The following is a 60,948-nucleotide window of genomic DNA, read 5'->3' as shown; positions in this document are numbered from 1 at the left end:
GGCCCTATATGTACAATTATATAAATGATACAATTGTATAACATTGAGGTCCTTGAAAATTACAATGAAGTGCTTGAAGAAGTCCCTGAAAGTCCTTGAATTTGACTTGCCAATGTCTTTATGAACCCCGCTTAAAGGATGTATAGTCATAGGCCTCTGTTGTTGTATAGGTGGAGTTATGGGCCAATTTGCATGCATTCACTTTTATTCCCCTAAACACAAATGTGGAGCAGCATGAAAATCGTTTTTATTTTTGCTTCAAACCATTTTGAAATGTTGATCCCAATGTCACACATTGGCCCCAATATTTATAGACAGACCCATGAGCACAAATCTGTCTCTCTCTTTGTTAAACCGGCAAACAAAAAAGAGGCCAGCCACATTGTCATGTTAGAACTTGAAAGTAAAACTACAAAACGTTGTTTCCTTAATTTGAGTGGTTTAGTATGTGCATTAATCTTTCCTGTGGCAGTCACACTTGCAACTACTTCAGTGCACTTCCTGTACATGTTTGGGCTGACTTCCTGTCAGTACATACTATAGAGTCTAGAGCTGCAGCCTGCCACCGCAGCAAAGAGCTATGTAGTCCGCAGCCTTGACAACACTCCCTGCCAGAGAGGGTACGTGACTGGAGCTTCATATTCATCTCATGCTTCTACACCTTCTGTCATTTGACAGTGGAACAGGGTCGTGCTGTGGTCCTCCACGGCCCACAGTCGTGCCCATCACAGAGATGTTGTGTAAATAATGATTTATGGGAGATCATCTGAGGGTTTGCGTAGGTGTGTGGATGTTTGTGTGAATTTGCAGCACTTTTAAGCATATCAACCAAGAAATGAATGGTGAAAATCAAAGCCGTTTTCAGATGATTTTGTGACCAAGTAAACCAATCAACCACTGACTGTCTGTAGAGCAGTGATAAACCACACCATTGACCAAAATAACATGAAATAACATCTGTAATCCCAGACCAGAGCACAGAAAATGTGATGTGACTATAAAATAAACAAAATGGCCTCGAGTGTCATTGTTCATTTCCTGAGACTAAACAAACAACCAAACAATTGATGGGTTGAATAGCTTTTGTGCTCTCAGAGGACATTTAGAATAAAGTAAAATGTATTTTAACTCCCAGGGAATCACTCTCCATTTAAAAATGAACATGACAGCACTTTTCTGCATAGTCATTTGGGTGGGTGGGGGCAATGACTCATTTGGCAAATACAACTAAATGTCGATGACACAGGTTTCCGCATAATCACGGTCTCATTGCGATACACAGAAGATCTGAATCAAAATGGAGGCTATCAACTGCCTGAGACTCTACTTCACTAATCCTACCCAATTGTGACTGATGGAACATTCACACGTACAGTGGGGAGAACAAGCATTTGATACACTGCCGATTTTGCAGGTTTTCCTACATACAAAGCATGTAGAGGTCTGTAATTGTTATCATAGGTACACTTCAACTGTGAGAGACGGAATCTAAAACAAAAATCCAGAAAACCACATTGTATGATTTTTAAGTAATTAATTTGCATTTTATTGCATGACATAAGTATTTGATACATCAGAAAAGCAGAACTTAATATTTGGTACAGAAACCTTTGTTTGCAATTACAGAGATCATACGTTTCCTGTAGGTCTTGACCAGGTTTGCACACACTGCAGCAGGGATTTTGGCCCACTCCTCCATACAGACCTTCTCCAGATCCTTCCTTCAGGTTTCGGGGCTGTCGCTGGGCAATACGGACTTTCAGCTCCCGCCAAAGATTTTCTATTGGGTTCAAGTCTGGAGACTGGCTAGGCCACTCCAGGACCTTGAGATGCTTCTTACGGAGCCACTCCTTAGTTGCCCTGGCTGTGTGTTTCGGGTCGTTGTCATGCTGGAAGACCCAGCCACGACCCATCTTCAAAGCTCTTACTGAGGGAAGGAGGTTGTTGGCCAAGATCTCGCGATACATGGCCCCATCCATCCTCCCCTCAATACGGTGCAGTCGTCCTGTCCCCTTTGCAGAAAAGCATCCCCAAAGAATTATGTTTCCACCTCCATGCTTCACGGTTGGGATGGTGTTCTTGGGGTTGTACTCATCCTTCTTCTTCCTCCAAACACGGCGAGTGGAGTTTAGACCAAAAAGCTCTATTTTTGTCTCATCAGACCACATGACCTTCTCCCATTCCTCCTCTGGATCATCCAGATGGTCATTGGCAAACTTCAGACGGGCCTGGACATGCGCTGGCTTGAGCAGGGGGACCTTGCGTACGCTGCAGGATTTTAATCCATGACGGCGTAGTGTGTTACTAATGGTTTTCTTTGAGACTGTGGTCCCAGCTCTCTTCAGGTCATTGACCAGGTCCTGCCGTGTAGTTCTGGGCTGATCCCTCACCTTCCTCATGATCATTGATGCCCCACGAGGTGAGATCTTGCATGGAGCCCCAGACCGAGGGTGATTGACCGTCATCTTGAACTTCTTCCATTTTCTAATAATTGCGCCAACAGTTGTTGCCTTCTCACCAAGCTGCTTGCCTATTGTCCTGTAGCCCATCCCAGCCTTGTGCAGGTCTACAATTTTATCCCTGATGTCCTTACACAGCTCTCTGGTCTTGGCCATTGTGGAGAGGTTGGAGTCTGTTTGATTGAGTGTGTGGACAGGTGTCTTTTATACAGGTAACAAGTTCAAACAGGTGCAGTTAATACAGGTAATGAGTGGAGAACAGGAGGGCTTCTTAAATAAAAACTAACAGTCTGTGAGAGACGGAATTCTTACTGGTTGGTAGGTGATCAAATACTTATGTCATGCAATAAAATGCAAATGAATTACTTAAAAATCATACAATGTGATTTTCTGGATTTTTGTTTTAGATTCCGTCTCTCACAGTTGAAGTGTACCTATGATAAAAAAATTACAGACCTCTACATGCTTTGTATGTAGGAAAACCTGCAAAATCGGCAGTGTATCAAATACTTGTTCTCCCCACTGTATTCACAAACTAGGAGAGAGGTACTGTCCTGACCCATTTACAGAGGAGCCCAATGTTCCCTGTGTAACACACAGCTGCATGGGTAGCACCTGTCAGAGCCTCCACAGAACAACCCTCAACCTTTCAACGACAGGAAGCCCTTTGGGTGGCTTTCTCTCCACTGAGGTGTGTGTACGTGCATGCGTGTGTGAATGTGTGTGTGTGTGTGTGTGTGTGTGTGTGTGTGTGTGTGCATGTTTTGAAGGTACGGCATGAGTAAGTGATGAGATCTTCACATACAAAACTCCTGGCCTGAAAACCTCACTCAACATCCAATTGTTTCTTATTTTTTCTCCAAAAGTAGCGTTATATTTCTAGTTGCTGTTTTTGATAAGATTCATATTTGATGAAGACTAGGTCTCTTAGTCATGGATAAAGCTGCTCTGGCTGCAGACCAGTGAAATCGCTAACACCCTGTTGAAGAGCAGTATATTGGGCAAGTTTAACGAGGTAGGTCTTAAACCTGATATGCTATATAATGCACCTATTGGCGTGGTCTCCCTTTGAGAGCGCAATTTGAATCAGGATGCACAACAATGTACACAATATTGTTTTACAGCAAATGAGCAGTCACAAATGTTTAGGCTATAGTCAATATTGAGAAGATGTTTAATGTACTGAAAAAAATGACATTTAGCTGAAAAGGCAATACAAAATAAAAGGTGGTAACAGGTAATTTAAGTGGAAATTGATTAAAATTCAAATTTGGTAATTGCAATTATTGTGGTTATTATGCTTTTATTACAGATTGACAAACAATTGTTTAAGGTTTTTGTTTGTCAGGTAGGAATCTGGTGACCAAGAAGGACCTTGTGATTTAGTATCCATCTGTATAGCACATAATTACTTCCATAGAGTATCTAATATGCATATGGAAAATTGAATGATTTCACGAAAGCAGCAACGCTCAAGAGGGCTACTATTTTCTGAGCATTTTGACAGATGGAAGGACATCTTGTTGATGTACTGCATTAATACAGGTTAGACATACCACTAAAAGGTACCCTAAAGAGCAGAGTGTTTAGTGTCTACTTCTGTGTAACCCTTCTCCAACCAGTATAATGACCTTCGGGGTGGATCACACCACACACAGCATTTCATGTGAAAGAGACATCAATGCCTCAACAAATGCAGCACAACATAATGATAATAAAGCCAGCCAACCAACCAAAGCCAGCACACTGGGTCTTGAGGAGGGTATCCCCTCAGCAGCTGAATATGATTAAGATATGAAACCAAGAGGGCATCCACTCAATGGAAAATATTGACTGTTTAGATAACTTTCTCTGAGAGCCTGTCAGACAGAGGCAGGAGAGATGTCACCCAAAAAAACGACCCCTCTCGTCCCCCTCCATCCCGTCCCAGAGAGTCCCAGTGTAGGGGCGGACTGTCGCTAACGGGGTCAGGCTTTTCCGGACCCGTCAGATTTTCTCACAGATTTGTGCCCTTGGGACAGGCCAACTAGCCCACTGACCCTGTTACATGAGCCGACCAATGGGATTGGAGCATGGAGCGGGCCTGAGAACACAGGTTCCTACTGTACTGCTGAGGGGTAGAGCGCGCCATCTGAGAGCGTGCCACACATGGTTTAACACTGGATTAGTTTGATTTGAAATATAATCACATTTTCTCTCACAAAATCTGGACTATGGTTAATTCCCAAATGAAGTCAAATAATTATAACACGAAATGTAGGCAACTTTGTGAAACATCTAGTAATTTGGTGTCTCAACAAAAAAGGTCACATTTAATTATATCAAAAGCAATTCTCTTCATTGTATCTGTCACCGATTTAAGTCTGTCATATCACAGCAAGCACACTCTATGGATCAGTTCTCAGTCCCATGCAGATCCTCATCACACTACTATGGGACAAAGCATATGTACAGTTTAATGAAGGCGTACATGCCAATGTGTTGTATTTTAATTTGCGGTGGGGGATTTTTGCCATCCTGCTAAACTCTGCTGGTTGTGGTATATTGATGTGAAGCTACACAGAAACAATAATGTAGGTTTACATCCTGACACATTTCATATTTTTGTCTGGCCAAGATTATTACTTTATTTTCTCACTTCAAAGATTTAGTCATATCAGGACATCCTGAGTTATTTTTCCAGCGCTGGGGACTCAAGGGATATTAAATGTTTACAGGATGTTAACATAAAATACATGTTCTGGGCAAAAAGTTCTGCTTATTAATGTTAATTCATTTGTTTATGTACACTGTTCATTTGATTGATTTGAGTTTACATTTCCAAGGGATCTGAGGTTGAACAGCTCTTCACTTTTTAAGAGGGTAACATAATAAGCTACAGCTATCTAGTTCACCAACTCTCTTGGGAACCAAGTCTAAGTATGAGACACTAAGCAACTATTTTGTTTCACTCAAGTACTCATTTTTTTAAATCATACTTTGTCAATCAATCGCTTCTATTATGTAGTGATGTAAACTGATGTAAACTCTACTATGTTTCAGGTAAAATGGGATGCAACTGTAGTTCAGATTATGATGATGACTGGGTAGAGAACCTAGACGAAGTGTGTGACAACTGCAACTGCCCGATTTCCCCCCAGTCAGCTAACCCGGTGAGTGTGTGTGAGAGAGTGTGTGTGTGTGTGTGTGTGTGTGTGTGTGTGTGTGTGTGTGTAGACAGTGGCATAGCGTCTGGACGTGGCTGGGGAAGTAGTGTGGAATGCGAGGAAGAGGGTGTGATATTTTTACATGGTCTCACAAAAAAAATCTCCAATATGCATTTAATTGACATATCAATGAATATAACTTATGCAACCATGGTCTACATAAAAGTGTGTTGTGCAAGTCAATGCTTGGGAATTGTTGCCTGACGACTCACACTGAATTATTTAGCTGCTCTATCGTTCATTACATACTTCAGTCTGAATCTGCCATCATTGAAAGTTGTTTGTGGTAATATCGTTTGCGATGAAAACAAAGTCATCAGCAATTAGATCGTCTCTAACCAATCAGAGTATCAAAGCCAATTACGTACTTCAAAAACACTGCTTCACCCACGTGTGTTCTGGCTCTGGCCCAACCGATTGGTTTCTGGGACCAATCAGACGGTTCCGAATGTGTTCGCATTCTAGACGGATCGGGAAAGGAGTCAAATCCAGACTCATTGCGGAGAAGAAACAAACGTTCGTGGGCGTGGCGTTTGGCCGGACCAATGAGGGAGTTCTATTAATGCGGGTTAGCATTGATTGCATTTGTTTTGGAACCTAGTGATGGGGGGGGGTACATATCACAATATTGTTTTTGGATGATATTATATCGATATTTGACTCAGAGTATCGTTTTTTTGCTACTGTAGGTAGTGTTAGCTAGCGCTAGTTGGCTGTACCTGCGCCAAAAAAGTATTTTTCATCCTATAGCTTGTTCTCCATCTTCTTTTTAAATAGTGAATTAACATGTTTTCAGCACTTTTATTTCCCTGACTGATCAAGACTCATTTTTACATTTTAGTCATTTAGCAGCCGCTTTTAGCCAGAGCGACTTACAGGAGCAATTAGGGTTAAGTGCCTTGCTCAAGGACATTGACAGATTTTTCACCTAGTCAGCTCGGAAATTCGAACCAGCGTCCTTTTGGTTACTGGCCCAACACCCTTAACCGCTAGGCTACCTGCCGCATGCTCTCTCTTGTCTCTCTGCAGCAGACATATACAGTGTCTTCTGAAAGTATTCACACCCCTTGAATTTTTCCCAAAACAATTGTGTTACAAAGTAAGATTTAAACAGATTTTTGTCAACGATTTACACAAAATACTCTGTAATGTCAAAGTGAAAGAAAAATTAGAACATATGTAAAATTAAAAATAATAAAGGAAAAATAAAACACTAATATAATCTTGATTACATAAGTATTCAACCCCCTGAATAAATAAGTTAGAATAACCTTTGGCAGCAATTACAGCTGTGAGTCTTTCTGGGTAAGTCTCTAAGAGCTTTGCACACCTGGAATGTACAATACAAAAAATTATTCAAGCTCTGTCAAGTTGCTAAACAGCCATTTTCAAGTCTTGCCATAGATTTTCAAGCTGATTTAAGTCAAAACTGTGACTAGGCCACTCAGGAATATTCAATGTCGTCTTGATAAGCAACTAGTGCGTATTTGGCCTTTTGTTTTAGGTTATTGTCCTGCTGAAAGGTGAATTTGTCTCCCAGTGTCTGAAACAGGTTTTCCTCTAGGATTTTGCCTGTGCTTAGCTCTATTCAGTTTCTTTTCATCCTAAAAAAAACTCCCTAGTCCTTGCCGATGACAAACCTCCCCATATCATGATGCAGCCACCATCATGCTTGAAAATATGAAGAGTGGTACTCAGTGATTTGGATTTACTCCAAACATAACGCTTTACACATTCTTTGCAGTTTTACTTTAGTGACTTATTGCAAACAGGATGCATATTTTGGAATATTCTGTACATTTAGGCTAGTATTGAGTTAGGAAGGACGCCTGTATCTTTGCAGTGACTGGGTGTATTGATACACCATCCAAAGTGTAATTAATAACTTCACCATGCTCAAAGGGTTATTCAATGTCTGCTTTTAAAATTCTTACCCATCTACAGTACCAATAGGTGCCCTTCTTTGTGAGGCATTGGAAAACCTCCCTGGTCTTTGTGGTTGAATCTGTGTTTGAAATTCACTGCTCGACTGAGGGACCTTACAGATAATTGTATGTATGGGGTACAGAAATAAGGTAGTCATTCAAAAAGTATTGTACACAGAGTGAGTCCATGCAACTTTTTATGTGACTTGTTAAGCAAATTATTACTCCTGAACTTATTTAGGCTTGCCATAACAAAGGGGTGTAATACTTTTTGACTCAAGACATTTCAGCTTTTCATTTTTAATTAATTTGTAAACATTTCTCCAAACATAATTCCACTTTGACATTGTGGGGTATTGTGTGTAGATCAGTGACACAAAATCTCAATTTAATCCATTTTAAATTCAGGCTGTAACACAACAAAATGTGGAAAAAGTCAAGGGGTGTGAATACTTTCTGAATGCACTGTAGTGAGCAATATGTTTGGAACATAAAATCGCAATAAAATCGCAGTATCGAATCGCAATACATATAGAATCATGAGAATCGCAATACATATTGTAATGGCACCTAAGTATCATGATAATATCGTATCGTGAGGTCCCTGGCAATTCCCAGCCCTACTGGAACCGGGCTGCCTCACTGGCGCAAACCAGGTGCCCCGTTTTGGCTGACGGCGAAGTCGGCTTAAAATAAAAGTGATGTATGCATACGTTATTATTTTTCATACCCCTCGTGGGAATCGAACCCACAACCCTGGCGTTGCAAACGCCATGCTCTACCAACTGAGCTACATCCCTTCCGGCCATTCCCTCCCCTACCCTGGGCCAATTGTGCGCTGCCCCATGGTCTCCCGGTCGCGGCCGGCTACGACAGAGCCTGGATTCGAACCAGGATCCTACTGGCACAGCTAGCCTTAGACCACTGCGCCACTCGGGAGGCCTGAACGATGCATCATGCTGCCTTGTTGACAACATGACCGAGCGGCGCAGATTACTGTTAGATTTGAGAAGGGCACTCCTCCCTCATCGCTTTTGCCCATTCACGTCACGGGCCATAGCCCCGGTGCTCATAATCAAACTCTCTCAATGAGTCTGGGTAGCTAGGCAATGGGAATTGGCAATTTACATAATTTTTTGGGGGGGAAGTTGGCTTTTGTGTGTGCAATTAATTGGGACTGTAAACATTCACTAAATGTTCTGTTTCACTTCCTTCCTCTGAATTACTGGAGATATTATAGTAGATTTGAAATAGAGGAGAATAGCACATGTGAATGCCATGCTGTTGATGGCCAGTTTGTCAGCACAAAATAAACATTAAGTAAATCCTAGGGTGTCTTTAAAAATCTTCTCTAGATTTCGTTCCACACTTCAAGGAATTCATGGTTTTTACCTTAAGTCAAATGTCCCATCATGATAGTGTAAACCCCCCAGACTTTCCATAGTTTGTACACTGAATGAGAATCTTTGAATTCACCATTGGAAACACAGTTTATTTTACTGACCTGTACCCTGCTTTGGTCTCATCAGTACACAGATCAACTGATCCCCTACCCCTCTCATCTCACACCTCCCTCTTCCCCTCTACCAGGTATGTTCTTATACATTAATATGCAGGTAAATATGCGCCTTCTTCTGGTGGATCAAATCTAATCATTATTGTTTATGTTTTCCTCACCCATGCTGGTTATGGTTGTACAGATAGCCTGGTGGTTGCCATATACAGCTATGAACCCAACCACAACGATGACCTGGGATTTGAGAAGGGAGACAAGCTGAAAATCCTCAATAAGTAAGAATAGGGATGTGTGATGCTATTTACTTTTTAGAGGATGTGATATATTTGTGTAGTTGTGCAAAAGTGTGTAGTTGTTTGATGGAGCATGACACATTACCAGTTATTGAAAAGTATGAGATAGTGAGTAAGTGTTGCTGTTATGTCTGCTGTCCAGGGATGACCCAGAGTGGTTCATGGCAGAGTCGCTCATCACAGGCCAGAAGGGCTTCATCCCATACAACTTTGTGGCCCCCCTGAACTCAATGGAGATGGAGACGTAAGTCAATTCAGTTGAATTCAATTCAAACTGTAATTCATTTCACTTTAAGTCATGCAGGAAGCACACACATACATTAACAAACACCATCTCCCCATACTCAACACCCCCCAAGTAAGGGAAAGGGATGTGGTTATGTTTGAAGCTCTATACCTGTTTTTTTTGTGCTTCAGATGGTTTTTCAAGAACCTCTCCAGAAACGATGCTATGAGGCTCCTGCTAGCTCCGGGGAATACACAGGGCTCCTTCATGGTCAGAGAGAGTGAGACCACCAAAGGCTCCTTCTCCTTATCTGTCAGGGACTTGGATCCTGACACGGGAGACATGGTCAAGCACTACAGAATCCGGAACTTGGATACTGGTGGTTTCTACATCACCGCAAAGATATCCTTCAACTCCCTGAAAGAGCTGGTCCAGCATCACTCACGTACATGCTATGACTCACATCCTGTCTGAACTCCTGGAGCTATGCCTCCAGTCAGAACACAATACATCAGCCAAACAATACATATAGCATTGGTACCAAAGACCATTATCATACCATCCATAGTGCACATACACCTTAGCACATATAAATCTTTCTCAAAATGTAAACTGTATAACTTGACGTTATTCAACCTTTGACCCTGCCTGTGTTGTGTGTGTCTGCAGGTGAGGCGGACGGTCTGTGCACCCGGCTGATGAAGCCGTGCCAGTCCCGCGTGCCCCAGAAACCCTGGTGGCAGGACGAATGGGAGATCCCCCGAGAGTCCCTCAAAATGGAGCGCAGGCTCGGGGCCGGGCAGTTTGGAGAAGTTTGGATGGGTGAGTGCCTTCAGAAAGTATTCATACCCCTTGACTTATTCCACATTTTGTTGTGTTACAGCCTGAATTCCAAATGGATTAAATATATGTGTTTTCTCACCCATCTACACACAATACCCCATAATGACAAAGTGAAAACATGTTTTAAGAAATGTTAGCTAATGTTGAAAAAGTCAAGGGGTGTGAATACTTTCTGAAGGCACTGTACAACCACAGTAGTTGATATTGTCAGATTACCAATGCGTGTGTTGGTTTGCATAGATGCACTAGATATAAAGCAACCAGTTGCTCAATTGGTCCTGTCTCTCTCTGTGTCTGCCAGAACAGCTTTAGTTTAGGCTTTAGTTCTGCATTGTGTGTAATTTCCTAAATACCACCATCACTGCAGTGCTTGTTTGAGCTGGTAGGGCCCCTTTGGGATTGATGTCACGTATTAGCTGCATTACGCAAGAGAGCCAGCGAGCTAGGCTGAAGTTCTAGTCACACACCAGAGGCTCTCTCTGAAGCACTTCACATGTCTATATTAGTTCATATTACAATATTTGCTATCGCCTCCAACTGTGACCCTAAAATCAACCATTAAAAAAGAAACTCCAGTGTTTTGAAGGTGAGAATATCTGATGATGTAATCTGATTTCTTCACACTTGTTTTCCAGTGGAGGGGGAGATTTCCCTATTGTCCATCTCCATGTGTGTGAACACAATGCAACATTAAAAACTAGCCTGCTATGGGACTTTGTATTTACAAATTCCTCCTGCATGCGATCTTGGCAACATACAGCATTTGTTTCTCCCAGCGAATGAATACACCAACATCATTGGGGTGATTGTTGTTTGACAACAAAAAAGTATCCATGCATGTCAGATTTTTTTAAAAACGAACCACCATTCCTTTTACCGAAATTATTTCAGTTATAGATAACAGTAGGGAAGAATGCTTTCAATAATAAAGTTAATTCTCACCATTACAGCATAGGCTATAACTCGGTTAATTGTGACCTATAGTAAACTTGAGTGTCCTCAAATGACTCCATCATACACATTGTATACTACACTACTGAATAATATCACTGTGATATTACTGTAATAAACTGTATATTTACTGTATCACCAATGGCCTTCCTCTATGCTGCAGGTCTGTACAACAACCACAGGCGGGTGGCCATTAAGAACCTGAAGGTGGGCACCATGTCCATGGCTGCCTTCCTGGCCGAGGCCAACCTGATGAAGGAGCTGCAGCACCCACGCCTGGTCCGCCTCTTCGCCGTGGTTACGCAGGAACCCATCTACATCATCACAGAGTTCATGGAGAACGGTGGGTGTCACTGTCTAGGATTACACTGTTATTAGGCTAATGGTCAATGTTCGTCTTTCAGGGTAAGACCAACTCCCTATACAAAAGGTCAATAACCCTGATCCTATTCGATTCAGTTGTTCTTCTATTCTATTGTACTCTATTCCATGAGAGCTGCTCAGCAAGCCTATGCCAATGTCTGTGCCTGTTTACATAGATGACTCTCAATCCCGGCGCTGAAAGAGTGAACAGCTAAAACAGAGTCATCCAGGGAGATTCTAGAGAAACACCTGGAGCAGACAAAGTGTTTTCAGCCAGGATATCGTCATCGGCTTTCATGATCGAACATGTTAAACTGTTATTGGTTTGCATGCTGATAAGAGTGAGAGTAACAAAAGAGTGGCTTGGGTGTTTACCAGAATGTCTTTCATGAGTAAGAGTCTTTCACAGGCATACTGCAGTCCACTGACAATGTTAAATGATCCAAAAAGCATTTTGTTATAGATGCAAAAGATGAATACCCCTAGTTATGGCTTAACGGCTATTTACTGAAAGCCTCATTCTAAATGGAGCATGTGATCTTCAGAAACGCAGTACAAGTTTAACCTTGTTTTTCCATATATCTCCTTCTTTAGAGTGGTCAATCTTCTTAGAGGCTATTTTCAACCTATTTTGGTGACCCTGCTGCACTTTCTAAAAAAACTTAAATAATCAAATCAGCAAACATGAACTTTAGCTCTCTTTTCCTGTACCGGCTGGTGCCTCTAATGTCAACACACCAAAGGGAAGTCCGTTCTGACTGGAAAAGAGAGACGTCAAATAGGGGAGTGGTGATTCACCATCTCATTGTTCAGTGATGGGACCTGTGTCAACCCCCATGGGCACGTGGCTCCATTCCAGTGTCAGCACAGACAGACCGCAACACAGCCCCCCCTTCAGCCCCCCTATTCCCCCAGTCAGACTAGGCTTTTCAGCCACTGTCCAGTGACTACTCTCGTTCTCTCTTCACACAAGAAAGAGAGAGGCTGTCTGTAAAAGGGTAGCAAAGCGAAGCCAGACCAATAAAAATGTCACCATGGTAACAGGTGCACTGCACTGCACACAGACTAGCTGACATTGAAAACATAAGTCTTAATACCAGTGGCGTAGCCAGAAATGTGTTAGTGGGTGGACCTGCAAAAATGTTGGTGGGCAACTAACTTCCTGTAATTTTACACATTTTGCCATGGGGCAAAGAGAAAAATGTGCAGTTTTATAGCTAATCTCATGCTATTCTACACATTTTGCCATGAGGCTGAGAGACAATTGTACATTTTCTAAGCTAATTAAAGCTAAAATATAGGTGTGTTTACTGATAAAGGCACTGGATTGTGAGCTCTCTTGTTTGCTAAATAAAGAAATTAAATAAGCAGTGGCATGGTGCATATTATGGAGGACTAAAAGTGCCACAATTAAATAAATAAATACACCATTAAATAATTACTTAAATGTGTCATTAATTAATTCAAATTAGAATTAAATACATAAATGTGTTATTAAATGTGTCATTAATTAATTCAAATACCGATTCATTTTATGTAAAATACATATATAATAATTTCACTATTTACATTTACATTTCATGGTCCTGCGTTGGAGTGCTTCCTGAATTACTTAAAACTGTCAAACTGACCCATCAAAAGTTGGTAGGCGGAACCTAACGCCTGATTGGTTACCCTCTGCATCAAGCCAAGACAAATCAATTCCGGATAATGTCAGCAGGTCCTGCTTCTACATCCTCTGCTAAGTTTAAAATGTCTCTAACCAACTCCCTGGAAAGTTCACGGAGATCCTCCATTGTCTCTATCCAGGTTGGCCTACTCTACTTCAGACCAAAGCAATGGATCAGACTAGATTCGCGTTAGCCCCGCCCACTGACTTTGATGGGTCAGTTTGACAGTTTTAAGTAATTCATGAATCACTGCAATGCAGGATCATGAAATGTAAATGTAAATAGTGAAATTATTATATATGTATTTTACATAAAATGAATCGGTATTTGAATTAATTAATGACACATTTAATTACACATTTATGTATTTAATTCTAATTTGAATTAATTAATGACACATTTAAGTAATTATTTAATGGTGTATTTATTTATTTAATTGTGGCACTTTTAGTCCTCCATAGCATATAGCTATAGAAGCACAGTGACATATCCTCAATGCCGTCATATTTGTGGCTTATTTGGGGTGTGGCTTTCAGTTAGTTCTGTTTGGCAACCCATCCCATGAGAGTGAATGTAATTCCAGGTAATCTGTTCTGTTCAATAATTTATATAAAGACTAGATGACTGATATAGGGCACTGTGTTGAAGCCACCGTGCCTCCATCTTGGCACTCCCCCACTATTGTAAAATATATTTTGGAAGCTATAGAAATGCATTTATTAATGTCTACAATCGTTTGCCACATTTATTATATTACAGACACCTTAATGCATACTTTTAAATTATATTATGTGAGGTAAACATAAAACAAAATGTTTAAAAAAAGATTAAACATTTTCCTTAAAGTATAATTTTTTATTAGATTACTAATGTTACTGTCCCAAATACAACAACAAAAATACTTAAATACATGTAATTTTGTCCTTAAAACATTTAATTGAAATACTGTAGAATTCCATTCATTCTTATGGAGGATTTCAACTGGGGAGTGCCAATTTGGCCAAATGGTGGCTTCAAAGCCTCTCAATGGCCAATACATAGCATCAGCAATCCACATTGTCTTCCATCAGATAGCGCGTTGATTCCGCCTGCACTGATCTGTCACATATCTTGCAAAGGCTAATGGGATAGATGAAAAGTAGTCCGGCTACAATGGGCTGCCATAACATTAGAAAATATTACCTAGGTGACATAGTCTGCTGAACCCCATTTCTGCCTCAAAACTGTCTGAATTAATCTAAGCTAAAACAATAAATATGTCAATAATGTTGTTTTTTTGGTGAGGAAGTATTAGTCGCCCCTTTTTTTTGGTGAGGAAGTGTTAGTCGCCCCTTTTTAAATCTAGCTAAGGATTATTGTGTTTCAATGACCAGTATTTCTGAAGATGGGCACGAAAGCTAGCATAAATTTGTCCAACATGAATGTTAGCTTGCTAGCTTGCTGAGCCAGTCACTGAAATCATCTTTGGCTGAAATGATGCTGCTAACCAACCAGCTACCTACTTAGTGCTCCACACGCAATGTTGTATCTTCCAACAAAAGCTAGCTAGCAAGCTACTGTAGCTAGTAGTGCTAATGCTTACATTATTATGCGTTTTTATGAAGCAGCTGTTCTTCTGCCATGAGTCATTGCAGTAAACTCCCGAGTCAGCTGCTGTGTTCAGTTGACCCAACGATACGATCGTGAAGAAACATGCTGATCTATCTACGGACTGATTTCTGATTACATTCAGTTCCTCTTAATTGTGGGGCTGCATGTCTACATTTTCAGGGCATTTTAAACAGGCTAAGCAAGCTTTTTATGTCAGTGAAGGAAGAGCTAGCAAACTTGCTAGCTATGTCAGTAAGCTAGCTAGCTACAGTGGGGAAAAAAAGTATTTAGTCAGCCACCAATTGTGCAAGTTCTCCCACTTAAAAATATGAGAGAGGCCTGTAATTTTCATCATAGGTACACGTCAACTATGACAGACAAAATTAGAAAAAAAATCCAGAAAATCACATCGTAGGATTTTTAATGAATTTATTTGCAAATTATGGTGGAAAATAAGTATTTGGTCAATAACAAACAAGCAAGGTTTCTGGCTCTCACAGACCTGTAACTTCTTCTTTAAGAGGCTCCTCTGTCCTCCACTCGTTACCTGTATTAATGGCACCTGTTTGAACTTGTTATCAGTATAAAAGACACCTGTCCACAACCTCAAACAGTCACACTCCAAACTCCACTATGGCCAAGACCAAAGAGCTGTCAAAGAACACCAGAAACAAAATTGTAGACCTGCACCAGGCTGGGAAGACTGAATCTGCAATAGGTAAACAGCTTGGTTTGAAGAAATCAACTGTGGGAGCAATTATTAGGAAATGGAAGACATACAAGACCACTGATAATCTCCCTCGATCTGGGGCTCCACGCAAGATCTCACCCCGTGGGGTCAAAATGATCACAAGAACGGTGAGCAAAAATCCCAGAACCACACTGGGGGACCTAGTGAATGACCTGCAGAGAGCTGGGACCAAAGTAACAAAGCCTACCATCAGTAACACACTACGCCGCCAGGGACTCAAATCCTGCAGTGCCAGACATGTCCCCCTGCTTAAGCCAGTACATGTCCAGGCCCGTCTGAAGTTTGCTAGAGTGCATTTGGATGATCCAGAAGAGGATTGGGAGAATGTCATATGGTCAGATGAAACCAAAATATAACTTTTTGGTAAAAACTCAACTCGTCGTGTTTGGAGGACAAAGAATGCTGAGTTGCATCCAAAGAACACCATACCTACAGTGAAGCATGGGAGTGGAAACATCATGCTTTGGGGCTGTTTTTCTGCAAACGGACCAGGACGACTGATCCGTGTAAAGGAAAGAATGAATGGGGCCATGTATCGTGAGATTTTGAGTGAAAACCTCCTTCCATCAGCAAGGGCATTGAAGATGAAACGTGGCTGGGTTTTTCAGCATGACAATGATCCCAAACACACCGCCCGGGCAACGAAGGAGTGGCTTCGTAAGAAGCATTTCAAGGTCCTGGAGTGGCCTAGCCAGTCTTCAGATCTCAACCCCATAGAAAATCTTTGGAGGGAGTTGAAAGTCCGTGTTGCCCAGCGACAGCCCCAAAACATCACTGCTCTAGAGGAGATCTGCATGGAGGAATGGGCCAAAATACCAGCAACAGTGTGTGAAAACCTTGTGAAGACTTACAGAAAACGTTTGACCTGTGTCATTGCCAACAAAGGGTATATAACAAAGTATTGAGAAACTTTTGTTATTGACCAAATACTTATTTTCCACCATAATTTGCAAATAAATTCATAAAAAATCCTACAATGTGATTTTCTGGATTTTCTTTCTCATTTTGTCTGTCATAGTTGACGTGTACCTATGATGAAAATTACAGGCCTCTCTCATCTTTTTAAGTGGGAGAACTTGCACAATTGGTGGCTGACTAAATGCTTTTTTCCCCCACTGTAATTAATCCAGTCAACATTTTTATCAATTGTAACCCACCAGAAAAACGTTGTTGTAAACCCTTCTCCAATTTGATCTGCGATTCGCATTACTTTGGTGTCTATAACATTGATAATCTCCGGGGTTCATGGTGAATTGGGGTGCCTTAGTATTATCCTTTTTAATATCAGAACAATTAGGTGAGGTTTGGTTTGATCCCAAATCTATCACACAAGAGAACATGGTCTGAGGCATAGGTGCAGTTACAAGGGTTGGCCTACCTGTTGAACAGGCATAACAATTAGTTTGACCCAACACCCTAGCTGTGTAGTTCATCTACCTACTTTTTTTCACCACTGTATATTGAAGCAACATCTCAAGACATCAGTCAGGAAGTTAAAGCTTGGTCGCAAATGGGTCTTCCAAATGGACAATGACCCCAAGCATACTTCCAAAGTTGTGGCAAAATAGCTTAAGGACAACAAAGTCAAGGTATTGGAGTGGCCATCACAAAGCCCTGACGTCAATCCTATAGAAAATCTGTGGGCAGAACTGAAAAAGCGTGTGCGAGCAAGGAGGCCTACAAACCTGACTCAGTTACACCAGCTCTGTCAGGAAGAATGGGCCAAAATTCACCCAACTTATTGTGGGAAGCTTCTGGAAGGCTACCCGAAACGTTTGACCCAAGTTAAACAATTTAAAGGCAATGCTACCAAATACTAATTGAGTGTATGTAAACTTCTGACCCACTGGGAATGTGATGAAATAAATAAAAGCTGAAATAAATCATTCTCTCTACTATTATTCTGACATTTCACATTCTTAAAATAAAGTGGTGATCCCAACTGACCTAAGACAGGGAATTTTTACTAGGTTTAAATGTCAGGAATTGTGAAAAACTGAGTTTAAATGTATTTGGCTAAGGTGTATGTAAACTTCCGACTTCAACTGTATATCATTGGTTCTGATATATTTAATCAAATCTGACTAGCCCAGTGCACTGCTTGCTATGAATTCTATCTGATGGTGTTTGGATGCTTAGGCAAAAAGACAAATAATGTTCTGTTTGGAACACTGACAAGTAGAGAGCTTACATTTTAATTTTTGTATTTGTTTTTTTATATAAAAAAATGTTGGGGGCTCAATCTGAGTGGTTGGGCCTAGCTCCCCAGTGGGTGGGCCTAGCTCCCCATTGGGTGCCTGCTTAATACAACAACTTATTTTGATACCAGTATGTTCTCCAAAAGCCTTGGTCAGAATCTCTGACTACAGTTACTATGTCACCTGCATGTTTTTGAATGTGATCCCACATTGCCTTCAAAGGTTGTTGTTGCCTTTTTGAAGACCTGAAATTAGGAGGGACAATAACAAAGCACATTGAAAAGACGCTGTCACTGGTGCAACAACAGCTTCAGTATGTAAGTGCTCCGAGCCAGTGAATGGAGGGCCTTTGTATTGTTCTCTATGAGAGGCCTGTAGAGCACCAACATGCCTTTACATGAGCTGTCTCTTTGTTTGCGATTCACATGCACAGACACAATTGTTGCTTCTGTTGTCACTAGAAAGGAAGGCTTGATGTTCCCATCCTCTCAATTTGTCCCTCGTTTTTATCACTGAAGACAATACAACTGGAAAATAACAGGCGTGGCGTGCTTAACTTCCCTCGCAACCTTGGATTATACCGTTAATTTGGTGCACAGACATCAAAGGAGTCCTTCTTTACTAAAGCACAGGAGCCTGTTGCCCTTCTTTCCTGGAAGAGTCATTCCTCTTTTCTTAAGGCATTTCCTGCTGCTTGCCTTGGCTGGCTGAGGTCCAGTGGTCTTGTTCGGTTTTAATCAAACACAGAGGAGCCATGGCCTGTCGAATAGAGGCCATGCATCACATTGACTGACGGTGAACGCACTTCCTGAGAATGTTATTTTCCTAATTTAAACCTATTCTGGGTCTAAGGTCAGCTATTTATGTCTGAGACATATCTAAATGTAGTTTTAAATGCAGTGTCATTAATCTCTCACAAAGCATTTCACTGAACATAGAGTTTTCTAACTTAAAACTATTTGTATCTTAAAATAATTCCACCTCCATCAACATTGCATAAAAGCTGGTGACTGGTAACTGATAACATCTGTTTACAAAGGAGATCTGATGTAATGCTGCTCAAAACATATGTCATTTTAATAACTTGATCACATTTTGTTACAGGCGCTCTGGTAGATTTTCTCAAGTCGTCTGAGGGATCCAACATACCCATCAACACCCTCATAGATATGGCCTCTCAGGCAAGTCCCCTGCTCTTTACGTCAATCCCAATAGCTCTCTACACTTTTAACTATTGTCTGTCTCCAAATTCTCTCTTACTCTTTCCCCTCTATTCGCTCTTTCACTTTCTATTCTCTCTGTATGATCCTCATCTACAGGAAACAGCTCTTGCTATTGTGAGGCTAACTATAATCTCCCGGTAACAATGGAGACCCCTGTGTGAGGTTTACTAACAATAACACCTTAAGTCTATACACCTTGTCACAAATCTAACTGTGTCAACACCACTGAGGTGCTCACCCCACCACAGTGCAATGCTATATGTGTAACACAAATCAAAGTGACACATACCCTGATACCTGAGAGACATAATGCATATTCCATAATAAAACAAACCTACAGCCTACTCTAAATCACACTTGCACCAAGCTTCATAAGATCAAGAAAGCAGTTGTATTGCTGTTTGAGTCTCTCGTTCTAGAAGAACAACTTACTTAGGAGTAGTTTACGGCCAAGGATGGGGCCAAATATCGGGCCAAAGATGGGAGAACATCTAATTACACCAACATCTTATCTAATTGGGCTACTCTAATGTAATGTTATGGTTACATTATATAACTCTCTGGAAATTGAGCCACATATATGTGTAATGGGGTTACAGGGATTTCAACTAACCAAGCTCAGAGTACTCTCAAAGCCGCCTGTGGCAGAGGAAGAGCCTACTCTATGGATGCACTGTGAACGTATTACAGCAAAATAACGTTCCTAAGCAATGGCTAGAACACTGATGGCATTCAGCACCATACATTGCTGTAATCACATAGTGAGTAAGTACACTGAAACAACATGACCCCTAGAGCTTGTGAGTGAAAATGTTTTAGCTCTCTGGTTTCAGAGTGGTGCGTAATGATGATATGAAGTTCATACGACACACGCACCTCTCGGTTTTCTGCCAAGGGCCTTGGGGCCCAATGATCCCTATCTGTGAGATTCTTACGTCTGAAATATGCACCAATGTCCGCCTAAACACACACACACACACATTGACACACACAAAAGAGATGTAGCCAGCACAGCTGGGCCATTAGGCTGGGCCGGAAAGAGAGCTGGCTGCTAGGGGTTCATAACCTGCCTGTGAAAACTGGGTGGAGCTCCGAGGTGAGGAGCAGAGATCTGACCTGGGGAAGTGGGAACCTCCTAGTCACAGGACTCTACCTCTGCCCTGTCTGTTTCTTATACACACACGAACACACACAGTATGTATCCTTCATAAATTGTGCCTTCCTGTATTATACCTATGCCAAAAAAGTTATTCTATTCTACTGAGCCATTTACTTTATGTTCCTATTCTTATCTTTTATTATTTCTTATTGTTGTTGCATTGTCCAGAAGGAAGTAAGCATTTCATTGGACAGTGTATACCATGTGTGCCCTATACATACGAATAATACAATTTGAAATTTGAAACAAGTATGATTCATTCCTCATGATGTACTGCCTCCTGCAGGTGGCTGAGGGAATGGCCTACATTGAAGAGAAGAACTACATCCATCGGGACCTGCGAGCCGCAAACATCCTGGTGTCTGATGAGCTCATCTGTAAGATCGCTGACTTTGGACTCGCAAGACTCATCGAGGACAACGAGTACACAGCCAGAGAGGGTAGCATTACTTTCCTTTACACTAGAAAAAATGTATGCGCTTGAATGTTCTAAGTGCTTTCTGCAAAGCCATGCACTCTCTCTATACTATAGCCCCACCAAGTGTTCATGTAGAATCCATTGGGTGCTTTTGAAATGAACATGAACCCAAAATTAAACCTATTTCACTCTTCCTTATCAGGTGCCAAATTCCCCATAAAATGGACAGCACCTGAAGCTATAAACTATGGAACCTTTTCCATCAAGTCAGATGTGTGGTCGTTTGGGATCCTCTTGACAGAGATAGTGACGTATGGCCGTATCCCATATCCAGGTATTTCACTGATGCACCTCAATAATAATCCAATATTATACATGTCTATTTCATATGCAATGCATGTAGACTACACATACACACATTCTCCACATAGCACCTATATAGTCCATAAACATCACATACTCTCTACAAAAATGTTGCCCACAAAACCCCAACACATTGGCCACATTATTAACAAATCTGCATCCCCATCTCTTCTCTCTTCCCACTGTCAGGAATGAGTAACCCAGAGGTGATCCAAAACCTGGAGAGAGGCTACCGGATGCCCCTACCTGAGAACTGCCCTGAGGGTCTGTACAACATCATGAACCTGTGCTGGAAGGAGAGCCCAGAAAACCGGCCAACCTTTGAGTACCTGAGAAGCGTTCTGGAGGACTTCTTCACAGCTACAGAGGGGCAGTATCAGGAACAGCCATAAGACAGACAGACAGACATGGGGACAGGAGAGGAGAGGTCATGACGGACATTACTCCAATTGTTAAAACTGTTAAGTGAATTATTAATCAAACTATTCTGTGTCTCTGTGCGTCTCCCAAAAGGTTGTAAGTCTTTTGGGATTTAAGTAACGGACAGAGTCCCGATCTGCATAGTCAGAGATCTTTATTCATTGAGAATTCTGCCATCACAATTTCAGAGTCCATCTTTTATACTCATACGTCATACAAAAAAATCCCTCCCCTCTGTAGGCGGGCTGTAGTTTTCCACTCTAAAACTGCTCTCCTGACCATCAGTTCACACACACATATACTCACATGCATACACACACACACACACATGCATACACACACATACATACACACTTTCTTATCATAGCCTACTCCCTGCATTCCTCAGTTATCGCCGTTCTCACAATATTCTGCACCATGTTCCATAACAGTTTCTCTCCTCCCTAAATTGGGAGGCCTCTTTATCTTGGTTTCTCAGTTGTCTGTAGACAGTTCTCCTTGTCCTTTGTCTGGCCTAACTCTTACTCACATTGCTGAATAGTAGCTCAATGTCATAGTCTTTACTGGTCCTACACTCACACATTCTAACACATTCCACACAGTTTCGGGGTGTAATAATTAGTCATTAATAATTAATCTATCAATCCACCCTTTGACTAAATATGACACACATACAAAATATATGTTGTTATAGAAATGAATCACACACATTGAAGCATATAAGTTGGTTTGCATATAAAAACATAAAAAATGGTCTCATTCAATACAGGTTCATCAGGGTTACCCCATGATTAAAAGTGTAACGTTACTTTTTAGCAATGGTAACTAGTACATCATACTTAAAACGAGACTTTAATACACAAAAGATCATTACAATAACTTTTAAACTAGAGATTTATAGTTCTAGGAAAACATCCAGTCTCAAACTATCTGTCACGCACTGGCTCTGGGGACGCTTGTATGTTGAGCCAGGGTGTGAGTGTTCTTTATGTTGTTCTAGTTTTGTGTTTCTAGGGTATAGTTCTTGTATTGTGTTTCTATGTTGGCCAGAGTGGTTCTCAATCAGAGGCAATGAGTGTCAGCTGTTGCTGGTTGTCTCTGATTGGGAACCATATTTAAACCGTCTGTTTTTCCACAGTGTTTGTGGGATCTTGTTCCTGTTGTAGGTTTGTGTTTTTGCACCTTTGGACGTCACGTATCGTTTTTGTTATTTTGTTCGTGTATCAATAATAAAAGCATGTTCGCAAATAACGCTGCGCCTTGGTCCTCTGTATACGACGATCGTGACAGAAGATCCCACCAAAACTGGACCAAGCAGCGTGTCCAGGAGCCATCGCCAGGGGAATCGCTAGCGGATCTCCGTGGCAACCTCGACTGGGTCAAGCCTAGTGAAGAGCAGAGAGGGTGGACTTGGGAGCAGTGGAGGAAGAGTCTCGACTGGGTCAAGCCAAGTGAAGAGCAGAGAGGTTGGACTTTGGAGCAGTGGAGGAAGAGTCTGGCGAGAGATAGGGAGGCTTGGTCCACGGAGAGGAGAGACACCCAGAATTTTTTTAGGGGGGGGCTCACGCCGTGGACGACGGGGCAGCAGGAGGCCGCGATAGAGCGGTCCAGCGGGTTGGCAGAGGAGGCCGCCAGGTTAAGGGGGCCACTGGTCACAAAGGGGAAGGAAAGTGTAGAGGCACGGCGAGAGGTACTGGGGTGTGTTCCAGTCCAGTCCGGCCCGTTCCTGATCCCCGCGTAGGGCCAGTGGCGTGTGTCCCCAGTACGGTCCGGCCTGTTCCTGTCCCTTGCACCGAGCCTGTGGTGCGCGTCGCCAGCCCAGTCCGGCCTGTTCCTGCTCCCCGCACCAAGCCTATGGTGCGCGTCGCCAGCCCGGCCCGGCCTGTTCCTGCTCCCCGCACCAAGCCTATGGTGCGCGTCGCCAGCCCGGCCCGGCCTGTTCCTGCTCCCCGCACCAAGCCTATGGTGCGCGTCGCCAGCCCGGCCCGGCCTGTTCCTGCTCCCCGCACCAAGCCTATGGTGCGCTTCGTCAGCCCGGTCCGGCCTGTTCCTGCTCCCCGCACCAAGCCTATGGTGCGCGTCGCCAGCCCGGTCCGGCCTGTTCCTGCTCCCCGCACCAAGCCTATGGTGAGCGTCGCCAGCCCGGCCCGGCCTGTTCCTGCTCCCCGCACCAAGTCAGTGGTGCGCGTCGCCAGCCCGGCCCGGTCCATTCCTGCTCTCCGCACCAAGTCAGTGGTGCGCTTCGTCAGCCCGGTCCGGCCCGCTCCTGCTCCCCGCACCAAGCCTATGGTGCACGTCGCCAGCCCGGCTCGGCCTGTTCCTGCTCCCCACACCAAGCCAGTGGTGTGCGTCATCAGTCCGGCACAGCCCGTGCCTGTTCCACCGGTGCCTGGTCCGGTACCGGTCAGCTGCTCCACGCCGGAGCTAGAGCAATCCGCTCCACCAGTGTTCAGTCCAGCTCCGGCCAGCAGGGCCAGACCGGACCAGGGGTACTGTGGGGGGTTAGAGAGGGAGTGGGGATCATGCCCAGAGACGGATCCGCCGCCAAGGCGGAGTGCCCACCCGGTCCCTCCCCTGTGGTGTTCTGTTGGCGCGGTCGGAGTCCGCGCCTTTGGGGGGGGGTACTGTCACGCCCTGGCTCTGGGGACGCTTGTATGTTGAGCCAGGATGTGAGTGTTCTTTATGTTGTTCTAGTTTTGTGTTTCTAGGGTATAGTTCTTGTATTGTGTTTCTATGTTGGCCAGAGTGGTTCTCAATCAGAGGCAACGAGTGTCAGCTGTTGCTGGTTGTCTCTGATTGGGAACCATATTTAAACAGTCTGTTTTTCCACAGTGTTTGTGGGATCTTGTTCCTGTTGTAGGTTTGTGTTTTTGCACCTTTGGACGTCACGTATCGTTTTTGTTATTTTGTTCGTGTATCAATAATAAAAGCATGTTCGCAAATAACGCTGTGCCTTGGTCCTCTGTATACGACGATCGTGACACTATCTGAATCGTCGTCGTCCTCCACCAAGCCTGGTGGGTCATATTCTTCATTCCTTAGGTCGGAGTCCGGGATTGGGCCGTATCTCACCATCTGCTGTGATACTGCTCCAACGCCTTGCTCACCAATCCTCGGACACAGGGAATAAGACAACATCCACAAAGAACAAGCATACCCATAGACGCGATTGCCGCGCCTAAAATAGTTACAACAATAGTTTTCCATTTACCAAACATTTTATCAAACCAACCAGTCATTGATGTATTCACCCCCCAGTTCTCAGCCCATTCTTTACTTTATGCACTTTATACACTGTCCAGAGTTTCAGAGATCACAGCTTCCTCTCTGAGAAACTCTACACGGGGACACCATATTTTGTAAATGGCCTCCAAGCAAGAACATTTGGAATCTGGACATTGTTGTCTTCAATTATCCGCTGCATGTGCGCCATCGACATTCAGAACAAAACGCTCTATCACATCACCCTTTGGACATTTGTACTGGCTCTGGGACACTTCCTGTCTGAAGCCTTCATCTACAAAACGGCACCTCTGACCATTGGCGTTATGGCACCTTTCATTGTGGCGAGTTTCTCTATCGTGGGAATGCTGATTGGGTTCCAGTGTGTTCCAGAGCCTCAGGAGGAGATGGGTGCACGGCAGAAGAAGCGGGCAGAAGAAGCGGAACTGATTCCAAGCAGCAGAAAACGGTTTAGCCCACCACTAGAGAAAGCTGTGGGATAGTCTACTGCTTCTTGCCTTGAAGAATGAGTGGCCTATTTACTATACTGTATGTACGCGCAGGTAGCTTAGTGGTTAAGAGCGTTGTGCCAGTAACCGAAAGGTCGCTGGTTCTAATCCCGAGCCGACTAGGTGAAAAATCTGTCGATGTGCCCTTGAGCAAGGCACTTAACCCTAATTGCTCCTGTAAGTCGCTCTGGATAAGAGCGTCTGCTAAATGACTAAAATGTAAAATGTAATGCAGTGAGACCTGCTATAGCTCTAGTTACTGTACCATCTGGGGCTGTGTTGTTGGGGATAAACATACAACAATGACCTCCCACCATCTTGCAAATCCGCCCTTCTCTGCTAAAAGCATTTCGAGAACCAAACTATTCTGCAGGTCATGAGTGAGGTGGCGGATAGTTGGCCTGAGATTCTCTTCACTGCATCCCCTGTCTAATTAACGAACCTTTGTAGATGTACAGTGGGGAAAAAAAGTATTTAGTCAGCCACCAATTGTGCAAGTTCTCCCACTTAAAAAGATGAGAGAGGCCTGTAATTTTCATCATAGGTACACGTCAACTATGACAGACAGATTGAGGAAAAAAAATCTAGAAAATCACATTGTAGGATTTTTAATGAATTTATTTGCAAATTATGGTGGAAAATAAGTATTTGGTCACCTACAAACAAGCAAGATTTCTGGCACTCACAGACCTGTAACTTCTTCTTTAAGAGGCTCCTCTGTCCTCCACTCGTTACCTGTATTAATGGCACCTGTTTGAACTTGTTATCAGTATAAAAAGACACCTGTCCACAACCTCAAACAGTCACACTCCAAACTCCACTATGGCCAAGACCAAAGAGCTGTCAAAGGACACCAGAAACAAAATTGTAGACCTGCACCAGGCTGGGAAGACTGAATCTGCAATAGGTAAGCAGCTTGGTTTGAAGAAATCAACTGTGGGAGCAATTATTAGGAAATGGAAGACATACAAGACCACTGATAATCTCCCTCGATCTGGGGCTCCACGCAAGATCTCACCCTGTGGGGTCAAAATGATCACAAGAACGGTGAGCAAAAAACCCCAAACCACACGGGGGAACCTAGTGAATGACCTGCAGAGAGCTGGGACCAAAGTAACAAACCCTACCATCAGTAACACACTACGCCGCCAGGGACTCAAATCCTGCAGTGCCAGACGTGTCCCCCTGCTTAAGCCAGTACATGTCCAGGCCCGTCTGAAGTTTGCTAGAGTGCGTTTGGATGATCCAGAAGAGGATTGGGAGAATGTCATATGGTCAGATGAAACCAAAATAACTTTTTGGTAAAAACTCAACTTGTCGTGTTTGGAGGACAAAGAATGCTCAGTTGCATCCAAAGAACACCATACCTACTGTGAAGCATGGGGGTGGAAACATCATGCTTTGGGGCTGTTTTTCTGCAAAGGGACCAGGACGACTGATCCGTGTAAAGGAAAGAATGAATGGGGCCATGTATCGTGAGATTTTGAGTGAAAACCTCCTTCCATCAGCAAGGGCATTGAAGATGAAACGTGGCTGGGTCTTTCAGCATGACAATGATCCCAAACACACCGCCCGGGCAACGAAGGAGTGGCTTCGTAAGAAGCATTTCAAGGTCCTGGAGTGGCCTAGCCAGTCTCCAGATCTCAACCCCATAGAAAATCTTTGGAGGCAGTTGAAAGTCTGTGTTGCCCAGCGACAGCCCCAAAACATCACTGCTCTAGAGGAGATCTGCATGGAGGAATGGGCCAAAATACCAGCAACAGTGTGTGAAAACCTTGTGAAGACTTACAGAAAACGTTTGACCTGTGTCATTGCCAACAAAGGGTATATAACAAAGTATTGAGAAACTTTTGTTATTGACCAAATACTTATTTTCCACTATAATTTGCAAATAAATTCATTAAAAATCCTACAATGTGATTTTCTGGATTTTTTTTCTCATTTTGTCTGTCATAGTTGACGTGTACCTATGATGAAAATTACAGGCCTCTCTCATCTTTTTAAGTGGGAGATCTTGCACAATTGGTGGCTGACTAAATACTTTTTTCCCCCACTGTAATTAATCCAGTCAACATTTTTATCAATTGTAACCCACCAGAAAAACGTTGTTGTAAACCCTTCTCCAATTTGATCTGTGATTCGCATTACTTTGGTGTCTATAACATTGATAATCTCCGGGGTTCATGGTGAATTGGGGTGCCTTAGTATTATCCTTTTTAATATCAGAACAATTAGGTGAGGTTTGGTTTGATCCCAAATCTATCACACAAGAGAACATGGTCTGAGGCATAGGTGCAGTTACAAGGGTTGGCCTACCTGTTGAACAGGCATAACAATTAGTTTGACCCAACACCCTAGCTGTGTAGTTCATCCACCTTACCCAAAAGTTCTCATTTGAAATTCCTTCTACTTCTCCTTGGTTCATTTCCTGCAAGAGGAAATATTCTACCCTTGGTGGTTTAGTGCTATTTAGGATTCCTTCTGAGGGCCTTCCAAGGGGTATTAGACTAGTTTTTTGGTACCTCCGGTGATAACATTAGATCTACCTGCTGTTCTGTCTCGGGGGTGGAAGATTCATTTCTCTCCTGAAAAATGAACCTCAAACATATATCTGCCCCGAAATCATCAACACAGGCCCAATAGTTCCTTGCTATGTCATCTTGCATAATTGACTTTACCGTTATCACCAGTTCCGTTTTACATTTATCATGGGTTTGTTTAATTCCCCATCGGTGTACTGCGTCCATTCCATTCTCATAGTATGTTCCCCAGGTATGTTTAAACACCCTTGCCCAAGGACATGAGCGTTCCCCAGTGCAAATGTATTTACCATACCTTCTAGGACCTAACTTTCTTGTACACGCCATCTTCTTACCAAAGCCCCCAAAACCTCCCATCTCTTCATGGGAGAAGTCGAATGGTATCTTGAATCCCCAATCTTGTCCTAAACTGACTTTAACTATTAAAATAATCATTCCCCCAATAGTCTTTCTTCGTTTCAGTATTTCTACAAGATCGAATCAGTGCATAATTTCTCTGTTTAGGTTGACCTGGATTAATCCATAATATGGTTAATATGATGATGCAGCTCAGAGTCCCCCAAAATCCCACAAACCGCCATCCCAATCCTGTCCCTGCCTCACCTGCCTGGTACTTCCCCATACCCACACCTCTATAAACACCCCACAGTGATGAAAGGTCGGGGTAGGGTTTCTTTGTTAACAGAGTTTACCCCCGAACCCTTATGGTGCAGTTCTTCTCTTTAACTCTGTGTGTGTTCAACGGTGTTGGTATGTGGGCCTACCTTTTTGCAGTGGGTAACGTTGACCCAAGTGGCTCTCTCAGCTATTGTTATAGCGAAGGCAGTTACCAATAGGACTTGGTATGGTCCCTCCCAGTGTGACTGCTTTCAATCCTTTTTCCTCAACGATTGGTTCCACACCCAGTCTCCAGGTTATATAGAGTGGGACACCTTCTCCTTTAGTTCACCTGTGGGGCACAAAACCTCTGACATACAGGTGTGGTTAATAAACTACCTTCTCACGTGTTCTGCTAGGGTGCTCCCTAGTTCTATGTCTGCCTGTCTGGTCCTGCCAACTGTGGCATTCTGTAAGGTCTTCCAAACACTTTCTCAAAGGGGGATAACCCATCTTTATCTGGGGTTACTCTACATTTCTTCCCTTCACTCCGTGATAACTCTATAAAATCAATTTCCAATTGCTGGAAAGGGTACTTAGCCGGAGGATACTCACCCTGAGGTGCCCTTTGTCTGCCCTGGTGATTCTTTTGAGCACAGATAACACATCTTTAATTAGTTATCCTTTATGCGACAAAGTGTTGTCTAATCTGCTCTACCATCCATCCCTCCTCTTGACACATGTCACTGCCCATGTGTCAATATTACCACCTACCTAAACAATCACTTAGGTAATATTGGTAATTTATCATCCAATTGCCATCCCTTATTTATTTTTGAGACTGTCCCTTGCTTCTTTATTGCTCCTATCTTCCTGATCTCATTACTAAATAAATGATCTAGGTAATAGCTGTTTCGCATTAGATTGTGCCTTCCTCTGATTACTGCAGCTCATTGCATTAATTTAGTTTCAAATACCAACTTAAAGCATAATAAAAATGAAATTTAAATGACAACATTTGATAATACCTCAACTTACTTCTATCCCGTAAAAGTAATCCAAGATTAGTACAATTGACTAGCAACAGGTATCCCTCATTCAGGGAAAGCTCTCTCTCTCTTCTGTTATTTTATGGTTCAAATCATATATATTATTACCAAATTATAATCTTCTTCACACTTTTCACAGTTTTATAAATTACCCTCAACTTGGTAAAATAAACTATCTTAAAGTCATCCTCTCATGCCTTTAGAATTTACCAGTGTGGATTATTAATTAACACCAGAAAGTCAAAACAGAGTTCAGAGGCAATTTGAAATTATTCAACAAACTGTTCCATCCCATAGTATACTAAACATTACCATCATTCTAAATATTTCATAAATGTTACTTATCCCAAGTGTTCATTAAGTCTTCATGACATTTATTCTCATAAGAAATCATATATCCTAACTCCATTAAACTGCTCCCCCTATCACTGGGCAACATTCCAATGAGATAAGCGAATCTCTTTCTCCTGGAAGATAAATTATTCATTTTGTTAACCTTCAATTACCATCAGTAATCTAAATGGTAAGTACACACAAAACACGATACAGATATCCCCAGTCCTAACTCATCAATAATCGTTTGTATCAATCTAATTCCTCATAACTAATCCATAAAACCACTCAAAATTCCTTGAGTATACTATGATTATGTTTAATTGATTACCCTTCAGATCATATCCTCTTTAAATCTCACAATGATTATTGAACCCCTACATTTACATTTACGTCATTTAGCAGACGCTCTTATCCAGAGCGGCTTACAAATTGTTGCATTCACCTTATAGCCAGTGGGATAACCACTTTACAATATGTAAAAAAAAAAAAAGAAGAAGGATTACTTTATCCTATCCCAGGTATTCCTTAAAGAGGTGGGGTTTCAAGTGTCTCCGGAAGGTGGTGAGTGACTCCGCTGTCCTGGCGTCGTGAGGGAGCTTGTTCCACCATTGGGGTGCCAGAGCAGCGAACAGTTTTGACTGGGCTGAGCAGAAACTGTGCTTCCGCAGAGGTAGGGGGGCCAGCAGGCCAGAGGTGGATGAACGCAATACCCTCGTTTGGGTGTAGGGACTGATCAGAGCCTGAAGGTACGGAGGTGCCGTTCCCCTCACAGCTCCGTAGGCAAGCACCATGGTCTTGTAGCAGATGCAAGCTTCAACTGGAAGCCAGTGGAGTGTGCGGAGGAGCGGGGTGAAGTGAGAGAACTTGGGAAGGTTGAACACCAGACGGGCTGCGGCATTCTGGATGAGTTGTAGGGGTTTAATGGCACAGGCAGGGAGCCCAGCCAACAGCGAGTTGCAGTAATCCAGACGGGAGATTACAAGTGCCTGGATTAGGACCTGTGCCACTTCCTGTGTAAAGCAGGGTCGTACTCTCTGAATGTTGTAGAGCATGAACCTACAGGATCGGGTCACCGCCTTGATGTTAGCGGAGAACGACAGGGTGTTGTCCAGGGTCACGCCAAGGCTCTTCGCACTCTGGGAGGAAGACACAACGGAGTTGTCAACCGTGATGGCGAGATCATGGAACGGGCAGTCCTTCCCCGGGAGGAAGAGCAGCTCCGTCTTGCCGAGGTTCAGCTTGAGGTGGTGATCCGTCATCCACACTGATATGTCTGCCAGACATGCAGAGATGCGATTCGCCAACTGGTTATCAGAAGGGGGAAAGGAGAAGATTAGTTGTGTGTCGTCTGCGTAGCAATGATAGGAGAGGATGAGGATATGACAGAGCCAAGTGACTTGGTGTATAGCGAGAATAGGAGAGGGCCTAGAACTGAGCCCTGGGGGACACCAGTGGTGAGAGCACGTGGTGCGGAGACAGATTCTCGCCACGCCACTTGGCAGGAGCGACCGGTCAGGTATGACGCAATCCAAGAGTGAGCCACGCCGGAGATGCCCAGCTCGGAGAGGGTGGAGAGGAGGATCTGATGGTTCACAGTATCAAAGGCAGCAGACAGGTCTAGAAGGACAAGAGCAGAGGAGAGAGAGTTAGCTTTAGCAGTGCGGAGAGCCTCCGTGACACAGAGAAGAGCAGTCTCAGTTGAATGACCAGTCTTGAAACCTGACTGGTTTGGATCAAGAAGGTCATTCTGAGAGAGATAGCAAGTGAGTTGGCTAAAGACGGCACGCTCAAGAGTTTTGGAGAGAAAAGAAAGAAGGGATACTGGTCTGTAGTTGTTGACATCAGAGGGATCGAGTGTTGGTTTTTTGAGAAGGGGTGCAACTCTCGCTCTCTTGAAGACAGAAGGGACATAGCCAGCGGTCAAGGATGAGTTGATGAGCGAGGTGAGGTAAGGGAGAAGGTCACCGGAGATGGTCTGGAGAAGAGAGGAGGGGATAGGGTCAAGCGGGCAGGTTGATGGGCGGCCGGCCGTCACAAGTCGCAAGATTTTATCTGGAGAGAGAGGGGAGAAAGAAGTCAAAGCATAGGGTAGGGCAGTGTGACCAGGACCAGCAGTGTCATTTGACTTAACAAACGAGGATCGGATGTAGTCAACCTTCTTTTCAAAATGGTTGACGAAATCATCCACAGAGAGGGAGGAGGGGGGAGGGGGAGGGGGAGGAGGATTCAGCAGGGAGGAGAAGGTGGCAAAGAGCTTCCTAGGGTTAGAGGCAGATGCTTGGAATCTCAAATGATCCATTATCAATTATTTGATCAACACCATAGGAAAATCTGTCTCCCCTTCTATTGTTCCTGTCGCCCCTGTAAATGTCACATTTCATTCATTAGCCAATACAATCACATACTCCGTGTAAGTAAGACATTATATTTTATCCCAGGCATCCCCTTAACATAATGCTATAGGAGACTTCCATCAATCCTGGAAGAAACTATATAATACCACGTTTCATTAAGTTCACTACACCTTCTAATATAAACCTATAACCCCTTTCTATTAATTTAATAATCGCAACCTGTTGCATTGATGTTTTTAAAATATAAACCTATTGTTTAATAACTTCATACTTATAACCAATGTTTATTAAATTCATCATCCTAATAGTCACAACTATATCCCATTGTTCAACGTACCATAAACAGATTGTTGTTTTAGAAATCACCAATTATTTTAATACACCACTGGTGTTACCCAACCTATACAATAAAGTAATAACCATTAGAATTTGTCAAAGAAATGCTTTTCATTCAACTATTCAAACTATTCGATACAGTCAAGCAAGTACTCTTTTACCCGTGAACTAGAACCATTATTCTTTTTATTTTTTGTATCAATTCAAATAATTGTCCCAACTCTATAGCAATTTTCAGTTCGCTATTCAAAATCTTTATTAGGCCCTAATTAATAAAACAAATACTTGCTATCGTTGATAAGCATACATTTCATTTTATTCCTATCATTTCAACTATGTACTGTCTCTCACCCCCCCCCCCCCTCCCCCCATTACTACTTAAAAACATATTTTCATAGACATAACTCGAATATTTATCTACTTAAGCTACAGTGGGGAAAAAAAGTATTTAGTCAGCCACCAATTGTGCAAGTTCTCCCACTTAAAAAGATGAGAGAGGCCTGTAATTTTCATCATAAGTACACGTCAACTATGACAGACAAAATGAGGGGAAAAAATCCTGAAAATCACATTGTAGGATTTTTAATGAATTTATTTGCAAATTATGGTGGAAAATAAGTATTTGGTCACCTACAAACAAGCAAGAGTTCTGGCTCTCACAGACCTGTAACTTCTTCTTTAAGAGGCTCCTCTGTCCTCCACTCGTTACCTGTATTAATGGCACCTGTTTGAACTTGTTATCAGTATAAAAGACACCTGTCCACATCCTCAAACAGTCACACTCCAAACTCCACTATGGCCAAGACCAAAGAGCTGTCAAAGGACACCAGAAACAAAATTGTAGACCTGCACCAGGCTGGGAAGACTGAATCTGCAATAGGTAAGCAGCTTGGTTTGAAGAAATCAACTGTGGGAGCAATTATTAGGAAATGGAAGACATACAAGACCACTGATAATCTCCCTCGATCTGGGGCTCCACGCAAGATCTCACCACGTGGGATCAAAATGATCACAAGAACGGTGAGCAAAAATCCCAGAACCACACGGGGGGACCTAGTGAATGACCTGCAGAGAGCTGGTCATTCACTAGGTCCCCCTAGGTCCCCCCATTCACTAGTCACATTTCTCAATCCATCTAGTAATCTAGGTCCATAGCCCCAATGCGAAAGCTTTACCCACTGTCCCTACCTAGGTTCGAACCAGGGACCCTCTACATACATTGTCAGTCACTCCACAAAATCCGCGATCCTTTCAAAGCACGCCAAACAACCACTTCCATGTCGCACAGCCAGCCACGTCATCACTTCCGACTAGCCAGCCCTTTCATCCCAAACACTAAATCCCCTAGTAGCAAAAATAAAATACACTCTCAAACAGCGTTCTGCATTTACCTCTATCATCGGGTTTAAAAACTAACGTAACAACATTAACCATCCTCTATTGCTGTAGTAACGTCATGTTTGGTTCAGTTTATTTATTACGATGGTATGTCCATAATACTTCTCTATTCTCATTATTACGATGGTATGTCCATAATACTTCTCTATTCTCAGTAGTTTTTAACTCACCTCATTCGGCAACACAAAATCTCTCTCCCTGCACCTATTCCTGTTGAATAAGTGAGCCTTTCTATTTAACCCAAACCACGCTACAAATCTTCCATTCAACATCACCAAACCAAATACTCAGTAGTATCCGGTTACCACCCATACCAGCCGTTGAATTACACTCATAAATACAGATTTCACCTTATGCCATTGAAATGACAAATAACAATAATAGTTCAATGGAACCCTATATTTGCTTTCTACTATATTATACATTACGTCTATAACCACATTAGTTATTGTCCGATTACCCATTAAACCTTATCACATTATCCAACAACTGTACAACCTTAAACTCATATTCTCTACTTTCTCACCCATGACGTACGTCTACGTTTGGGTGAGCAAGTTCATACATATATAACGTTAGGAACTTATAGGTACCTTCCAAATAATCCCTTCGTGGTGTTTTTAGCCAATTCTTAAATCGACACAAATCACTTCTTCATACTTTTTACCCGTGGAACCAAAAAAATTGACTGTCATTTCCCAGACACTGCTCTCACTACATCTCTCTGAGTCCATGCTCTGTATACTTATAAGGTATCAGGCTGGTTGTCTTCTCCTGCTCTGGGGTTTGGCAGGGCTATTAAGGGATAGGATTGCTCCATCTTACCCTTACCACTGCCAGCCCCACCTGACTCTTCTCCGTCTGTCTCCTCTACCTCTATTGCTGACTTTCCATGTGTACCTCATATGTTATTATTCTTATGTTTGCTGCCACTGTATATTCCCCTATGTAACATCCCCTTATTTTGTATCTGTTTGCCTGTGGTTCTCTTTCTAATCTTTGTCTCGGCATTCCTCCTCCAGCCCCTTCTTCCTCATAGGGAGGTGGGGCCGGTGGGGGGGCGAGATTATTCTGCTGCACTCTCCTTCTCCTCACTACGTACTCATCATCTGGATTTTCTCTCCATGCCTGGTCTGCCAAGTTTGGATATAACCTTCCTGCCCTCTGCTCTGGGGGAGGCACTGAGACCTCAACCTTCACTTCTCTTTCACTCTCACTCACTTCTCTTTTCTTCCTGCCTTCTTCCCGCTTTCTAGCTTCTACTAGCCACACCCTGGCTGTTTCTAAGCCCTTTCTTTTCTGTTTCTTTAGATCAGTACCACAATTTACATGCATTTATTTAATCATGGATTCCAGTTTAATTACACTAGTAATTCTCCCGAGTGGCGCAGTGGTCTAAGGCCACTAGAGATCCTGGTTCGAATCCAGGCTCTGTCGTAGCCGGCCGCGACCGGGAGACCCATGGAGCGGCGCACAATTGGCCCAGCGTCGTCCAGGGTAGGGGAGGGAATGGCCGGCAGGGATGTAGCTCAGTTGGTAGAGCATGGTGTTTGCAACGCCAGGGTTGTGGGTTCGATTCCCACGGGGGGCTAGTATGAAAAAAAAAGAAGAATGTATGCACTCACTAACTGTAAGTCGCTCTGGATAAGAGTGTCTGCTAAATGACTAAAATGTAATGTAAAATGTAAATATTTCTCGTCCTCAGTAAATTCTGGGACCTCTTGTGAGGATTTGCCCCCCATGGTTGGTACTGTTAAAAATCCCTTCTATATAACAAGTCAATATAACAAGTAATTCAAAACAGCTTCACACCACAACACCTGAAATCACCCCTCCCTGTATAGGTATTCTTGACTAGTCCCCCAGAATTATCTCCTACTCTACGGAGGAATTTATCCCCACAATGTAATCTTGACAATTCCTGACAGTCTCATACAACAGGAATGGGTTCTCCCTCTTCTCTATACAACCACCTGGAATTATTCATAGATGTGACTTTTGAGCAAATATTAGGTCTCACACGTATACAACCTTACATGATTATTGGTTAACACTATCGGTAACCCGGAGTTTGTAAGGCTCCAGTTTCATGAAACGGATAGAGTTATGGCAAAATCTACAGTTTTTTGTGACTTTTGACTTTACTAATATTCTATTTCTCACACATGCTATTTTAATTCCTTCTGGTGTACACCCCTCCCTGTATTTCTTTATCCCAGATTATTTGTTGAACATTACTGTTCTATAATCTATTACAGGTTCTCTGAATACAGGGTAGTTTATTTTGGTAATGGCCTATTACCGTGAATCGTTACGGATCCACCCTGAGCAATCCCAGACTGCCCCAATTAATGAATAAAGACTACTGACCTTATCCTTGCAGCCGAGATTCAATGTAGGTTTGGATTCCGTCACCGTCTCTGTCATTAATCAGGTGTCCTCTGGCCTGTCTTAACCCTTAATGTCAAAGGGCAGGACTTTCTATTTATGAATGTATCATTCGCCCGTCGACGGTTTTCAGAGTTACCTGGAATGACAGAGACAGGTATTGGATTCCGAGCTCGAAGGACCAAGCTGTTAAGTGAATTATTAATCAAACTATTCTGTGTCTCTGTGCGTCTCCTAAAAGGTTGTAAGTCTTTTGGGATTTAAGTAACAGACAGAGTCCCGATCTGCATAGTCAGAGATCTTTATTCATTGAGAATTCTGCCATCACAATTTCAGAGTCCATCTTTTATACTCATACGTCATACAAAAAATCCCTCCCCTCTGTAGGCGGGCTGTAGTTTTCCACTCTAAAACTGCTCTCCTGACCATCAGTTCACACACACATATACTCACATGCATACACACACACACTTTCTTATCATAGCCTACTCCCTGCATTCCTCAGTTATCGCCATTCTCACAATATTCTGCACCATGTTCCATAACAGTTTCTCTCCTCCCTAAATTGGGAGGCCTCTTTATCTTGGTTTCTCAGTTGTCTGTAGACAGTTCTCCTTGTCCTTTGTCTGGCCTAACTCTTACTCACATTGCTGAATAGTAGCTCAATGTCATAGTCTTTACTGGTCCTACACTCATTTTACATTTACATTTTAGTCATTTTAGCAGACGCTCTTATCCAGAGCGACTTACAGTTAGTGAGTGCATACATTATTTTTAATACTAGCCCCCCGTGGGAATCGAACCCACAACCCTGGCGTTGCAAACGCCATGCTCTACCAACTGAGCTACATCCCTGCCGGCCATTCCCTCCCCTACCCTGGACGACGGGCCAATTGTGCGCCGCCCCATGGGTCTCCCGGTCGCGGCCGGCTACAACAGAGCCTGGATTCGAACCAGGATCTCTAGTGGCACAGCTAGCACTGCGATGCAGTGCCTTAGACCACTGTGCCACTCGGGATGACACTCACACATTCCAAAACATTCCACACAGTTTCAGGGTGTAATAATTAGTCATTAATAATTAATCCATCAAAAACCCATCTTATATGCTTTTGATACTATCTATCTGAGAACCATGCCTGATCTCCTTTCAATACACACCTAAACATTTGAAGGATGTAATTAAAGCATTTATAGTGTGACATTTTTTTTAAGCTCAAGGAAGATACCACTGTACTTTTGTATCCTCTGCATTCATTTTTCATTTCATGTTTTTTGTTCGATTTGTACTGTTTAGATATTTCTATATTCTCTTTGTATATTTGTTCTATGCGTTTGAAGACTATAAATCCATGGATGATGATGTCCTTACAAAAAACACAAATGTTAGGCCTACTCTGTTCATTTATCTGTTGATGCCATGATGCTTCTTCTTACACGAAATACATATAAAATGTCGATGATGCTCATGCAATAAAAAGTTATGTAAAACATAAAAAAGACTGTAAACAAATAAGTGGCAAAAGTAAAAATGTTTGCCTACCTGAAATCCCAAACTCCGTGCTTGTTGTGGCGGGATCTGACTGCAACGCCCCTCTACAGTGTAAACTACTACTTGATTGGTTCAAGTGACGTTCTACAAATTATCCGATTGTATCCACCCTGTTTCCGAAGTACAGCTGCCGCTTTTCGCCCACTGGGTCTGTGGTGTAAAATAAGGTAAAATGGCGCTGAGTTCTCAAGGAACAAAGAAAAAAGTTTGCTACTATTATGATGGTAAGTACTGATTTGCCTTTACATTGAGTAATTGTACAATGTGCTTTGTTAGAGTGGTGCAAATGGTTCAATTTGTGGTCAGATTAGCCCGCTAGCTAGCTAACGTTAGCTAGCTCCGATGTGCAAACGTGCAGCATCCCTTTGTGCAAGAGCGAGGCATTTCCAAATTCTGTACATTGATCTTTCAGAAAATTTTCACTAATGCCAAATATTATCATCCAATGTGTAATAACGTCAGGTTACTTGTCCACTATGTTCATGTCGTCGAGTTAGCTAGTTTGGGCAAAGGCAGATCACACTGGCAAGACCCATTAGCTAGCAATGCAAGCATTGGAATCCACTAAGATAGCAAGCTAGCTAATAGCTAGCAACAACGTTAGCTATTACTAGCTAACGTTAACCTATTTCACTTCCTGGACGTAATAAGCTTGCTACCATTATAGTGAGTCTCTACAAAAAATGCACCCAGTTCCGTTGCATTGGCCAGATTGTTTGCACGTTAGTGGCCGTCCATTATCCGCAGATGTGCATGTGTTGTGGTCCGAATTGTTACTATTAATCAACGCAAAAGTTGTTTGTTATTGCAGTGTTGCCTTTAAAGGTTTGCAATCTAGCCAGACTATGCTGTACTGGACAACAAGCTAGGATGATGCATACATTGGATGTCTGTGCTGATGTACACTTTCTTCCTCTCTCTTTATTCAAAGGTGATGTTGGGAATTACTACTATGGCCAGGGGCACCCCATGAAGCCACACCGTATCCGCATGACACACAACCTCTTGCTGAACTATGGTCTCTACAGAAAGATGGAGATATACGTATGTTGAAAACCTTGAAACGATTTGTAAGCTCAGAAGAAAGCCTGCAAGCTCAATAGTTCCCAGTTGAAAAAGTAAAGCCTGGTTTGTAAGGTGTCAGTAATTGGTCTTCTCCATGTCTCTGTACAGCGACCTCACAAAGCCAATGGGGAGGAGATGACCAAGTACCACAGTGACGACTACATCAAGTTCCTGCGTTCCATTCGGCCAGACAACATGTCAGAGTACAGCAAACAGATGCAGAGATGTGAGTTTGGGGCAGAGATTATGTCATGCCTCAATATACCTATACATTTGAGCAGTGAAAAGTCACAGATAAATATTTTTTGGAAAAGCATCTAGTAAAGCTTTGTCATTGTTTTTGCTGCTCTCATGGATTGTGTATTAACACATTTTCTGCAATTCCCACACAGTTAACGTTGGAGAGGATTGCCCTGTGTTTGATGGCCTGTTTGAGTTCTGCCAGCTCTCAACAGGAGGTTCTGTTGGTAAGTTAATCTGTCATATTCACGTGTAGCAGGGTTTCTGTTAGTCGCAAGTACCGGCTTTTGGCCAACAAAAAATGAAAAGCTGATAAATAATACTGTTGGCGGCCAAAATGACCCCCCCAAAATAATCCCATTGCAAAATAATGCATTTTAGTCATTGATGGAAATACATTTGACCGGTCTATGGGTTCATTTGCATACTTTAGTGGAATTAAATCGGCGTGTGTATTTTTGTTAGTCGTCGTGTATCTTACTTCTCTAACACAACTATTATACGCGCACAGCGTGTATCTTCTCTAACACAACTATTATACGCGCACAGCGTGTATCTTCTCTAACACAACTATTAGACGCGCACAGCGTGTAATAGCGTGTAATTTTGAGTGGGATTTCTGCTGCAGCTCCTCAGCTTTTTATACGCCCATTCATTGCGCAACAATTATAAATGCAATCGCATGTTTTTTCAACTGGTAATTGAAGCGGGCCTCCCATTCACCATTCAAGTGAAGGCAACAGGATGTCACCCACCACTTAACAATGTGAGCTGGAGGCAGTATGCATTTTAAAAACCTACTTAATTGTTTGAAACCTGGATGTTTTATTTCATATTATGAAATATTATGATTATTATCTTACCTTGCTTCAAAGTAGCCTATAGGCTAAATCCAACCATGGAAACATGGAGGCAATTATTTTACAATGACATCATAGGTGGCTCGTGGGTTTCAAGTTGGGGGAAGCTTACAATTTATCCTACCATTTCTACCGATCTGTGTGCCAGTTATGATTTTCATATGCATATTTTCGTGGAACTGTTTCATTTAAATAATGTAGTTTGTTTCTTAAAATCATTGTCACGTGGTTAATCATACAAATCGGAATAAAATGATACCATTTGAAAAGTTAAATTTCAACTAATGCGAGATCACCAGCCTCTGCCATAAGGACACATTGATACACCGTGATCCATTGGCTGCTAAAGAAATGAGCGCATGGAACTCATCGCCTATAGGCCATTGTAGCAGTAGGCCTATAACTTCCATTGCTCTTTCACCCCGAGGCTTGGTGATTATCGAGGGGGAGATTGTTGGAAAGATCTTTCAAATAGCCTACTGCGAGGAACTGAATTTTTAAAATATTATAATCCGCAATGGATGTAAAAAAAAATATATATATATACACACACACACACACAGTGGGGGGGAAAAGTATTTAGTCAGCCACCAATTGTGCAAGTTCTCCCACTTAAAAAGATGAGAGAGGAATGGGATACTTTTTTCCCCCACTGTATATACGGACTTACTGTGTGAGGTGAAGAAAATGACTTAGAAGCTCCACTTATTAGTGGTGGATGTGGTGAGTTAAGACTATCAGAAATCAGACATCCCCAAATGGGCACTTTCCTACATTTCTGCGCAGCAGGCCGGGTACTTCTATGCGTGCTCAGGTGCGCACACTCCCTCAACATTATCAAGACAGAAACCAGACACATGCTCATTGTGCACATAGAGCACTCCAAACAAAAGACAATGAAAACATTGACAAATCTTGTAAATGATGGTTATGAAGTGAACCAAAAAGTATTTCTCACAAGTGTAGAAGGTTGTGAACTCTGCAAACAACGTTTACGCTCCGCGAATGAGAATCGTAAATTACAGAAATTAATATAACCAAATGATGGGGATTAACGGTACATTTACTGCTGGTGACATGTAATGGAGAATTGATCAAAATAAACAATCAAAGGGCGAACAATTCACACAATGAATCAATGAATGTGCAAGAATTGGCGGGAGACAGCTGAATTCTGGAGAGAGACTCCTATATCTTCACCACACACCCATCCCTTTCTTGTCTCAACATACTCAAGACACATTATCTTCACACACATTTGAGATGCTTTTCACTGATAGCCGCAACTCAGTAATCAGCTAGGAATATTGCCACACAAGTCATGCTTTCTGGTGAAGTATTTCAAATGATTTTATTTATTTCTGTATAGACATGAGTAATTATATAATTTTGGCAAGTTTATTTCAATTAACTTCCCTATTGGACCCACCGCTATGCCATTTCTCTCCTGTTCTATTGGTTTTCATATCAACTTTCTTTCGTTGTCCAGAAGCCAAAGGCACAATCCTAGTCATATTAGCAACCCATCCTAGTTGTTGCATCTTTAGATACACCCTCTTTCTAAATTTCTAACAGATTTTCATCTACATATGGAACTGCTCTCATCAGGTGCAGTGTTTAGAATGGTGTTTCCCCGCGAATTGCATTTTGGTAAATGTTTCAAAATGACATTTTATTGGCTGCTTCCTTACAGGAGTTGCATGTTCTGTTAAGATGAATTACCATCATCTAAGTATGATTTGTCATTCTGAGCACCGTGAGTGGACACCCAAATTAAAACGTTCCCGGCCACATTGTCTGGCGCCACATTTTCTTAGCGGAAACCCTGATGTGTAGGCTACCCCGTTGGATGAGGCACATTTTGCCTGGAAAGTTCGAATATTTTTCTGGCTTACTTGTCCTCTTCTGGGGCTGTCAATTACAGGAATATAGCTATAGTTTCATGCTCTCTGATTGGCTTCTCTTTCCCTGTGTTTTAGCTGGAGCTGTGAAGCTAAACAAACAGCAGACAGACATTGCCATTAACTGGGCCGGAGGCCTCCATCACGCCAAGAAGTCTGAGGCGTCAGGTTTCTGCTATGTGAATGACATTGTGCTCGCCATTCTGGAGTTACTGAAGTGAGTCAAACAGCCCCACAGCACTTAATGAAGTTTATGTGAAAGTTTATGTAGATGTTGTAGCCTACTGAATTAAATAGTAACTTCACATTGGGACACTATAGATACACCACATTTAGGAGAAGGATCATTCAATCTGTTAATGGTGAATCTTCTCTCCTCTCAGATACCACCAGAGAGTTCTGTACATAGACATTGACATCCACCATGGAGATGGAGTAGAGGAGGCGTTCTACACCACAGACAGGGTCATGACCGTGTCCTTCCACAAGTACGGAGAGTACTTCCCCGGCACTGGAGACCTGAGGGTGAGTTTGTGATATTGTCAGGGGATGAGAATTGGTGGGCATTGTTTATTAAAGGACATCCAAAGGATACGTTGAATTCAAACTTCATGGCCTGTTGATTGTAGTTTCCTACAGTCTTTATTGGTCGACATTGCTCTCCTCCCCCCTGTAACTCTTCCCCAGGTCGTTGCTGTAGAATACATGTTCTCAGTCATCTTACCTGGTAAATTAAGGGTCCGTTTTTAAAAAACTGTCCACACTTGTAGTTGACTGACTGTTATTTCTCCTCAAGGATATTGGTGCCGGGAAGGGCAAGTACTATGCTGTGAATTACCCTCTGAGAGATGGGATAGACGACGAGTCTTACGAAGCCATATTCAAACCTGTAAGTCTACTCTTTTTTTTTTTGTCTTTACTGTATCTCATCTCTCCTCCCTGTAACTCAAACAGACCCAAGTGTAGATAGACCCTATTCTTGTTTCCATTTAGCCAACCATATCTTGTCATCTATATCTGTGTGTAGATCATGGCTAAGGTGATGGAGATGTACCAGCCTAGTGCAGTGGTTCTTCAGTGTGGAGCCGACTCCCTCTCAGGAGACAGGCTTGGCTGCTTTAACCTCACCATCAAAGGCCATGCTAAGTGTGTGGAGTACATGAAGAGCTTCAACCTGCCCCTGCTGATGCTGGGTGGTGGAGGCTACACCATCCGGAACGTGGCCCGCTGCTGGACCTATGAGACAGCCGTGGCCCTGGACAGCTCCATACCCAATGGTGAGCTCTCCTGCTGCACCATTGATTTGTGTACTTTTACTTTCTAGTGTTACTATCTTAACAGTTGTATTTGACAGGTCAGAGGGCATGAGTGTGTTTTTAAGGATAGTTTCAACTAAAGCAGACACATGTCACTGCCCACCGTGTTAAAATATTAATATTTCTCCACAGAGCTTCCATACAATGATTACTTTGAGTACTTTGGGCCAGACTTCAAACTGCACATCAGCCCCTCTAACATGACCAACCAGAACACCAACGACTACCTGGAGAAGATCAAGTGAGTCATAAGGAAAAAATACTGTTCTATCATACTGTATTAGTCATGATGTAAGTCGCTCTGGATAAGAGCGTCTGCTAAATGACTAAAAATGTAAATGATGAAGTAATGTGTCTAGATTTGGTTCATAGTATCAAGTAACTGTTATATAAGCTACACTACATGGTCAAAATGACATGGCCGATCTCAACTAACCATTTCTTTGTGGATCTCGCTTTGTGCACGGGGGCATTGTCATGCTGAAACAGGAAAGGGCCTTCCCCAAACTGTTGCCACAAAGTTGGAAGCACAGAATTGTGTAGAATGTCATTGTATGCTGTAGCATTAAGATTTCCCTTCACTGGAACTAAGGGGCCTAGTCCGAACCATGAAAAACAGCCCCAGACCATTATTCCTCCTCCACCAAACTTTTAAGTGTTCACTATGCATTGGGGCAGGTAGCGTTATCCTGGCGTCCGCCAAACCCAGATTTGTCTGTCTGACTGCCAGATGGTGAAGCGTGATTCATCACTCCAGAGAACACGTTTCCACTGCTCCAGTGTCCATTGGCAGCAAGCTTTACACCACTCCAGCTGACGCTTGGCATTGCGCATGGTGATCTTAAGCTTGTGTGCAGCTGCTCGGCCATGGAAAGCCATTTCATGAAGGTTGCGAAGAACCGTTCTTGTGCTGACGTTTCTTCCAGAGGCAGTTTGGAACTCGGTTGTGAGTGTTGCAACCGAGGACATCCCATTTTTACGCGCTTCAGCACTCGGCGGTCCCGTTCTGTGAGCTTGTGTGGCCTACCATTTCCCGGCTGAGCCGTTGTTGCTCCTAGACATTTCCACTTTACGATAACAGCACTTACAGTTGACCGGGGCATTTTCTTCCAGAGCTCTGTGAAAGAACACAGAGCTCTTCAGTACGGGTCATTCTACTGCCAACATTTGTCTATGGAGATTGCATTGCTGCGTGCTATATTTCATACACCTGTCAGCAACGGGTGTGGCTGAAATAGCCAAATCCATTAATTTGAAGGGGTGTCCACGTACTTTTGACCGTGTAGTTATAGATGTTGATCAGGTCATTTCACTTACCAAAAAGGTCATATTACTGCACTTATGTTATACATATGATCCTTGATGTGTCATATGATAGTGTATTTTTGGCACTATTATAGTTGTTTAGGGGATGTCATGTAGATTGTGTGTCCCTTCAGGCAGCGTCTGTTTGAGAACCTGCGCATGCTGCCCCACGCCCCGGGAGTTCAGATGCAGGCCATCCCAGAAGACGCTGTGCAGGAGGACAGTGGAGACGAGGAGGAGGAAGACCCTAACAAACGCATCTCCAGTAAGTTCTTTGTATTGAGATATGATGCACAGCCCCAGCAAACACCTTGAGTAAGTACTTTGCCCAGTTTGCAAATACACAGAACAAAAATATTAACGCATGCAACGATTTGAGATTTTACTGAGTTACAGTTCAAATAAGGAAATCAGTCAATTGAAATAAATTCCTTAGGCTCTAATCTATGGATTTCACATGACTGGGAATACAGATATGCATCTGTTGGTCACAGATATCCTGTTTTTAAAAAGATAGCGGCATGGATCAGACAGAACCAGTCAGTATCTGGTGTGACCACCATATGCCCCATGCAACGTTACACATCTGCTTCACATAGTTGATTGTGGCCTGTGGAATGTTGTCCCACTCCTCTTCAATGGCTGTGCGAAGTTGCTGAATATTGGCAGGAACTGGAACACGCTGTCGTACACGTTGATCCAGAGCATCCCAAACGTGCTCAATGGGTGACATGTCTGAGTATGCAGGCCATGGAATAACTGGGACATTTTCAGCTTCCAGGAATTGTGCCGATCCTTGCGACATGGGGCCGTGTATTATGCTGAAACGTGAGGTGATGGCGGCAGATGAATGGCACGACAATGGGCCTCAAGATCTCGTCACGGTATTTCTGTGCATTCAAATTGCCATCGATAAAATGCTATTCTGTGTTTGTCCGTAGCTTATGCCTGCCCATACCATAACCCCACCGCCACCATGGGACACTCTGTTCACAACGTTGACATCAGCAAACCTGCTCGCCCACACGTCTGCCATGCCCGGTACAGTTGAAAACGGGATTCATTCGTGAAGAACACACTTTTCCAGTGTGTCAGTGGCCATCGAAGGTGAGCATTTGCCCACAAGACAGTTACGACACCGTACTGTAGTCAGGTCAAGACCCTGGTGAGGACGACGAGTACGCAGATGAGCTTCCCTGAGACGGTTTCTGACATTTTGTGCAGAAATTCTTTGGTTGTGCAAACCCACAGTTTCATCAGCTGTCTGGGTGGCTGCTCTCAGACGATCATGCAGGTGAAGAAGCCAGATGTGGAGGTCCTGAGCTGGCATGGATACATGTGGTCTGCGGTTGTGAGGCCGGTTGGAAGTACTGCCAAACTCTAAAACGACGTTGGAAAGAAATGAACATTCCATTCTCTGGCAAAAGCTCTGGTGGACATTCCTGCAGTCGGCATGCCAAATGTACACTCCCTCAACTTGAGACATCTGTGGCATTGTGTTGTGACAACTGCACAATTTAGTGGCCTTTTTATTGTCCCCAGCACAAGGTGCACCTGTGTAATGAGCATGCTGTTTAATCAGCTTGTTGATATGCTACACCTGTCAGGTGGATAGATTATCTTGGCAAAGTAGAAATGCTCACTAACAGGGATGGGGAAAAACACATTTGTGCATAAAATCTAAGAAATACGCTTTTTGTGCGTTTGGAAAATGTGTTATCTTTTATTTCAGCTCATGAAACATGGGACCAACACTTTACATGTTAAGTTTTATTTTTGTTAAGTATAGTAAGTAATCTACCCAGTGTATGCAGTGTGAGGCAGTTGGTGCGCGTGTATGTGAGTTACTGTCATACACTGAGATGCTTATACTCCTGTCTTCTGCTCTTGTGCAGTCCGTGCCCATGACAAGAGGATAGCATGTGACGAGGAGTTCTCCGACTCTGAGGACGAGGCTGAGGGTCAAGGGGGCGGACGCAGAAATGCAGCCAGCTTCAAGAAAGCAAAGAGGACAAAGACTGAAGAAGAGAAAGAGGGAGAAGAGAAGAAAGCGGGTGATGAAAAGAAAGCTGATGAGAAGAAGGGTATCACAATCATTACTTCGTTCTATATCAGACATACCACGTCCCATTGAACATGTGACTTTGAGGATGATTATTTGTGTTGCTTCTTTGTTATTCTAGAAGTAAAAGAAGAAAAGGTGCCAGAAGAGGAGAAAATGGACACAACCACAAAGGGGTGAGCAAACATTTCAAACACCCATTTTAAAGGTGTCGTATCAGGTAGTCATCAATAAATATGTTTGTTTGAAAGAAGACAAGTGAGTAATTTTCCCTCTGTTTATCCAACAGGCCAAAAGAGGAGTCCAAGACACCGTGAGGAGCTCCTAGCCCTCTTAAAGCGATCGTACCTGTTCAGAATGGTTCTGTTTTTCAGAGCAGTCACCTTGACTGGCTGCTGCAAAGAATATCCCTGAAGGACTATACATTTTAATGACAGATCCTGCTCCTTCAAATTGGAATGGGCTAAACATGTATTTTCTAGAACACATACATGTTGCTGTTCAAGGACCGAAAGTTAAATGGAGATTTCTTTTTTTGTAAGGACAGTTTTCTGTATGCTTAGTTAGGCCCATTTTGTTCTGAATCTTTTTATCCTATGAAAACCACTTCTCCTTACTCAAACAATTATGTAGTCTATATTAAAGGCCTAGCACAAAGTATTATGCTTTTTATGTCTTTTGGATTTAATTTATCATGGCTATGTTTGCAACTCTTGTACCCCCACCCGTGTATTTTGTCCCGTGCCTTTGGAAACGTAGTTGAAGCATGACATTTAGATCCACTTCTCAAAGATGTATTCATTCTGTATTACCCAGATGAGCAATATAGAATACTGCTCCTACAGTACAGGATGCGATAAGACTTCCTTCCATCCATGTATTGTAGTTTAGTACCAAACAATGATCTCTGAAAATACCAATGAATGTTTAGGACCCATGTCATCTCAGCATTTCAATGAAAACAGCGTTCCTAGATTTTCTTTTACTTGAACGGGATGTTCAAAAGTATTTTGGTAATGCCACAATGCTTTAGTAAAGTTAGCCAAGCAAAAATTGACACATTCAGTGTTGTGTAGATACCTGATTTTTATTCTGCAAAAATGAATTCCCAGGAGTGCTTGTAAACTTCATACAAATATGAAGGACCACACAATCTATAAGACTACTTTTAGAAAACAATAAAAACAATAAGAATCTACTAGTCTTATTCATCTACAGCGATATACTACAATGTCATTTAATTGTTAATTCAAAAACATCTTCAGGTGCAGTTTGCTAGTTATCAGCATTGCTGTTGCTCATTTTACGTGGCAGAGAAGTTTTAGTTAACATACACTATATATACAAAAGTACAGTGCATTCGGAATGTATTCAGGCCCCTTCACTTTGTCCACATTGTTACATTACAGCCTTATTCTAAAATGGTTTAAGTAGTTTTCCTCAATCTACACACAATACCCCATAATGACAAAGCGAAAACTGGTTTTTAGAAATTTTTGCAAATGTATTTAAAGTAATAAATAAAAACGTAAATAAGGTATAAGTATTCAGACCCTTGCCAAAAGGCACCCAAAGGACTCTGACCAAGAAACAAGATTATCTGGTCTGATGAAACCAAGATTGAACTCTTTGGCCTGAATGCCAAGCGTCACGTCTGGAGGAAACCTGGCACCATCCCTACGGTGAACCATGGCGGTGGCAGCATCATGCTGTGGGGATGTTTTTCAGCGGCAGGGACTGGGAGACTAGTCAGGATTGAGGGAAAGATGGATGGAGCAAAGTACAGAGAGAGATCCTTGATGAAAACCTGCTCCAGAGCGCTCAGGACCTCAGACTGGGGTGAAGGTTCACCTTCCAACAGGACAACAACCCTAAGCACACAGCCAAGACAACGCAGGAGTGGCTTCGGGACAAGTCTCTGAATGTTCTTGAGTGGCCCAGCCAGAGCCCGGGCGTGATCCCAATCAAACATCTCTGGAGAGACCTGAGAATAGCTGTGCAGCTACACTCCCCATCCGATCTGCAGAGAAGAATGGGAGAAACTCCCCAAATACAGGTGTGCCAAGCTTGTAGCGTCATACTCAAGAAGACTCAAAGCTGTCTGAAAGGGTCTGAATACTTAAGTAAATGTCATATTTCAGTTTTGTAAAAATTCCAAACTGTTTTTGCCTTGTCATTAAGGGGTATTGTGTGTAGATTTAATTGCTTGTTCCCCCCCCTCAATCTATTTTAGAATAAGGCTGTAACGTAACTGTGGAAAAAGTGAAGGGGTCTGAATACTTTCTGAATGCACTGGATGTGGACACCCCTTGAAATTAGTGGATTTGGCTTTCAGCCACACCCGTTGCTGACAGGTGTATAAAATTGTGCACACCGCCGTGCAATCTCCATAGACAAACATTGGCAGTAGAATGGCCTTACTGAAGAACTCAGTGTTCTTTCAACGTGGTACCGTCAGAGAATGCCACCTTTCCAACAAGTCAGTTTGTCAAATGTCTTCCCTGCTAGAGCTGCCCCAGTCAACTGTAAGTGCTGTTATTGTGAAGTGGAAATGTCTGGGACAGTCGTTCCCTACCTTTTTCGGTTACTGTACCACCAACTGAATTTTGCTCTGCCCTCATGTGCATTTTAACAGTAGGCCCATGGTCTCATGAGTCTTCTCAAGTACCCCCTGTGGATAAGCCAAGTACCCCTAGGGGTCATAGTACTCCTGGTTGGGAACCACTGGTCTAGGAGCAACAATGGCTCAGCTGCGAAGTGGTAGGCCACACAAGCTCATAGAACGGGATCGCCAAGTGCTGAAGCGTGTAAAAATCGTCTGTCCTCGCTTGCAAAACTCACTACCGAGTTCCAAACTGCCTCTGGAAGCAACGTCAGCAGAAGAACTGTTCGTCGGGAGCTTAATGAAATGGGTTTCCATGGCCGAGCAGCTGCACACAAGCCTAAGATCACCATGCGCAATGCCAAGCTTCGGCTGGAGTGGTGTAAAGCTCGACACCATTGGACTCTAGAGCAATGAATCACGCTTCACCATCTGGCAGTCCGTCGGACAAATCTGGGTTCTGCGGATGCCAGGAGAACGCTACCTGCCTCAATGCATAGTGAACACTTAAAAGTTTGGTGGAGGAGGAATAATGGTCTGGGGCTGTTTTTCATGGTTCGGACTAGGCCCCTTAGTTCCAGTGAAGGGAAATCTTAATGCTACAGCATACAATGACATTCTAGACGATTCTGTGCATCCAACTTTGTGGCAACAGTTTGGGGAAGGCCCTTTCCTGTTTCAACATGACAGTGCCCCCCGTGCAAAAGCGAGGTCCATACAGAAATTGTCGAGATCGGTGTGGAAGAACTTGACTGGCCTGCACAGAGCCCTGAGCACAGAAAAGTGGTCTACAAGACAACTGACTCCAGCTAAAATTTGACAAGTTATCGGATATCCGATTAGCAATGTAGCATACACGTAACTTCCTCCATTCAACATACAGGAGTCATCTCTCCTGTGGTGTTAGAGTTCAAAGTTCACAATGGGTTGCTAGCAGTCAGTGCAGGTGGTGGATTAATCCCTATAGTTCAGGCATAGCTGGTTCAGACCCATTCACTCCTCTCTGTCGGTGAGTCAGGCTTCAGCAGTTCATGTTGCTCTGCTGTTTCTGGCTCTGGCAGTGGAGCTGGATTAGGCGACACTGATGACGTTTCTCCTGGAGTCTGAATGCACATCTGCAACAAAGGCCAAGGGGTGTGAATGATGATCAGCACACAGACACACCTCAGCTATAGTGAAACATGACCCGCACGTTAGTAATGATACCTGGAGTGTATTCATTAGTCAGATTCCATTGCAAAACGTTTTGCAACAGAAATCGTTTTACTCCAAACGCTGTTGAGTTCAATTTTGTTTTTAAACGGAAGTTGTAGTTCAGTCGTGTCTCTTCAAAAACAATAAGCGACTAGAAGAAGTTGGAAGGAACTATGTGGACTTCACTCCACTTTGGAGCATGGGAGAACTAATCATTTATAGATGTGCAGCTTGTGCCAAACACTTCAGACTATCGGATTGGAATGGCAACACGTGGAAACCATCAAATGAAAATGAATGGAATCCGACTAATGAATACACCCCTGATCAGCACAGTCAGTGAAACATTTAGCATTGCAGTTTGTAAGTGAAGGCAGGACTTTGTGACAATGACCGATGTGGATACGAACCAGGGTCATTCACACGCCTCAAGGCCGCATTAGCCCACACCAGAGACCCACACCTAGGCTTCAGCTCTATAGTTCTGGGAGCTATTACAAGTCTTCAGGTCTCAGGCAAGATAACTCATCATCATGCGTGGGTAGTTGACCTACCCTCCTGGCATTGACGATCTTCTTGTGTCTCCTGCACGTATAGAGGCGGAGGAAGGTGGTGCAGGCAGAGAAACAGCGGCCTGAGAACCACTTCCACCACAGACAGAAGGATGAGAGGCACCCACAGAATAATAGCACTTCCCAAGGGAGGAACAAAGTTGAACAAGAACAAAGGTGTGAGTATGGACTTGTAGTCGAATAGTGTAAAGCCTTTCACATGCTTCCCAGTCTAAACAGTTTGCGCATATTTTGTGACGTTTGTTCGTTTTGGTGTTCGCCAGGGTTTTCATTCGGCTCTTCGATCCCGGGCTGTGTCACGACCGGGAGACCCATGAGGCGGCGCACAATTGGCCCAGCGTCGTCCGGGTTAGGGGAAGGTTTGGCCGGCTGGGATGTCCTTGTCCCATTTCGCTCTAGCGACTCCTTGTGGGGGCCAGGCGCATTCACGCTGACTTCGGTCGCCAGATGTACAGTGTTTCCTCCAACACATTGGTGCGGCTGGCTTCCGGGATGAGCGAGCAGTGTGTCAAGAAGCAGTGCGGCTTTAGCGGGCTCGTGTTTCGGAGGACGCATGGCTCTCGACCTTCACCTCTCCCGAGTCCGTATGGGATTGCAGCAATGGGACAAGACTGTAACTACCAATTCGGGAGAAAAAGGGGTAAAAAGTAGGGGTGTGGATCAGAAAATCAGTCAGTATCTGGTGTTACCACCATTTAGCTCATACGGTGCGACACATCTCCTTCGTATAGAGTTGATCAGGGTGTTGATTGTGGAATGTTGTCCCACTCTTCAATGACTGTGCGAAGTTAATGGATATTGGTAGGAACTGGAACACGCTGTCGTACACGTAGATCCAGAGCATCCCAAACATGCTCAATGGGTGACATGTCTGAGTATGCAGGCTATGGAAGAACTTGGACATTTTCAGCTTCCAGGAATTGTGTACAGATCCTTGCAACATGGGGCCGTGCATTATCATGCTGAATCATGAGGTGATGGTGGCGGATGAATAGCACGACAATGGGCCTCAGGATCTCATCACGGTATCTCTGTGCATTCAAATTGCCATTGATAAAATGCAATTGTGTTCGTTGTCCGTAGCTTATGCCTGCCCATACCATAACCCCACCGCCACCATGGGGCACTCTGTTCACAACGTTGACATCAGCAAACCGCTCGCCCACACTACGCCATACACGTAGTCTGCGGTTGTGGGGCCGGTTGCACTTACTGCCAAACTCTCTAAAACGACGTTGAAAGCAACAGCTCTCTGGCAACAGCTCTGGTGGACAAGCGTTTATATTTCTGTTCAGTGTAGGTAGCTACACATGGTGCCGTTTAGCACATTTTGATTTGTTTAACACTTTTTTTTTGGTTACTACATGAATCCATATGTGTTATTTAATAGTTTTGATGTCTTCACTATTATTCTACAATGTAGAAAATAGTAAAGATAAAGAAAAACCCTTGAATGAGTAGGTGTGTCCAAACTTTTGACTGGTAGTGTATGTGAGAATGTTATTCACTGACTACAGCTCAGCGTTTAACACCATAGTGCCCACAAAGCTCATCACTAAGCTAAGGACCCTGGGACTAAACACCTCCCTCTGCAACTGGATTCTGGACTTCCTGACGGGCCGCCCCCCAGGTGTTAAGGGTAGGCAACAACACATCTGCCACGCTGATCCTCAACACGGGGGCCCCTCAGGGGTGCGTGCTTAGTCCCCTCCTGTACTCCCTGTTCACCCACGACTGCGTGGCCAAGTGCAATTTTTCAATAAAATAAACTGCTGTTCCAATTGCGTCCACTGGATGGCGCAATAGCAATTGTGTTAAGCAAGCAAACTGTTTATACTGGGGCAGAGCAAGTAGGTCAAGCACGTGCAGCCAATGAGCTACTTTGTTTTGCCCGCGATATTTATTACGGCTTCTACTTTTAACATTATGTGCTTTGGCACCCTCATTGCCCCAATATGTCTCTGTCAAAAAAGAGAAAAGTGGACGCAGAGTGTTCCAAGAAAAATGGTCATCCTATTTATTCACGGAATTGAATGGGAAAGCTGTATGTTTGGTGTGTTCAGAGCATGTTGCAGTGCTGAAAGAATATAACCTTCGTCGCCACTATGTGAGTCTTCATGCCGACAAATATGACAACTTTCAAGGACAGCGGAGATGAGAGAAGGTGAATGAACTGTTGGCGGGTCTGAAGAAACAGCAGTCTGTGTTTACTCACAGCCGAGACATCAGTGAAGCTGCAGTGAAAGCTAGCTACCTCATTGCTAATGAAATCGCAGTGGCTTCAAAACCATTTAGTGAGGGTGAATTTGTAAAAACATGCATGATGAAGGCAGCGGAGATTGTGTGCCCTGAAAAGCGGCAGGCTTTTGTAAATATCAGCCTGACAAGAAACACAGTTGCAGACAGGATTTCCGATCTTTCAGTGGATTTGGACAGCCAGTTGAAGCAAAAAGTAAAGTCATTTATTGCGTTTTCGGTTGCAATTGATGAAAGCACGGACATTACAGATGTTGCACAACTGGCCATTTTCATCCGCGGAGTTGATGACACATTGACCGTCACCGAGGAGTTCGTGGAGTTGGTGCCGATGACAGATACAACGACAGCAGCTGATATTTTTACCGCACTCGTCGGCGCGCTGGACAGGGTCGGAGTGGACTGGTCCCGCGCTGTCAGCCTGGCTACAGATGGTGCGCCCTCAATGATCGGGAAAAAAGCAGGCGTTGTGACAAAGTTCAGAGAGAAAGTGCAATCTGCAAATGGAGGACGTGATTTTTTGACTTTTCACTGTATTTTGCACCAGGAGGCTTTGTGTTGCAAGTCATTAAAGATGGATAACGTCATGAAGGTGGTCATCCAAACTGTTAATTTCATCCGTTCCAGAAGCCTGAATCACCGTCAGTTTGACAGCCTTCTCAGAGAGAAAGACCACATCTATGGCCTGCCATACCACACTGAGGTAAGATGGTTAAGCTGAGGTGCTGTGCTGAGGCATTTCTTTGATTTACGAGAAGAAATTGAACAGTTCATGGAAGAAAAGGGCAAACCAGTGTTAGAATTTCATTCCGCAGAATGGATGCAGGACCTTGCATTTATGGTGGATGTTACAGAGCACCTGAATAACTTGAACAAACAGCTGCAAGGGCGCAACAAAGTTGTCACGCAGTATTATGACAGCATACGTTCTTTCAAGTTGAAGCTGTCATTGTGGGAGACGCAACTTGCCGGTGGTGATGCAGCTCACTTCCCCTGTCTGAAAAATGTGTGCGCGACCCAACATGTGGCAGACATGAAGCGGTTCAAAGATAAAATAACGGGACTGTTACGGGAGTTTGAGCAACGCTTTCAGATTTATGTTTATATGTTTTTATGTTGATGTGCCATTGTTTTTAATTGATTTTATTTTATTTGTATATTTAACCTATTCTTGACTCTGTGGTTCTTGCACTTGTTTGGGGAACAGGATTTCATTATTTTTATCTACATTTCTGCCTGAGAAATGACACCCTGATATAGTTCTGTGATATACTTCTGTGAATCACTGAGGCATTGTGTGTTTGTGTGTTCTTTGTCCTCAGAACTTTCAAATAACTTGAGGTGTTTTATGATTAATAGTGATGTTGTGCTTTTGGACACTGTCCTCAGGCTCCAGCTTTATGTTTATATGTTTTTATGTTGATGTGCTATTGTTTTTAATTGATTTTATTTTATTTGTATATTTAACCTATTCTTGACTCTGTGGTTCTTGCACTTGTTTGGGGAACAGGATTTCATTATTTTTATCTACATTTCTGCCTGAGAAATGACACCCTGATATAGTTCTGTGATCTGTGAAACAGTTATGTTAATCACTGAGGCATTGTGTGTTTGTGTGTTCTTTTTCTTTAGAATTTTCAAATAAACTTGACGTGTTTTATGATTAATAGTGATGTTGTGCTTGTACTATTTTGGACACACTGTCCTCAGGCTCCAGCTTTATGTTGTATGTTGATCGTATTAAATCAAAGAAAACAATCTGAAGTTGTTGTTTTTAAGTTATATATACCATGATTTTTCCGGTCCGGCCCACTTGGGAATAGATTTTCCTCCATGTGGCCCCTGAGCTAAAATGAGTTTGACACCCCTGCTCTAAATACACTTCCGCTGTCTTCAACCAGGATCTCAGCGATCAATGCCTTATTGCCTGCGTCCTTAACGGGTCCGCGGTCAAACGAACACCCCTCATCACAGTCAAACGCTCCCTAAAACACTTTAGCGAGCAGGCCTTCCTAATTGACCTGGCCCAGGTATCCTGGATGGATATCGATCTCATTCCGTCAGTAGAGGATGCCTGGTTGTTCTTTAAAAGTGCTTTCCTCTCAATCTTAAATAAGCATGCCCCATTCAAAAAATTCAGAAGTAAGAACAGATATAGCCCCTGGTTCTCCTCAGACTTGACTGCCCTTGACCAGCACAAAAACATCCTGTGGCGTACTGCATTAGCATCGATTAGCCCCCGCGATATGCAACTTTTCAGGGAAGTTAGGAACCAATATACACAAGCAGTTAGGAAAGCAAAGGCTAGCTTTTTCAAACAGAAATGTGCATCCTGTAGCACTAACTCCAAAAAGTTTTGGGACACTGTAAAGTCCATGGAGAATAAGATAACCTCCTCCCAGCTGCCCACTGCACTGAGGCTAGGAAACACTATCACCACTGATAAATCTACAATAATCGAGAATTTCAACAAGCATTTTGCTACGGCTGGCCATGCTTTCCACCTGGCTACCATTACCCCGGCCACCAGCTCTGCACCCTCCGCTGCAACGACACTTTTCTCCGTGTATATCAATGATGTCGCTCTTGCTGCTGGTGACTCTCAGATCCACCTCTACGCAGACGACACCATTTTGTATACATCTGGCCCTTCATTGGACACTGTTAACAAACCTCCAAACGAGCTTCAATGCCATCCAACACTCCTTCCGTAGCCTCCAACTGCTCTTAAACACTAGTAAAACTAAATGCATGCTCTTCAATCGAACGCTGCTGGCACCCGCCCACCTGACTAGAATCACCACTCTCGACGGGTCTGACCTAGAGTATCTAGACAACTACAAATACCTAGGTGTCTGGTTAGACTGTAAACTCTCCTTCCAGACTCACATTAAGCACTCCAATCCAAAGTTAAATCTAGAATTGGCTTCCTATTTCGCAACAAAGCCTCCTTCACTCATGCTGCCAAACATGCCCTCGTAAAACTGACTATCCTATCGATACTTGACTTCGGCGATGTCATTTGCAAAATAGCCTCCAACACTCTACTCAGCAAATTGGATGTAGTCTATCACAGTGTCATCCGTTTTGTCAACAAAGCCCCATATACTACCCACCACTGTGACCTGTACACTCTTGTTGGCTGGTCCTACATATTCATCGCCAAACCCACTGGCTCCAGGCCATCTATAAATCACTGCTAGGCAAATCCCCGCCTTATCTTAGCTCATTGGTCACCATAGCAACACCCACCCGTAGTATGCGCTCCAGCAGGTATATCTCACTGGTCATCCCCAAAGCAAACACCTCCTTTGGCCGCCATTCCTTCCAGTTCTCTACTGCCATTGACTGGAACGAACTGCAAAAATCTCTGAAGCTGGAGACTCTTATCTTCCTCACTAACTTTAAGCATCAGTTGTCAGAACACTTTACTGATCACTGCACCTGTACACAGCCCTTCTGAAATTAGCCCACTCAACTTCCTCATCCCCATATTGTTATTTATTTTGCTCATTTGCACCCCAGTATCTCTATTGCACATCTATCATTCCAGTGTTAATACTAATTGTAATTATTTTGCACTATGGCCTATTTATTGCTTTACCTCCATAACTTGCTACATTTGCACACACTGTATATATATTTTCTGTGGTATTTTTGACTTTATGTTTTGTTTTATCCCATATGTAACTCTGTGTTGTTGTTTTTATCGCACTGCTTTGCTCTATCTTGGCCAGGTCGCAGTTGTAAATGAGAACTTGTTCTCAACTGGCTTACCTGGTTAAATAAAAAATATATAGCCTAATTATTGTTATTTTATTGTGTACTTTTTTATTTTATTTTTTACTTTACTTTAGTTAGTTAATATTTTCTTAACTGCATTGTTGGTTAAGGGCTTGTAAGTAAGCATTTCATGGTAAGGCCTACACCTGTTGTATTCGGCGCATGTGACAAAATGTGATTTGATTTGAAATCAATCCTTTCAATCTTGCCCTTTTCCTAAGAGCAAAGCAAGAAACAGATCTTGACCCAAGTTGGGTGACATAGAGTGCTTGCTCCCTCTGATCAGAAGAAACGAAAACAAATATCACAATTCCACTACAGGTTACCTTCACTGATTCAACTGCACCCAACTCCTTTCCCACCCACCCTGAAACCACAAATGGATTCGCCAAAAGGCAAGAATCCACTTTCTCCAAAGATTTCACTCCTACTGGACCAAACGTGTCTTTATCATTACCATGTCCGTCAATGCAAGGCTCAGGCTCCGAGCCCCTCACAACACCTTTTACCTCTTTCATTTCACCTCCAGAACTCGAACTGGCGTCCGGCTCACTCTGTTTGAATTTGACACCAATGTTCCTTGTCATACGCTCTCCCTTGTTATTGCTAGCTTCAATAGATTCAAACCCATCCTCTGCCTCCCTCAGTCTTTTCAACCTCCTCTCTCTTTTCCTCTAATCCTCCTCCCTTAACCAACTACCCGACTCCTGAAAATATTAAACTTTTCAAAGCCGACATCTCTTTTCAACCTCCTTGAGAGACATGCTAAACCCTGTACTCCCTCCACTTCAAACTCGAGCCCCTGCGTGGAATCCAACCTGTGCCAGAGAGGAAGAGGTGAAGCGACTGCAAGATGGTCGACTCCGCCCAAAATCTGTCTGAGCAGATTAAGCAGACATGGGGCGCGTCCCTCTGCCCAGGCGTTGCTGACGCCTGCCAGATCTTTTTTTTATTTTTTATTTCACCTTTATTTAACCAGGTAAGCCAGTTGAGAACAGGTTCTCATTTACAACTGCGACCTGGCCAAGATAGAGCAAAGCAGTGCAATACAAACAACACAGAGTTACATATGGGGTAAAAAAAAACATAAAGTCAAAAATACAACAGAAAATATATATACAGTGTGTGCAAATGTAGCAAGTTATGGAGGTAAGGCAATAAATAGGCTATAGTGCAAAATAATTACAATAGTATTAACACTGGAATGCTAGATGTGCAAGAGATTATGTGCAAATAGAGATACTGGGGTGCAAAAGAGCAAAATAAATAACAATGTAGGGATGAGGTAGTTGGGTGGGCTAATTTCAGATGGGCTGTGTACAGGTGCAGTGATCGGTAAGGTGCTCTGACAACTGATGCTTAAAGTTAGTGAGGGAGATAAGAGTCTCCAGCTTCAGAGATTTTTGCAATTCGTTCCAGTCATTGGCAGCAGAGAACTGGAAGGAATGGCGGCCAAAGGAGGTGTTGGCTTTGGGAATGACCAGTGAGATATACCTGCTGGAGCGCAGACTACGGGTGGGTACTGCTATGGTGACCAATGAGCTAAGATAAGGCGGGGATTTGCCTAGCAGTGATTTATAGATGGCCTGGAGCCAGTGGGTTTGACGACGAACATGTAGTGAGGACCAGCCAACAAGAGCGTACAGGTCACAGTGGTGGGTAGTGTATGGGGCTTTGGAGACAAAACGGATGGCACTGTGATAGACTACATCCAATTTGATGAGTAGAGTGTTGGAGGCTATTTTGTAAATGACATCGCCGAAGTCAAGGATCGGTAGGATAGTCAGTTTTACGAGGGCATGTTTGGCAGCATGAGTGAAGGAGGCTTTGTTGCGAAATAGGAAGCCAATTCTAGATTTAACTTTGGATTGGAGATTCTTTATGTGAGTCTGGAAGGAGAGTTTACAGTCTAACCAGACACCTAGGTATTTGTAGTTGTCCACATACTCTAGGTCAGACCCGTCGAGAGTGGTGATTCTAGTCGGGTGGGCGGGTGCCAGCAGCGTTCGATTGAAAAGCATGCATTTAGTTTTACTAGTGTTTAAGAGCAGTTGGAGGCTACTGAAGGAGTGTTGTATGGCATTGAAGCTCGTTTGGAGGTTTGTTAACACAGTGTCCAATGAAGGGCCAGATGTATACAAAATGGTGTCGTCTGCGTAGAGGTGGATCTGAGAGTCACCAGCAGCAAGAGCGACATCATTGATATACACGGAGAAAAGTGTCGGCCCAATAATTGAACCCTGTGGCACCCCCATAGAGACTGCCATAGGTCCAGACAACAGGCCCTCCGATTTGACACACTGAACTCTATCTGAGAAGTAGTTGGTGAACCAGGCGAGGCAGTCATTTGAGAAACCAAGGCTATTTAGTCTGCCAATAAGAATGCGGTGGTTGACAGAGTCGAAAGCCTTGGCCAGGTCGATGAAGACGGCTGCACAGTACTGTCTATTATCAATCGCGGTTATAATATCGTTTAGGACCTTGAGCGTGGCTGAAGTGCACCCATGACCAGCTCGGAAACCGGATTGCATAGCGGAGAAGGTACGGTGGTATTCGAAATGGTCGGTGATCTGTTTGTTAACTTGGCTTTCAAATACTTTCGAAAGGCAGGGCAGGATGGATATAGGTCTGTAGCAGTTTGGATCTAGAGTGTCACCCCCTTTGAAGAGGGGGATGACCGCGGCAGCTTTCCAATCTCTGGGGATCTCAGACGTTATGAAAGAGAGGTTGAACAGACTAGTAATAGGGGTTGCGACAATTTCGGCGGCTAGTTTTAGAAAGAAAGGGTCCAGATTGTCTAGCCCAGCTGATTTGTAGGGGTCCAGATTTTGCAGCGCTTTCAAAACATCAGCTGTCTGAATTTGTGTGAAGGAGAAGCGGGGGGGGCATGGGCAAGTTGCAGCGGAGGGTGCAGAGTTGGTGGCCGGGGTAGTGGTAGCCAGATGGAAAGCATGGCCAGCTGTAGCAAAATGCTTGTTGAAATTCTCGATTATTGTAGATTTATCGGTGGTGATAGTGTTTCCTAGCCTCAGTGCAGTGGGCAACTGGGAGGAAGTGCTCTTATTCTCCATGGACTTTACAGTGTCCCAAAACTTTTTGGAGTTAGTGCTACAGGATGCAAATTTCTGTTTGAAAAAGTTAGCCTTTGCTTTCCTGACTGCTTGTGTATATTGGTTCCTAACATCCCTGAAAAGTTGCATATCGCGGGGGCTATTTGATGCTAATGCAGTACGCCACAGGATGTTTTTGTGCTGGTCAAGGGCAGTCAAGTCTGAGGAGAACCAGGGGCTATATCGGTTTTTAGTTCTGTATTTTTTGAATGGGGCATGTTTATTTAAGATTGAGAGGAAATTACTTTTAAGGAACAACCAGGCATCCTCTACTGACGGAATGAGATCTATATCCATCCAGGATACCTGGGCCAGGTCAATTAGGAAGGCCTGCTCGCTAAAGTGTTTTAGGGAGCGTTTGACAGTGATGAGGGGTGGTCGTTTGACCGCGGACCCGTTACGGACGCAGGCAATTTTTGGTGGCCTTCCTGAGCCAGGATTCAGACACTGCTAGAACATCAGGGTTGGCGGAGTGTGCTAACGCAGTGAATAACTCAAACTTAGGAAGTAGACTTCTGATATTTACGTGCAAGAAACCAAGACTTTTGCGATTACAGAAGTCAGCAAATGATAGCGCCTGGGGAGTAGGAGTGATACTGAGGGCTGCAGGGCCTGGGTTAGCCTCTACATCACCAGAGGAACAGAGGAGGACTAGAATAAGGATACGGCTAAAGGCTTTAAGAACTGGTCTTCTAGTGCGTTGGGTACATAGAATAAAGGGGGCAGATTTCCGGGTGTTGTAGAAAAGATTCAGGGCATTATGTACAGACAAGGATATGGAAGGATATGAGTAAAGCAGTGGCGGCTCCTGAAAAAATTCTCAGGGG

The 60,948-nt window shown here is 43.3% G+C and overlaps 2 protein-coding genes across 2 annotated transcripts; both read left to right on the top strand.

Annotated features, from left to right (window-relative positions):
- Nucleotides 1-3,225: 3,225 nt before the first annotated feature.
- Nucleotides 3,226-22,819, top strand: LOC311102750 (proto-oncogene tyrosine-protein kinase LCK-like). The gene is made up of 12 exons (XM_084144136.1): nucleotides 3,226-3,474; nucleotides 5,502-5,611; nucleotides 9,120-9,180; nucleotides 9,291-9,381; nucleotides 9,542-9,643; nucleotides 9,817-10,070; nucleotides 10,295-10,447; nucleotides 11,583-11,762; nucleotides 19,096-19,172; nucleotides 20,660-20,813; nucleotides 20,994-21,125; nucleotides 21,344-22,819. Exons 2-12 carry the CDS (start codon nucleotides 5,507-5,509, stop codon nucleotides 21,544-21,546), a joined length of 1,512 nt encoding a protein of 503 aa, XP_084000262.1. The 5' UTR covers nucleotides 3,226-3,474; nucleotides 5,502-5,506; the 3' UTR covers nucleotides 21,547-22,819.
- A 15,133-nt stretch (nucleotides 22,820-37,952) lies between these two features.
- On the top strand, nucleotides 37,953-47,802 carry LOC311102384 (putative histone deacetylase 1-B). The gene is made up of 13 exons (XM_084143706.1): nucleotides 37,953-38,079; nucleotides 38,787-38,899; nucleotides 39,029-39,146; nucleotides 39,313-39,387; nucleotides 42,000-42,138; nucleotides 42,305-42,446; nucleotides 42,718-42,810; nucleotides 42,949-43,198; nucleotides 43,370-43,478; nucleotides 44,677-44,807; nucleotides 46,438-46,626; nucleotides 46,726-46,780; nucleotides 46,894-47,802. Exons 1-13 carry the CDS (start codon nucleotides 38,028-38,030, stop codon nucleotides 46,919-46,921), a joined length of 1,494 nt encoding a protein of 497 aa, XP_083999832.1. The 5' UTR covers nucleotides 37,953-38,027; the 3' UTR covers nucleotides 46,922-47,802.
- The last annotated feature ends 13,146 nt before the right edge of the window (nucleotides 47,803-60,948 follow it).

Source organism: Coregonus lavaretus (assembly GCF_964263955.1).
Source record: "Coregonus lavaretus genome assembly, chromosome: 27".
In the NCBI taxonomy this organism is placed as follows: domain Eukaryota; kingdom Metazoa; phylum Chordata; class Actinopteri; order Salmoniformes; family Salmonidae; genus Coregonus; species Coregonus lavaretus.
The sequence above is the reverse complement of the archived record's forward strand: the minus strand, read 5'-3'. Positions and strand labels throughout refer to the sequence as shown.

Coding starts and splice junctions, on each gene's coding strand:
- LOC311102750 (XM_084144136.1), top strand. CDS start 5,507: ATGGGATGCAACTGTAGTTCAGATTATGATGATGACTGGGTAGAGAAC. Junction 5,612..9,119: donor CCCCCCAGTCAGCTAACCCG/GTGAGTGTGTGT, acceptor TGGTCTCATCAG/TACACAGATCAACTGATCCC. Junction 9,382..9,541: donor AAGCTGAAAATCCTCAATAA/GTAAGAATAGGG, acceptor TCTGCTGTCCAG/GGATGACCCAGAGTGGTTCA.
- LOC311102384 (XM_084143706.1), top strand. CDS start 38,028: ATGGCGCTGAGTTCTCAAGGAACAAAGAAAAAAGTTTGCTACTATTAT. Junction 39,388..41,999: donor CTCAACAGGAGGTTCTGTTG/GTAAGTTAATCT, acceptor CCTGTGTTTTAG/CTGGAGCTGTGAAGCTAAAC. Junction 42,139..42,304: donor GCCATTCTGGAGTTACTGAA/GTGAGTCAAACA, acceptor CTCTCCTCTCAG/ATACCACCAGAGAGTTCTGT.